Raw genomic sequence first — 72,089 nt, forward strand, 5'->3', positions numbered from 1 at the left:
GCATTATCCTGAACATTGTATAAGCATTTGTTCGTTTAATGTGTCAAACAATGAAATAGAGGCTCTCTTCACAAACTTTAACAGGTGTTACAATATATTAAGTTCCTGAAATATTCGGTTCCACTGGATGGCGCCTTCATGAATATTCATGATATTCTCCTGTTGTGGGTGTGTCCTCGAGACAACGAGCAGAAGAATGGAACTGAACAGTTTCAATATTAAGCATAAACTGCACCCGTTTACCTGTTAAGCTTTTGTATTTGTATGGATTTAAAATGTATTTGAATAGTTTGATAAGTCTACTTCCTTCGTAGACATTCGACGACTACAGTCCTGCATGTAGTGTTGACAACAATGCCTGAAATATACCTCTAGAAATGTATCTGTGGTCTAACAAAAAGCATATAAGCCTGGTGAGAATATTCTGTGTCATCCTTCATTTCTTGATTATTTAACCAGTGTTTCCAGTCTCACAGTAAAGCTCACATCAACACCAAACTGTTTCATGTTCTCTCATATTTTATTGGATATCATGAAGAGTTATCATTAAAGTCACACAAGTGCACACTTACTTTTATTTGTTATATATTTTAGTTGCAAAGCAACATCAAAAATCTTTTCATAAACCCCTGATTGGGAATAGTCTCCAAGTATACTATAGTAGGTCTATATAATAGATTAAAGATTAAAATAGTCCACCGAATATACAGTGGGTACGGAAAGTATTTAGACCCCCTTAAATTTTTCACTCTTTGTTATATTGCAGCCATTTGCTAAAATCATTTAAGTTCATTTTTTTCCTCATTATTGTACACACAGCACCCCATATTGACAGAAAAACACAGAATTGTTGACATTTTTGCACATTTATTAAAAAAGAAAAACTGAAATATCACATGGTCCTAAATATTCAGACCCTTTGCTCAGTATTTAGTAGAAGCACCCTTTTCATCTAATACAGCCATGAGTCTTTTTGGGAAAGATGCAACAAGATTTTCACACCTGGATTTGGGTATCCTCTGCCATTCCTCCTTGCAGATCCTCTCCAGTTCTGTCAGGTTGGATGGTAAACGTTGGTGGACAGCCATTTTCAGGTCTCTCCAGAGATGCTCAATTGGGTTTAAGTCAGGGCTCTGGCTGGGCCATTCAAGAACAGTCACGGAGTTGTTGTGAAGCCACTCCTTCGTTATTTTAGCTGTCATTGTCTTGTTGGAAGGTGAACCTTCGGCCCAGTCTGAGGTCCAGAGCACTCTGGAGAAGGTTTTTGTCCAGGATATCCCTGTACTTGGCCGCATTCATCTTTCCCTCGATTGCAACCAGTCGTCCTGTCCCTGCAGCTGAAAAACACCCCCACAGCATGATGCTGCCACCACCATGCTTCACTGTTGAGACTGTATTGGACAGGTGATGAGCAGTGCCTGGTTTTCTCCACACATACTGCTTAGAATTAAGGCCAAAAAGTTCTATCTTGGTCTCATCAGACCAGAGAATCTTATTTATCACCATCTTGGAGTCCTTCAGGTGTTTTTTAGCAAACTCCATGCGGGCTTTCATGCGTCTTGCACTGAGGAGAGGCTTCCGTCGGGCCACTCTGCCATAAAGGTGGATGGCTGCAGTGATGGTTGACTTGCTACAATAAAGCATACATATTGTCTGTTATTTGATGTTGCGCTGTGTAGATGAAAATCATTTGGAAAAACATTCATGTCACGTGTTTCATAATGATTTGAAAACTTTTTTTTTTCAGCAACGTGTAAATATTTGTATGAACATAAAAAGATTCAACTTTGCATCTCATTTTTGCTGAGAGATGTTTCTCCATTCCTCCAGCAACACTTGCAAGTTCGCATGCAAACACGTCTGGGAGAACACATGGTGACACGTCCTTCCCATATCTGTATGTGTCTTACATTACAGCTCAGAGTCAGTCCACATCTTCAGTCTTCAAGCCTCCTGCAGGACTGTGGCAGGTTCAGCAGGGGATCAGGGATTCTGGGCATCTTTCTGCTGGTTTTCAGACTTTACAAGTTATTGAGTTTAATCGTCTACCACCTGAAAACTGTTAGGGCCAGATTTACTAACGGCTCGCTCCAGCGCAAACCCTCTGTTGGCTGACATAACATTATGCATATATAGGAGTTTCCCTTTCAGACACACAATTTATGTGAGGAGAGTATTTAAATGAAGCATGCAAGGTGATTTACTAAGGTTTGCGCTCGTCAGTTTACTGGTATTTGCGCCATTATTTAATGCCCCCAAAAATAATGTGTTAAACCAGACGCTAATCTGCGCTGCTCTTGGTAGATTGCGTTGGTCATTATGGAAATGATCCGGCTGCATCTGTCTTCTTTAATTTGCACGTCGTCAGTAGATCACGCGCAGAACTTTACACTCCTATCTGCGCTTTTTTGCAATAGCCTAGCGCTCATGCTAATTTCCCCCGTTTAGTAAATCTGGCTCTGATGTTTTAAGGACTCCGCAGGTGCATGTGCAATAACTGTTTATGGTTCATTGAACAAGCATGAAAAACATTGTTTAAACCCTTTCCAAGAAAGATCTGTAAAGCTTATTTGTACTTGGATTTTACAAAATTATCTTTAAAATAATACAGTATCCTGAAGAGGGATTATCCTGTTGCAGGCTATATTAACTTTTAATAAATGTAATAACTTGTACAGAAGTAATTGCTCCATGAATGAAACTCAAATTTAAAAGACATTAGTGAAAAGAAATCTAAACAATATGTGAAATGAACCAATGCAAATGAAGTGAGTTTCTGAGATAATTATTAAAACAAGGCCTTGGCGCTCAATGGGAAAAGCCCCCATTCGTCCAGATCACACAGATGGGGACTTTACATGATGATGAATATAATGTGGAAACATCACAACAGCAAAACAAAGCCAGATTATGACATTGGTGATGATAACGTATGTCCAAGAAGACTGTGTCATCAAAACAAAGCTCCAGAGATGCACTGTATTCTCCAATCAAGTAAATATTGCAGTGCTTATTACAATTACAAGATTAAGAAAACATTTAGCATAGTGTTGTTTATGTAGGCTAGTTAATTCCATTTACTTGTGAGTCTTTAACTCTTCATGATATCCAGTGTGTATATAGCCTATATCATGTAAATTCATGTCCCTGTTACACTTAATGTTGTCAGATTTTCTTGGTTAAATAAACATTACATAAAGACCAAATACAATTCTTTTTTAGTATTTATGTAATTAATGTTCTATTTATTAAAACCAAGTAGCCTATATAGATCTCATTAAGTTAGTGTTTTTACACTTATTCCAAAATAATTACAAAAGGCAGTAATAATTTAACAATATATTTTATTTGTGAAATATTGTTCAGTTTTTCTTTTTATTAGTCAACTTATTTTCCTCAGTCATGCTCTGTAAACACTGTCACACAGACCTACACGATATCAGTGTACCTTTAATTTCCCCAAGCTGATCGCTCACTAAATCCCCCACAGTCGTCATGTTTTCAGGTCATTTCAAGTTTGATTTTAACATGACATAAAGCAGTGATATCTTGAGCGAGTTGTTACTTACTTTTTAAGTAGTCTTCCCATTAACACAATTATTTTGTTCATTTGGGCCGATTCGAGAACGCACATGGAAACAAGAGGCGCAGGATTTATCGCATGAACCAATCATATCCAATCATATCTGATCATAACCAATCATATCCAGTCATAGTGTGATGGAGGCATTGCCTCCTCTCACGTGACTTTCCCCCATTCATTCTCAATTACCCCCCACTAAACCAGCGCATGCTTTAGAGGGTTTGTGTTTAGTCAATGTTGGACAGTGTTACTCTCGCCAAAATGCAACCTAGGGTCTTTTTGTGAATCTACCGGAGGAAAACTTTAGTTTAAAAGCATAATTAGGATGGAAACGCCACTTTTAAAGGTGCTCTAAGCGATGTTGGGTGACGTCACTTCTTGTTGAAGTATTGTCAAACAAAACGGAGGCTAGCTCAACCCTCCCTCCTCCTCATCCCGTCCCCTCCCCCTCCCTTCCGTGCTTCCTGAAACAGTCATAAACCATTTAGAAAAACCAAACTGGATTTACCCTGTCCAGCAGAAACAGAGCCAGCTGAATGTTGGATTGGAAGCCCTTCTGCCGGCGGAGTTCTCGCCACCTTTTGAATGCTTTTCCGATGTAAATTCGGAACTTCACGCGTTCCTTCACCTTTTCCCTATTCTTTGTTATTTGTTCATCGGAACGTCGTCTCTTTGGTCGTGTGTCGGCCATATCAAAATTCTCAAGAATAAAAAATGTTAACGTTAGTCGTTGTCACTGTCTAGGACATCTCTCCTCTAGCTAACTTCCCTCTTCATGCTTCTCTCTCCTCCACCCCCCACACCCCCCTTCATGTGCACGCGTACTAACCCCCCCACCCCCAAATCATTCTTGTCGGTGATTGGCTGGAACACTGTTTATGTTTCGTGGTCCAGGCTGGGCCAGTTTGTTTTTGTTGCCGTTTGTGGAGCCTGTGCGGTCTACAGAGACCACGTTTCTTTACAGTGTGTTCAAGGGACAGGCAGCTAGCGGATGGTGAGGAGATGTTTGCTGGATGTGACAAAAAATGTTTTGGCCCAAAAAACATGTGACATCGCTTAGAGCACCTTTAAGTTTGACCGTATTTTCGTTTTCGGTCAAATTGCCTTGTGAATGGGAGTGCTTGGGGCACGACTATGATAGCATCAAAAATCACTATTTTTAAAACACTAATGCGGCTCGACACAACATGAAACTGCTGGAAGTCTCACCAGAGGCTCGACACATGAACTCCAGCATTGAGAACATTGTGTGTGTTCACAGAGTTTACTAAAAAGAAAGATTTTGGACAACTCACTGGAGCTGTTGGTTGTTTCCGTCCGCCGGCATTTTGACAGTCAAAAATAGACAGACAAATCTCCGAATGCAGCGTAACCGGGAGGAGAGTAAAGATGGAAAGCTCCTAAAGCTTAGTTCCATATAAATTCACGGATAATTTGTTGTTTTGTCGTTAGTGAAAATCAATATTGACCTTGTATTTGAGAAAGGACCCTCATATAAGAAACAATACTAAAATTCAGAGTCAGTTCATTCGTATTCGGAGATCGACAAATGTTTTATATTAACATAAAATAGTGATTTTGATGCTATCATTGTCGTGCCCCATTCACTCCCATTCAAAAGGCAATTTGACCGAAAACGAAAATACGGTCAAACTTAAAAGTGGCGTTTCCATTCTAATTATGCTTTGAAACTAAAGTTTGCCTCGTGTAGATTAACAAAAAGACCCTAGGTTGCATTTTGGCGAGAGTTACGCTTTAAGGCCACATTTTGCATTGTTTTATTTTTGTAATATGGGTTATTTTTTCATCCAGTTTTTTTAGGAGCCTCCCTCGCCTCCTCGGAGGAAATGCATACGAGAAAACAGGAAACATTTGTAGTCTGGTGTTGATGTGAGTCTTACTGTGAGACTGGAAACACTGGTCATCTACAAAATAATCAAGAAATGAAGGATGACAGAATATTCACACCAGGCTTATATGCTTTTTATTAGACCACAGATACTTTTCTAGAGGTTTATTTCAGGCATTGTTGTCAACACTATATAAAGGACTGTAGTCGTCGAATGACAATGAAGGAAGTAGACTTATCAAACTATTCAAATACATTTTAAAAGCCTCACAAGAAGAGTAAAACACTGAATTAGCCTACACTCTCAGAAAATAAAAGTACATAATTGTACCTTTAGGGGTACAATGGCCTGTCACTGGGGCTGTACCCTCAAGGGTACAATATTGTACCTTAACCTTTAAAAGAAACGGTACATATATGTACATTTTAATGCTTTTTGACCCTCAAAAAGGTACATAAATGTACCTTGAGGTCCAATAATATGCCCTATGGGGTATGTTAGTGTAGACTGTACCTTGGGGGACAGAAATGGACTCCTACTGTACCCCTGTTTCTGACAGTGTATAGACTTGCATTGGTTATTAGCTTGTGTTTGCTCTGCTGTATCTTTACATTCCCTGAATGCCTGTAATCAATCAGGCAAAACTCTGACGATTTATCATATTACACAAACTATGCATTGTTTTGAACATGTAAACTGTTGCAGTTTAAACATGTATCACCTTTCCGAAATTATTTGAGGCACGTGCACTTATATTTTCAGTTTCATTCGTTTGCTCGAGGTCTCGAGGACACGCCCACAATATGGTGATATCATGAATATTCATGAAGGCGTCATCCAGTGGAACGAATATTCTCCCATTATAACAACGGTAAAAACGCCTCGAGTCCTTCACATTAAAACCAGTGTTCAAACACCTGCTGTCTGCATATTAGACCTGGCTACACTTATTTCTAATGCCACATATCTGTCTATTCAGCTTCTTGGGAAAAACCTTTTGTTGCAGATTTCTCAGAAATGAGCCAACAAATCTCTACTAATATTGCAACAAAAACTGTCCTTCAGAGCTGAAACACACATGCAGTCAGAGAATCTCAGAAATCCTGCATGTACACACACACACACACAATCACTAATTATCCCTCGCTGCACCTTATATTAAAACCTCATATTTATGATAATATTATATAAAAATGGTATTATTATTAGCATTATCCTCTTACTCTGAAATGTGCTCTCACTCCCCTATCCCTTTATTAGCATGTAAAGTCTTTTGGCAGACAAAAAGCATGTTCTCGGTTCTCTGATATTATGTACAAAATAATAATAAAATATTTGCTCTTTTTAGTAGCCTAAATGTTTTAGTTTTAATTATTCAGTAGTCAACATTTGAAGTGGATCAAAACCTTTCATCAAAGTTATACATGAGTTTTGAATGACACCCGTTCTTGTCTCAGAACAACTTTGATGAACTTTTTTGATCCACTTCAAATGTTGACTACTGTATTATTAATCATTTTTAACTTTTTTTTATGACTTAATTAATGAGCTTTTCTTTAAATCACAAAGCCCTTGCAGTTCCCTCACAAACCCTGATCTAGAATAAGTTGTAAGTTAAAAAGCAGCCGAGTCAGGAGTGTGAGTCGTCTCTCTCTGTCAAGCGTGTGTTTACTCGACCTGGACGAGCCTGAGTTCACTGAGGCGTCACTATCAGCGCAGAATATTGTTGATTCTGCTACAGGTTTGGAGTTTATTTTGGGCTGGATTGATGAGATGCCACTGGGTTTCTGTTTGTGTTAAATGATGAAACTCCAGTGTGTTGGACTCAAGCAAACCGGGGAAGCTGGACACTGGGTGAGGTCAAGCTCATCTCTATCAGAGACCGGCAGAATTTGCTGACTATAAGGACAGGTCAAAATGATATCAGTTCAACCTGGAGGAGGAGATAGGAAAATACTGAAGATTTACGTCTTTTATGAAAAATATCTGATGAATAATGTACAAAATAGGGACTAAAACTCTTTAAAACTCTTTTTTTTAAACGCTCAGTGAAAGCAGGTGCTTGACCTTCAGAACATGTTCAGCGCCCAAATAAGTAGGAAACTAAGATAAATATTAAATAATAAAAATCCTTTCGAGTCATTTGAGGTCTGCAAGTTTTGCAAACCTGTTACACATACACACAAAAAAAAAAAGATTTACGAATTTTAATTGTATAGTAAAATACCATCAAATTGGATTGAATAATCCTTACATATTGTGAATTAAGAATTTAAAAAAAACTACAACTTAGTAAAATTTAGTTTTATACATTTTTGTGGAACATGGGGATGGACCATTTAGTTTATGCGATTTGTATTCAAAAATGTAATAAAAAAAAACATGTTTACATTTATGATGAATGCGAATCACATAAACTAAATGGTCCATTCTCTTACAAAAGGTAAAAGTATTCATTCATAATTCATAATATGAATAATATTGTTCAATTAAATTTGATGGAATTTTGAATTGAAATTTTTGAATTGAAAAATCTTAAATACTTTTTTGAGTGCACTCAAAACACAGTGTATAGTACATTGTACCCCCCTCCCCCCATCACCCACACACACACACACGCACACACACAAAAATCTCTGCTCTATTCTTTCCCCTACTATATTCTATATTCATTTTATATTGTATTCACACATTTCTTAATAGTTTATTATATTCTATATTCTGTTTTTTTTTTTTTATATGTGTGTGCATGTTCATAATTCCTTGGTTCTGGTGTTGCTGCACTGTGATGAGGAACTAAAAGAACAAACATTACATCAGATATATACAGTATGAGACAAATAAAGAACCTTAAACCTATTATTTTTTACCATAATGATTGCAATATTAGTTCAACAGATGACATTTTTGGAAAATTCAGTTATTTGATACCAACTGAGAAGATCAAGACCCCGGATATGGGACCAGTCTGGTGTGTTTAAATTAACCCCTTGCTTGGCGCTCTTTTTATCGCCTTTTTTCATATCACATATTTTAGTAATTATCAAATTAGGTTTCATTCGAAAGCTCACAAACTCGAAATTCATCCTGTGAAAACGGTTTTGAAATTGGATTTTGTGTTACCATAGAAACTGTGCTCTAAATTCCTTTAGCTGGCTCCTCCCCTATTGGGCTGTGTCAGGTTTCATATTACAAAATTAATTTTAACTACTTTATAATCAAAAACTTTTCTGATCTTGACAAAACACATATCGTCGGAAAGGTCTGAGTCTCAAGGTTCCATATTTTGTGATAGAAGTGATATTTGGACAGAAATGTATTAATTTAATACAGGAGAATGCATAAAATAAAAAAAATAAAAAAATAATAATAAATCAATGGAATGTGTGTCACCCGGTGGCTATTTCTGGTATTACGCCTAAACAAAATCTCATGAGAACTTCAATTTTTGTGATATCAACTTCAAATTTGGAACACAACTTGGTTAGATATATGGCTTTGATTTTATAGTAATTTAGCGTAAAACATATTTTGTAAAATATATATTTTATATAAAATAAAAAATATTTAGTACAGTAAATTTGATTTACCGTAAATTTAAACTTCCATAGCTTTTTCATACTTTCATTTTTTAAGTGCTTTCACTTCAGCAATAATCTGCTGAGTGTCTTCTTTAAAACAAGACCAAACTAGGTTTATACTCCACAATTACAACCATTTCAACCAGTTTGGATAGTGGTTCATGCTGCAACGCCGAACAACAAAACATGACAAGACATGGTTTCACAGTTGCATAAGATTCACATTTATTTGGTTTCAAGTCCTAAAACATTCTACACATGCTTTTATAACACATATGGGTCACATTCTTCACAGGTAGTAAAAGTCAGAGGAGCAGAAGAAGAGGTTTGTGACATGGGTTAGGAAAAGCACCTCAGACATCACTCCCAAAAACACACGGACAAACGTCACGTAGCATGTGCATGTGCGAGTGTTGATTTGGGGTTTTCAGGAGCGTGTCTGTTCCCTGAGATCATCACCCATGTTTGGAAAGCTCTCGTCTGGCTCTGTACGGTTTGCTCAAGCCCCAACATTCACCAGTGTTTCTTCCCACCGGATCGAGAATAAATCCAAAGAGAACTGATTGAAAGAAGCTCTCTGGCTACGACAGCACTTTTTTTTTTTTGATAGTCTTTCAAGAACCAATCAGGATACCCGTAACAATCAAGTGAAAGAAATCTGATTGGCTAAAAAGCATTAACATGATCACGATGGACTGACGACAAACTTGTAAACAGTAGAGAACTAAAAAATAACATCATACAGACAAGAAAAAAAACATTCTTCATGAAAACAAATCACAAACAGTGTTTACAACTAGGAATATAATACTGTTCATTTCACATGTAATAATTGCACTGAGAAACAGTCTTCATTGAAGAGTGAAGCAGCATCTGATGTTCATATCAGGCCATATCACACAGATTCAGAAATGAACGATTACTTGGAGGCGGATGAACAGGCGGAAACTACGCTCTCAATCTCCGAAGTTTCCAGAATGGCATATGAGAAGGACAAAGTCACTGGTGCTTTGAAACCAATAAATAACGATTAATACTTTGCCTTAATGAAAGCACGTTACATGATGACACACAAAAGAGGTAGTTTCAAATGAAAAATGTATAAAAAAGAAACAAACGAGGACGCTTTGAAAGAACACAAAAAGGCCTAAATGGGGAGTGTGGCTCTGTTACGAGATTCAAAGGCTTCCCTCAAACGCCGGAGAAACAAACCCGTCAGAAAAGAGATATTCCTGAGTTTCAAGACCCATTGAAACACCGCAGGTCTGATTCCAGGCACAACGCTGAATAAAACACCAACTCAGCATGGAGTTAAAAGCAACGAGGCTGTTCCTCTCTACTCTATGGAAGCTTGTTTCCGCCACAGAATGAAAAATTAAAAAGGTAATTGCGACTTTTTATCTCAAAATTGCGTGATATAAAGTAGCAATAGCGAGTTATCAAGTCAGAATTGCAAGATATAATGCAGAATTGCGTTATAAAGTCAGAATTGTGTGTTATAAAGTAAAAATTGCGTGATATAAAGTCAGAATTGCGTTATAAAGTCAAAACTGCGTTATAAAGTCAGAATTGCGTTATAAAGTCAAAGTTGCGTTATAAAGTCAGAATTGCGTTATAAAGTCAGAATTGCTTGTTATAAAGTAGCAATTGTGAGAAATAAACTCAGAATTGCATGTTTACATCTCGCAATTCTGACTTTATAACACAATTGTGACTTTATTTCTCGCAATTCTGACTTTATAACACAAATTCTGACTATTTCTCGCAATTGCGACTTTATATCACGTAATTCTGAGAAATAAAGATGTAAACTCGCAATTGTGAGATAAAAAGTCGGAATTATCTTTTAAAATGTTTTATTCTGTGGCGGAAACAAGCTTCCACACTATTCTGGCGTGGCCGATGGCTTACAAATGCGTATTATCTCAGTTTTTACCTGTAACAAACACTTCTCCAGTATCAGGAGTTAAGTCTGACATTCAGCTAGCTCACACTCTAAAACAAAACATTCACCACATCTACGACAGCAAACGATGTACATGATGAAGATGGATGACACGACGAATGAAACGTTTAGGATTAAGGGCGTACGGACAGAGCGGTAAATGGTGGTTTAGCTGCACTCAAGACGGGCCGTCACCGGCTGAACGTGCGTCTTTGGTTTGGGCCCCTTTGTCATTGTCTGGTGCAAATATGTAAACATTACTCGACGCATATCGAACGTGTTTGGAATGTCTGAAAAAATGAGCGCATCCACTGATAGAAACCTCGGCAAAGGCGTCGGATGGCTTGCTATGGGTTTTTTATTTTTCCTTGAATTGTGTTTACAGTAAAACTCACTGCATCTGATTCTCAAAACCTGAAACAAAATACCCTTCAAAACAACAACAACACTCCCCCCTCCCTGAACTCATAAAAAGAAAACTTCTAAAAAGGACCTACAATGTCCGGAATACTACAAACTACTAAACCTACAAGTAAATCTGAGAGGGATGCGAGTGAATTAGAAAAAAACAGTAACTTTACCCTGTTTAAAATGCGAGGGAAGCAGATCGGGCCTGAACGACACTGTGAGGAAATCCGTTTCTCTCCCTTTATTGTGGTTTGGGAACATTGCAAACTAATCGGATGCTAATCCTAAATAGACAATCTAGAGACTGAATCTCTCCAGTGCAAAATTTTAGCTGATAAATAGTTGAAGTGTGTGTGAAATGGGAAATTCTGATTAAGCCCATACACCACTTTTCTCTGTCGGACCGAGAGCAAACCGAATGGAGTTTCCCGTTTTAAACTGCAGAAAAAAATATTTTCCTAATTAGAATTTTCGTCTTGTTTTCCAGTACAAACATTCTTAAATCAAGACACAAGCAAAAATGACAAATTATTCTCGTTTCTAATGAAATAATGTATCAAAATGAAATATTTCTGATTAAAACAAGAAGAAGAAAAAAACTGCCATTGTGGTCAGAAAAATAAACTTCATTCCAAGGGAAAACATGTTGATTTTTCTGAACCCACTGACAGATATTTCTTCTTTCGTTTAAGCTTAAACTCACTTCATTTTGGTACATTTTTTCAGAAAACAAGACTAAATATCCTAAGTCGTTCTGCTTCTCAAGTACGTGTATCTTGATTAGGGTTGCAAAGTTTCCAGAAACGTTCCAGGATTTTGGGGAAACTTTCCAGGATTTTTGGGAAACTGAAACTCTGAAACTGAAATTCTGAAAATTTACTGGAAATGTTCTGCCCCTTTGCACCCCTAATCTTGATCTAAGAATGTTCAGATATTTGTACTGGAAAGCAAGACAAAAATACTAAGTAAGAAAGTAATTTTTTTTTTATTCTCCCCAGAAATAAGGGCTTACTTCCCTCCAGATTTGCATAACACTTTGGTCAAAACAATAAAAAAAGAGAAAGAAATCAACATAAGCAATATTAACACACATATTCTGTTGTCAAGTAAAATCCTCACTTCGTCCTCAGCCTCTGATTGTGAAACATACGCGTACACCTCTCTTGTGTGTAAACAATCACGCTCTCCATCGTGGCCTTGCATAGGAAAATAAAAACCACGCGTTGAAGAGGTTACACGACTATTGAACGTGTTCGAGGACCGCAGAAATGAAACTTCCCGGAGCGTCGCAAGACAGAGAGAGAAAGGTTTTCTTCCTGAGGTAGTCTTTCAATTAAACAATTCCTTTCATACTTATCTGTCCCTTTCAGCACCCAAAAGAAAGCGAATAGAAGTATAAAATAAAACCTAAACCGATCAGTGGTTACACGTCACATGTCGCAGTTGGACTGAAGCGTGTGAAATCCACTGCGCTTTTTGTGCATTTTCATTTGAAAAGGAGCATGTGCACAGTGTGGATCAACATACATTCAGCTCTGTCTGGTAATAAATAGAGAGAAAATACAACACTAATCTAAACAAAATGCATAAAATAGTTTCTTATCACATTCATGAGAGGAGGAGGAGCGTACCGGAAGCCCCACCCCCAAATATAACACCCGCCCCCGTGCAATAAGATGGGGAGGGTGTTTTCAAGGGAGGGGCGGGGCTTAGTTGGCAGGGGCGGAGCCTTTCGTCACACAGGGGGAGGAGCCTGTCCTGTAGTTGCTCAGACTTGACTTACAGGAGTGCAATACTGCCTTGAACAGCAGGGGGAGCTGCTCCAACGGGATGTTGACCAACTTCCCTGAAATACCAGAGAAGAACAGCTGAGTTTAACTGCAGTTTATACCTCAAACAATAGGTTGTCGTCTCTTCTGGACTTACCTGCAATGCAGCGGATCTCTGGCAGACACATCATGATCTCGGGAAAGCGTTTGGGCTGGTGAGGGTACTTGTACTCAGTGTAATCCTGACAAACGTACCAGTAACGTTTGTTCAACTGCTCCAGCTGGGTCACGTTGGTCAGACCACGGATATCTAGACAAGCATGCAGAAATATCACAGAACAGGAAATTAAACAACGTTTGATGTCATGGCATTTTGATATTACGCCTCTATTGTTGTTGATTCTCTATATATCTGTTTGAGTGGTCAGTTTTTATGCAATATCATGAGGAAGGATCAATAATCAGCACAGCCCAGAAGAGCATGAACACACAGTACGTGTATAAGGCAGGGCTCGACATGAAGCCTTGTCATGTTTCAAGTGTCGTGTGATTTTTTGTGGTGTAAATGTCATTTATTCTTTATGCTTCATCTTTCATTTCAACTTCTTAAATGTGATCAATAAATTCAATTAGAATAATTACTCTATAAGGCTGTTACCAATCAAATTAAATTTACATTTACACTGAAAAATTACAACTGATTAGCTAATGTTATGAGATTGTTTTTAAAAAAAAAGAAGTAAATATAGAAATAAGGAATGTTATGGAAAAAATGCTACTTTTAATACTTAATGAGTTATTCATTCAAACGATCCATTTAAACGGCTGATTCATTGAAGAACGAGGCAGTTTATGAGTGAGTCATTGATTCAAAAGGCTGATTCATTGAAGAACGAGGCAGTTTATGAGTGAGTCATTGATTCAAACGGCTGATTCATTGAAGAACCATAGACAGTATATAAACTGGACACAGCGACCCCATAGGTTTCAACGGAGAGAAGTTGAAGCACATTAGAAGCAGTCACTTCCTGATTGCCGAGCGTACTGCGCAGACTCAAACTGAGCTTGACGACGTGGATGTGACGTGAGCAACCTGCCTGACAGTTGTAAGTTTTCTAGTAGCTGTGCCAAGCGAAATCTGAACCATTCCCTTCCGAATCTTGCAGAGACGGAGAGCGTGAGGAGCTGTCCATGAGCTAGGAGCAGGAGCAACGTCATGACTCTCTATGGGCTTCTCCCTTTACTTTATCGGACTTTATGCCTCCACGTCCCCCCGATTGATTGCGAGCTTCTCTTCCTGTCTCTACGGTAATTTCCAGAGAGTCGCGTGGTTATGACGCAATCGTTAGCCTACTTTTACAAAAACTGCTTCTACGGGGCCATAACGTAAGATACAAGGTAATGTAGCCTTTTATACATTGTCGTGTTTCTTTAGAAATAAACAGTGGACAAATGGAGTCTTTAAACGCCTCAGATGTAAAGTTATTCGCTGTCAAAGTGACGCGAAAATGAATGGGAGTCAATGGGATGCTAACAGCAGGTGAAGGCTTGTTAGCCAATGGCGGCTCCCGGGGGTACCTTCAAAATAATATGAAACCCTGACCGCCTGTGAAGAACGAGGCAGTTTATGAGCGAGTCATTGATTCAAACGGCTGATTCATTGAAGAACGAGGCAGTTTATGAGTGAGTCATTGATTCAAACGGCTGATTCATTGAAGAACGAGGCAGTTTATGAGCGAGTCATTGATTCAAACGGCTGATTCATTGAAGAACGAGGCAGTTTATGAGTGAGTCATTGATTCAAACGGCTGATTCATTGAAGAACGAGGCAGTTTATGAGCGAGTCATTGATTCACACGGCTGATTCATTGAAGAACGAGGCAGTTTATGAGTGAGTCATTGATTCAAACGGCTGATTCATTGAAGAACGAGGCAGTTTATGAGCGAGTCATTGATTCAAACGGCTGATTCATTGAAGAACGAGGCAGTTTATGAGCGAGTCATTGATTCAAACGGCTGATTCATTGAAGAACGAGGCAGTTTATGAGCGAGTCATTGATTCAAACGGCTGATTCATTGAAGAACGAGGCAGTTTATGAGCGAGTCATTGATTCAAACGGCTGATTCATTGAAGAACGAGGCAGTTTATGAGCGAGTCATTGAATCTTTCGCTCAACCGATTCGTTCAAAACGCTGGATCATTCAGTAATGGAGTGAGATGTGCTGTGGTTCTGCTGTGATCTTTGTTTGGATCTATTTTCGCTGTGGAAATATTACAAAAACACTCAATATTACATCTAAAATGTAAGTGACTTAATATTAACTTGTTTATTGAACTGTTGAATGAAATCAGTGTCACATTTTCAATCATGATGGTATTCAGGAAAACAGCGCTCTTGATCGTGTGATGTTGCTTAACTGTATCATATGTTATAATTATAAAAATTCCACAAATTTCCAGTTTTTACCTCAGTATATTAACGGAGTTCAATTTGTTTCCATTTGTCTGCGCGAGCCTCAACAGCATCAGTACATTACTCACATTATTGTCCACTATCAATTGCCACTATGTAATTTTGGTGATTCACTAGTTTTTGTTTTATTTGTTTGTTATTGGCATTTTAATCAGGATACTTGTCTGTAAAATTCACTTTCCCCTTAAAAAATCCACTTGTCTCAGTCAAGTGTTCACGTCAAGCCCTGTAAAGTCTGTTGTATTACACGGTAAACACGAATGAATGCGTCTCAGTGGCGCTTTACCTTGGTTGAGGAAGTTGATGGCCTTCATGCAGGCGTATTCCTCGTTGCTGACCTTCAACTGGTGGAACTTGCGGAACAGATATATCAGTTTCTCCATCACCTCCATCCCATCCTCACTGAAACTACACACACAAACACACACACGATCCATCAATACACTACAGATTACACAGATGACCTCACAGGTCCATTTTTATCCACAGCATTTATTGATCAGAACAATATCTGAACCAGCGACGAATTGATTGAATGAATTTTTTTTCTGAATATGCACACTAGAGTAAAGGCCCGTTCACTTTAAGGACGATAGCTATTAGGGCTGGGCAAAAAAATCGCTTTTTCGATTAATCGTTTTTTTATAATGTGGTCGATTCAAAATTGATTCTCAAAGGCCAAGAATCCAATTTTTCCCATATTTATTTATCTATCACCCAAAAGCCAGTATTAGTTTTCCTCCACTGTTCATAGGCTTGCATGTGAATGTTACAGCGGATGATGTGAGATTTGATGTGTTTTATCTTAAACATAAAATTACCTGATCCTGTTTGATCAAGGAATCTGTTCTGACCAATTTTCAGCATCAATTTTTCATCTTACATCAAAATCCTGTCTATTCATTGTATGCATTTTAAATATAGAGTTGGGTTCTGTTTTAATGTACCCAAGTGTGCCTAAAATAAAAAATTTAATTAATTAACCACTTGTAAACTTATGTTCACTGTTCTTTTTTATAAATATAGGATTTGTATTAAATCTATATTCATTGAGTCGAATCGGGAATCGAATTCAGAATCGAGACTCGAAATCGAATCGAATTGGAACATCTGAATCGATACCCAGCGCTAATAACTATACAGATAACGATAAAGATATAGCTCTAAAAATCGTTCTCAATATTAAAGAATAGCAGAGTTCACACCACAAATATAATGATAACGCACAGAGAAATGATATAGTTGAAATCACGATTTTATCCAGCTGATGAACGATAAAAACACTGACAGCCAATCAGAATCGAGCATTTAAAGAGACGCGCTTACAGTAAACAGAACGGCATATTTATCTTTATAGATATCGTTCTTGGTGTGACTGTGAACAAGCCGACATCCACACATGAGAGTTTTTAATAAACCAGTTTCTGAGAAATGTTGATCTATCTTATCATCTGATTCCATATGTGTGCACATCCTGTTAGCCATTAAACCAGACTTTATGGGCTTAATTTATGTTACTAATGAGATAATAAGAATATGTTTGAGTGGGAGACCGTATATAATGTTTTAGTGATAAAGAATCTTGGTGGTAAATTACTTCATGAACCCATGCCACGACTTACCCAGCACCATTCGGCCCTAATGACTCTACTGTTCTGAATCTGATCGTCTCTATGTATGTCTTCCGCTCTCCTTTACTTACTACGGCCTCTTTGAACTCTCTCCCTAAAGGTGGGTCGTGACCTTCAGCGTGTACCTGTCCCGTTACAGGCGAGCGTTTCACTACCTCAGACCTCATGCCCTGCATTTCTGCCCAGCATGCAACAGTAAATCTATCCAGGAGATCAAGAAGAGGCGGGTCAGAGGTCAGGTGATCGCAGACTAATTTACACACACCACACACACTCCCTCCTCCACGTCAGCTCTAGTATTTCATTCTTCAGGCTACAGGTATATGAAGCACGGCTCTAGAAGTGGAATCAGACCAAAAGCAACAAGACCAAAATATAAAGACGTTTATAATGTTACGAAAGATTTCGGTTTCAAATAAATGCTGTTCTTTTGAACTTTCTGTTTATAAAGATTCCTGTACAGAAAAATAATCACGGTTTGCATAAAAAAATGAAGCAGCTCAACTGTTTTCAACATTGATAATAATAATCATAAATGTTTCTTGAGCATCAAATCATATTAGAGTGATTTCTGAAGGATCATGTGACACTGAAGACTGGAGTAATGATGCTGAAAATACAGCTTTGATCACAGGAAACTACATTGTAAAACATATTCAAATAGAAAAAAAGTTATTGTATTTTTTTTTTTACTGTATTTTTGATCGAACGTGAGCATGAGAGACTTTTCAAAACATTAAAAAAATCTTACTGACCCCACACACACTTGCACACACACACAGACATGCACACACTAAGAAACACACACTCGTGCACATACAGACATACACGCATGCACTCACACACACGCATACATGCACACATACATACACACATTCACTCACAAAGACACACATACATTCATTCATTCATACATGCATATTTATTTATATATACACACACACACTCATATGCTTATACACTAAAATGGTGTAAAATAAGTTTGTTTCATTTTAATTTATTTTATTACAATTTTCTATTAAATTTCATATATATATATAGATATATATAGATATAGATAGAGAGAGAGAGAGAGAGAGAGAGAGAAAGAGAGAAAGAAAGTAAGAGAAATTAATGCAAACATTTAAATAAGAAAAAATACATTTTAATTTTAAATGCATTATTAAACTATTATTTACTACTAAAATATATACTATATATAACAAATAATATTATAAAAAATGTATTAAACTTTTCACTCAAATTGTTATAATGAATCTGTAATGGAGGAAAAAAATTGGGAAAAAAAACTTTTCAAATAATTTCTCACAAACACACACTAGGAAGTCATAAAAACCTGTGTGAGATTTCTGAGGAGATGGAGAAATACTGGGAGAGTCAGACAGACACGAGATGAAGCTGTGTTTTACTCTGCCGTTCTCTCCCACACACACACACACACACACACACACACACACACACACACACACAGGGAGATGCCTGAGCGTATCTGAAGCATGAACAGTCTAGCTGACGTGATTTAAAACAAGCACAAGAGCGGGAGGAGATATTCCTCAGGTCCGTGTTTTAATTCTTTTTAATGATCCAAACTGAAAGCTGAGAATAAAAGAGGTGGGTGACATGAGGAGCCCTATTTTAACAATCTAAGCTCATGGTCTAAAGCGCACGGCGCAAGTGCACTTAGGCCGTGTCTGAATCCACTTTTGCTAGTTTAACGACGGGAAAAATGGTCGGTTCTCCCGGCGCATGGTCTAAAAGGGTCGTCTCTATTCTCTTAATGAGTAATGGGTGTGTTTTGGGCTTTACGTGAAATAAACCAATCAGAGTCTCTTCTCCCATTCCCTTTAAAACACAGTTGCGCTCGCGCCATGACGGATTCGCTATATACATGTAAGAATTTAAGTGGAAAAACGCCTCTCCAGAGAGCAAACGGATCTGCTTGTGCGCGTGGTTAAAGCTGTGTGTGTGTGTGTGTGTGCGCGTGTGTGTGTGTGTGAGGTTAAAGCAGAACATCTACGGGACAAGCCGGATTCCACCATACCTTTATGTACACAATAATAATCTTTTACATTGTAATTCTTTTATTTTTAATATTTGGCATGTTTGCATGCTTTGCCCTGTGTATGTAATAAGCAGAGTGTGTGTGTGCGCGTGTGTGTGTGTGTGTGTGATAAGCAGAATGTACGTGCGCTGTGGACCCGCCTATATGCTCATATTACTCACACGCTCTTGAAATAAATTAAATTTAACACACCAACAATGCGCCTGAACACACACCTCGTTTTCAGACCAGCCGCCCATGGGCGCACAAATGAGTGCTAATGCATTTGCTATTTAAACAACGTGGTGCAGGAAGTGAAAATGAAAACTGCGTCAGGCTGGAACTAGCAAAGACACACTCGCGTCGCGCCTGGCGCTGCATTGCACCGGTGTATGATGGGGCCATAGATGTGTGTTCCTCACCTCTGCAGCTCTTCGTCTGTCGGGGTGTATTTGTCGGTGACGCCGGCGAGGTCTCCGAGCACCTGAGCGCTGTAGACCGTCAGACAGGCCAGCAGGATCAGCTCCTGCCAGGTGGCGCTCAGGAGACGCGTGTAGTCCTCGATGGACAGCTCGCAGAAGAAGGGAAGCTTCTTGATCCAGGAGATCTGTCTGAAGAGAAGCTCGTCTGCCAGCCGACACAACAGCGCGAACAGCTCCACCTGAGTCACCCGATACCTTCGCAGGACAGAGAAAGAGCGTCATGTGAGGCATCTGGATTCCTATATTTTATGGCTGTAAATAAATTGAAACATGAGTGATTTTAGCTTGAGTGATCATAGCTTTTCAAAAAGTTTCTTGACCACACTGAAATCATCTTTATGTGCATGTGTAAAATGCAATAAAAGCTCACTGAGGTGATATGAGAGACCAGACATAATAAGTTCTCACTCTATTCTTCTGGTATGATCATTTTAATAACAAAATATCCCTTCACTTACTGGTGCATTCGGGTCACACTCAATCTCCACTCCACATCTGGTCTTAAACACAAATCGCCCTCGTGTTTTGACGCAGGACAGCAATTGCAAGTAAATTTTCTTTCCCAGCAAACAAAAATATGTTCTAGGAACATTTTCCTAGCTTTTCCCATTATGAAACTGTTATTTCTGGATGTTCTCTGATCATTCAAAACATCAATGTTGCTAGCATGCTTTAACACATTGCTAACAAGTTGTTAACATGATTTTGCATTCAGCTAGCATCATTTATCATGTTGCTAACTTGATTTAACAAGTTGCTAACAAGATTTAACACATTGCTAGCCTGTTGCTAGCTGATTAGCATGTTGTTAGCATTATTTGACATTTTGCTAACATGATTTAACATGTTGCTAACAGGATTTAGCATTTTGCTAACATTATTTGCCATGTTGCTAACATGATTTAACACACTGCTAACCTTATTTACCACGTTACTTACATGATTTAACTCATTGCTAACGTGATTTAACACGTTGCTTGCATTATTAAACACATTGCAAGCATATTGCTAACATGATTAACATGTTGCTAGCAATATTTAACACATTGTTAACATGATTAACGCATTGCTAGCATGATTTAAAACGTTGTTAACAAGGTTAACGCAGTGCTAGCATGATTTAACATGTTGTTAACATTTACCATGTTACTTGCATGATTTAATACATTGCAAGCATGTTGTTAGCATTATTTAACAAGTTGCTAGCATGATTTACCATTTTGCTAACATGATTTAACAAGTAGCTAACAAGATTTATTTAACACATTGCTAGCCTGTTGCTAGCTGATTAACATGTTGCTAGCATGATGATAATTCATTCTATTAATGTTATTGGAGGAACGTTTGTTCATATTACTTGGCCAAAGTTCAGAGAACGTTCCCTGTTATTTAGGCAGGCACATGCCGGAATAACCACAGATATATCAATCAGTACAATATGTGTCACATGACTAAACACATGTAACCGTTTTCAAATACCTTTTTTACCAGTTTTCGCAGGACAAAAAAGCTGTCTCAGTTGCCGTGTTTCCATTACCCTTCAAATTGCGAATTGAAAATATGCCCAATGGAAACATGTAAATTTCACAAAAACTCCCATATATTGCAAAAAATGTACCTCGCATGAGGTGGTTTTTCAGGCAATTCGAAAGGAATATTTTTGCAAAACTGCAATGGAAACTTTTTTTCGAAATTTTTTTTTTTTGGCATTTACAGGTCACCTGACGTACGTAAAAGTCGATCATTCTTTAAAGATCGCACGGTGTGTTTGGACAGAAGACAAGACAGAGTTCTTCATTAAACTCATAAAAGACAAAAGAATTATGGAAATACTGGATTCTAAACCTCAAAGAAATGCCACAATTTCCCAAGATCTTGAAGCAGAAGGAGGGAGAAACACTCATATGAGCCGCTCACAGTATAAGGGTCTTTCCTTGACATTAATGCTGTGATAACACGCCTAAGTTACGTCTCCTTCCATTAATAATAATGGCTAGTGCGGTGGCTGAGGTATATCTAAACCTACTAACATCCGTTGCCATGATGTTTGCAATGACTTATCGTGAGAGGAAAAAATTACGTTTAGTCGCATAACATCGAATAATGGAAACGCAATCATTTCTAAATAGTTTTTTATCGGCATTTAGAAAATATCGCAAAAGTTTTGCGCAAATCTGTAATGGAAACGAAAGAAAATGCCAAAACGTAAAGAAAAAGATGCGTTTCCGGGTGAATGTAGACGCAGCCTGACGGAGGTGTTGTTTACCCGTCCTCGATGAGCATTGGCGTAGCTAGCGGGGCCAGTTCCTCTGCTGCCACCAGCTGGCTGATGAGCGTATGGCTCTGCGGGTACAGACTCCGCGGCTGCGCGGCGTATCCGAACAGGTGAGGCAGGAACTGATAGTGCTGGGCCATCGCATTCCCAATGTACTGTTCCCTGAAAGCAGCGGTGTAGCCGTTCAGCTCCACAGAGCGGCTGCGAGAGGAAGAGGAATAAACGTTAGAATACATGCAGAACATGTTTATTTGAATGCATTTGAGGCGAATACAAAGGAATCCAGTCTTTAAATTCGTGTGCATTCCAGCTGAAGTCTGTCATCTAAGGAAATTAGTTTTTGTGAATTATTCCTACACTGAATTCCACACTGTTCAGCGGAGCAGGGAATACTCACTTGGATGAAAGTGTGGATACGGGCGAGGGCTGATTCCCATCGGAGACGCCGTTGCCGGGAGAACTGTGGTCACTGTCGCCGTTGTTTCCCCAAGTGTGTTCCGGCATGTTAGCTTCATCCTTAAACTCCTGTCCGGACATGATCCGTTCAATCTCATCATCGGAAATCTGCGCAAAGAGAAATTGTTGATCTAAATTCCGAAACGGTGCAAAATATTATGAGTTAATCATTAAGACCTGTTTTTATTTTTACTTGTTCATGCTGTTGAAGTTGGTCAAGCATATTTGCAAATTTTATTCAAATTTGAAAGGAAGTCATTCATTAAGGCTAAAGGTTTATCATTTACTGTTGTTCAGTGAATTTTTGCGAGCAAGTTGGTTGCATGAATTTTTGTGTGTTGGTGTTTCTTTTTTGTGATTCTGATTTTTTATTTTCAATCAATAAACACATATCATACAGAGAGAGCATTTGGACGAGGATAGAAATAAAATTAAAATAAAGTAAAATAAAATAAAAACACATGCACACAGAACACAAACACACTTAACAAACACTGGCAGCAAACTCATATTGACTGTATTCAAAGAAGCTCTTTAAGGGCAGAGGCTATATTCATCCAGGTGTTCACAGTGGTTGTCTTTGCCTTATTGATCTTTGCAGTTGTAATGTACACTCAAGGCAAACTATATAATGAAATGAGACTATCCAAAATTGTTTCAGGTTTGTGTCTGGGGTTATCCACTGCTGTAAAATAGCTTTTTTTGCAGCTGTGAACCCTGCCATCAACACTCTTTTATCACATAAAGAAAATTGGTACTTTGAATCATCATTCAGTAATAGTAAACAGGGGTCCAAATCCAAATATAGACCTGTAAGATCATGTAACATAACAATCACATACTTCCATAATGGTTGAATCATTGGACAGTCCCAAAACATATGTAGAAATGTACCAGTGGCGTAAATCGCTGGTGTTTCTGACGTCACAAACTACCTTGTAAGCAATCAGATCAACGTGTGATCGTCAACCAGTGGATCTCTGAGCTGAGTGAGTGAGTGGAGGCGGGGCTCATTTGCATATTCATAGAACCACGTATACTAAATGAGGCAAGGGTGTCACATTACATTCAAACTTTTAAGGCATGAAGAATTTTTTTTCAATGAAAAAAAAAGTTTAAATATGTAATTTTGGTGCTCAAAGATGAGTTTTAAGGGATAAAATGATTAACTACAGGGGGACTTTAAGAGAATCTGTCGATTTCATCTCGTAGTCGATTTAGACCACAGGATGGACAGAAAGACGTTATCTATTGACCGTACACAAAGCGCAATTCCATGAGCTCTTAATGCGAATACGACAGAAAGAGACAAAACAGCGTTTAAGTCAAGGCCGTGCAATACAAATTCCCTTTTTAAGTCAATTGATGAGTTCAAGTCATCTTTAACAGTGTTTTATTTTGTCAAAGATGAAGCAACCTGCTATTGTGTGTTGCAGAGGCAATTAGGCCGAGTCAATAAGATGTGTTCTCTAGTTCGCTGGGATCAGGTGCAGACAAGAGCGCTATATGGCTCTTTATTTACAGGCGCTTTAATAAAAAGGAAAAGAAATTCGGGATGAATGGCAGTAATTTGTGACTTTAAAAAAAGTTCTGATGAAGAGAAATTCAAGTATTGAAGATTGCTAAAGAACAAAGAGATCAGGCCAGGCCATCTCATCAGATTTAGTTTTGAGGGAAAAGTGTGTATGTGTGGGAAGTGTGTGAGGGGTTGTGTGTACCTGCACAGGCCCGATGCTTTTGTTCCTTCCTCCCGGCATGCCATCTTCTCTGATCGCTGCAAAACAGAAAACCAAATCATCAACTGAACGTAAATTTTACCTTGGAGATGAGAAATTCTGTGTGCCTATGAAATGCTTCGCCTCTTTTCAACATTAAAAGAGGTTTGTATGTCCCTCAAGTAGGCGATTTAGATGTTAAGAGCTGAAAAAAGTAAAGCTGAAGATGGATTGGTGATGCTGCTCATTCTTTGGCCAGAACATTGACGTTTGGTATGTTATGATGAGCAACCTATTATAAGAGTTTCCTAACATCAATGTTTTGAGTCTATCATTCCTCGCATAATATAGAAAAGCAATAAGCCTTAGAAGTAGAGTAGGCATGTGCGGAGAGGCTAGCAATAGCATGTTCTGTACTTTGTGTTTGAGTCTCATGTGCCACTGAATCTTGCGTTATACTACTGTTATAATGTTGTTGATCACGCAAATGCCCCATTCTAGGAAAAATATTCCTAAATAACCACTAAATAAACCTCTTGTTGTTTACTATGAATAATGCATTAACAGTCGCATTTGTACTGTTAACGGAAAGTGTCAGTAAGTAAGTGCAATGCAAGATAAATAAAAGCATATGACATTTGAGAAAGATCCACAGGTGTGTGTTTGTTATTCATTTGTGCGTTAGACGGTAGAAAAAAAAAAAAAAGAAGTAGTCTGATATTGATCTAAAAATAAATATAGATATAATTTAATATGTGGTTAGTGGTTCTCATCTATGGCTTTAATATTTCGCAAATACTTTTATGGAATTCTGTAAGTAAGGAATAATTTACATCCAGCCGGTTATTATCACATGGCTGAGTGGAATACTTGACTCTGATTGGTCAATAGCGTATAGCAATAATGTTATTCGTACATAACAGCCGCTGAGAACAGAAACACGGGCTCGTTCCATTGCTAGGAACGTTTTTTCTTCGTGGAAGTTTTGCATTTGGTGAGCTAATAAAATATTAAAACTCAGTCAAATAAAATTTTTGTGCACAGTTATTTAATAATGCCATCCAGTATCGTGGACTCGCTCTCTCTCGTTTCATACAAACGCAGCTGCTGACTACCCTGGTAATCCAGAGTTCTCGCGAGAGCACAAGTTGAATTTGCTCAGCGAGTTACTCTGGTGTCGAGTAATGATGCTCATTAAATATGCTCCTCGATCTGAGCTGCACCAATCACATCGGGTTATCTGATATAGGCGGGCCAGAGGCGAGATGACGACAGCGCTGCGACGTCGAAGTCATTAGTAAACATTGCAAGATGGCTATGGATGAACACCAGTTGTTTGAAACGGCTTTGGCCGCTACAATGAACGAGTTAGACTTGGCTTTTTATCTAAAAGAGGAACAGAAGACGGCGCTCGAATCCTTCCTTTGCAAGAAGGGCGTTTTTGCTGTTTTACCGTCCGGATACGGCAAGAGTCTAATCTACCAGTGAGCTCCGCTGGTAGCTAAGCGTATGGGGCTTGTTGTGATTGGTCGTAGTGTTATCCAGTTGCGTGCAGTGAGATTTTCAAATGCATGCTTGGTGCCGCCCCTCGAGCTGGCTGATTTTCATTAGTCGACGCCAGACCATTAAACTTTCAGATTTAGGTCTGGATTTTCAGGCTATCAGCTGCCGGTTGTTATCTCAGAATAAACCCCCTCAGGCTGATGCAAGACCGCTTTGTGTCGGGGTCCTCATCACCCTGTCTGGGTTTATTCTGAGATGACAACCGGCTGGATGTACATTATCCCTTACTTAACATACCGCTGGATGGCGCAGTTGACCAATCAGAATCAAGTATTCCACAGAGCCGTGTAATGATAAAAAATAATACCATTTTGTAACACAGTGAACATGCATTCTTTCTGGAGATGCATGACTGTTTTGATAAAGTATTTGACTTGCTGTAGACACATTATATTAGGATTACAGAACTACATTACTCTGCATTGTGAAGAGCCAGTGTCGAGGTCCGGCACACTTCTTAACGCTTGCTGCCAGTTTTCCCCCATGTTAGTTTACCATATGAAACACCTGATTGGTAAGACTCAGTTTGTGGAGCACATTCCCCTGCTGTAACCACCAATCTAAATTAATCTAATCTACTTGATTGCTATCAGGATGTGAAGAGAGTTTCAACCTGTATAACTAAAAGTGTTTATGTAAAACACTGCCTGCCTTTAACTGTGGTAAAATCACTGAAACGCACAGCCTCAGGTGGCTTATTGCTTTTATAAATTTGCAACTGATTTAAAAGATTAATATTTAAATAATAATTCACACATCATTAATCATTAGGTTCATTAGTCGACTATGTAATATGTACTATATAAATAGAGTTTAATTTGATGAGGTCAAAAATGTGGCTCATCCAATTAGATTAAAGGCCCTAAATTGTTTTTTTGTTTTTTTTTAATTGATGGACAAACTTGTTTCCCCTGTGAAAAAAGTGTGCTAAACTGTATTGAATGTGCACTTGTAGTGTTTTTTTGTTTTGTTTTTTTGTTTTTACAACTTGCAGATAATATAATATTACTGAAATAAAAGGCAACTTAAGTGCATTAAAGAGTTCACTTTCATGACTATGTTTCTTAACACACTTAAGTACGCTTTTAAAAAATGCAAGGTAACACTTTATTTTACAGTGTCCTTAGTAATAACAGTTATTTATGCATTACATTACATGTACTTACTATAGGGTTAGGTTCAGGGTTAGTTGCATGTAGTTAATTATTATTACTCAGTACTTAAATATATAATTACACTGTAACAATGACACCTTAAAATAAAGTGTAACCGCATGCACTTTGTAATAATGTCAAATGAACGTTTTACTATAAAGTACATTTTAAATCATTATGATTTCATAAACTTTAAAGAAACACATTTATTTCGATGTGTTGACTAACAAACTAAAGCACATGTGAAGTACTTGATAAGAAACTATAATTTCAACTGTAGTGTGTTATTAAATATTACTTTTAAACTAGTCAGTATATTCTAAATGTATTAAACTGCAACTAACAATTACAAGTGTGTAATTACAAATATATTTAAATACATGATATGCAAGTTTCAGATTTATAGAGTATATTTTATATTTAGCAGAATATATTTTAGTTTACCAATAAACGCTTATCGGTTCACTTTAACCATATTTCAAAGACAACCGGAGTAATTCTGAAATTTCATATAAAGATGTATTTAGGTTCTATTTAAGTGGTTAAAAAAGCAGCACTAAAATCCAGCTAATTGCATTTAATTTAAACTATAATACTTTTACATTTAATTTCAGTTGAAGTGCAATTAAGTGTCTAAAATCACTGCATTCAGTTTGCATTTAAGTATATTATTTCCATAAGCACTCTTTTTAAAAGTATGCTAAAGTGTATCTCTTACATCTCTCTTTCTTTAGGAAGATTTTGCATTGACCATTTGTAGAAACTAACATTAACACTTTATTTTACAATGTCCTTGTTACATGTTACATTACCATAGTAATAACAGTAAATTATGCACAATTACGTGCAACTAACCCTCAAATCCTAATTTGACCCTAACCTTATAGTAAGTACATGTAGTTACTTAATATTACTCAGTACTTAAATATATAATTACACCGTAACAATGACACCTTAAAATAAAGTGTAACCAAACTAATATTCTGTACGTGTCTCAGCTATAGTGTATAAACAGTTGTATAACTTGTATGCTGTACATATGGGAAACAAACTCATAAGAGCTTTGATAAACCCATTTACAACCAGTATAACCACAGTCATCTGAAGATGTTTCCTAGCCCAAACATAATATGACAGTAAGACATGGTCACTAGAGGGCAGTGCTGATTGGTTTAATGCATTTTCCCTTCTGGACCAGTTCATACTAGTCCAAGCTGTATAGGTCACCTGATCGACCAGCTGGAAAACAAACCAGCAGAAGAATCTGAAGCTAGCTCTGCGTCTCAATGTCCATATATCCATCCTAAACAGTGTGTGAGATTAGAGTAAGTGTGTCCCAAAGCATATTATGTTAAAAAGAGTGTGTCAGAAGTCCCTGGGTGGTCTACTATTTCCGGTGGGTTTTGGAAGTGTAGATCTGTGCTCACTATAACGGCTAATATTACCCACAACCCACTGCGCTTTGGAGGAGAAACTACAAACAAGAGTAAAAAGTGTTAAAAAACTACAAAACATGGCGGATGTGCGTGACCGACGGTAAGAGGTTTAGATAAAGGTTTGAGTGACTAATCAAAGTTTAACCTGATAGAAAAATATTTATTTAATGTTATCAGTGTTATATTTCATCTGCAACAATAAAAATGTGGACTTTTATAAAGTCTGTTTGGCCATTAGCTTTTAAATGCATCATTATGCATGAATCTGAGGAGAGTCTCCGCATGAAAGACCCGCGACTGCAGATCATCGTGCATCTGCATTTCTCTCCGATACAGAAGGATGACATTAAATGTGGAGGATTTTAACTGTGACAAGATGATTGACAGGTCAGTTTACTGTGACAGAGAGCAACCGTTAAAGACGCAAGTGTATGACGTGATAGTTTGTCCCGAAGCTTGATTTCTCTTCTGCTACACACTCAAAAGTATCTACTTTTTCTTCACAAAAAGAGAACATACTTTTAGGGTGTAGTATAAGTAGGCGAATTGAAACGCAGCATCAGTTCAGTGAAATGTTTTAGCCAGGTTAATCTAGTGTGATCTGTGTGTGACTGTTGACCTCTGACCTTTGCGGTTCATCCCCATCTGCAGGCACTTGAGCAGCCGGCAGTACTGGCAGCGGTTGCGCTGTTTGCGGGACATCTCGCAGTTCTTGTCGCGACTGCAGCGATACACACGCTTGTTGCAGATGCTGCGCTTGAAGAAGCCCTTGCAGCCCTCGCAGGAGATGATGCCATAGTGAAGTCCTGTGGCCCGATCTCCACAGATCAGACAAGAGCGCTGCTCAGCCTGGTCATCTGAGGGAAACACACACACACACAGACAGTTTAGACAAGAGCACTGCTCAGCCTGCTCATCTGAGGGAAACACACACACACACACAGATGATTACATTACTTTAAAATGAGTCCACCCCCCAAGATTACGGTTATAAACATGAGCCTCGTCTGAAAGGCAAAGGCGGAGGTGTTGCTGTAATCTATAGTAATATCTTCAGAATCACGTCTTGTTTCAAATATAATTATTTTGAAGTGTTGGTGCTTAATGTAACACTATCTAGTATAAATGATAAATCACGTTTGAGATTTGTGCTGGCGACTGTATACCGGCCACCAGGGCACCATACAGACTTTATCAACGAATTTGCTGACTTTCTATCAGAGTTAGACTGAATAAAGAATAAAGTCCTAATTTTTGGTGATTTTAATATACATATAGATAATGAAAAAGATGCATTGGGATTGGCATTTAAAGACATTCTGAACTCTATTGGAGTTAGACAACACGTGTCAGGACCTACTCATTGTCGTAATCATTCTCTAGATCTAATATTATCACATGGAATAGATGTTGATGCCGTTGATATTCTGCAGCAGAGCGATGACATCTCAGATCATTATCTAGTCTTGTGTAAATTACATTTAGCGAAGGCTGCAAAGTCGACTCAGTGTTATAAATATGTTAGACCTATCACTTCTGCCACTAAAGATTGCTTTATTAATAATATTCCTGATCAGTTTCATCATCTCAGCATCCCAGATAGTTTAGAAGAACTCGATATTGCAACAGAAACTTTTAACTCTCTCTTTTCCAGCACTTTAGACACAGTTGCTCCTTTGCGCTTAAAGAAGATTAAAGGAAATAGTCCAATGCCGTGGTACAGCGAGCACACTCGGGCCCTTAAGAGAGCAGCCAGAAAAATGGAGCGCAACTGGAAGAAAACAAAACTAGAGGTATTTCGCATTTCATGGAAGGAGAGCTCGATTACATACAGAGAGGCCTTAAAAACTGCTAGATCTTTCATTTAAAGGTCACATTTCTAGTCTCTGTAAAACCAAAAATATATCGAAATTACGTCATATGCTCTCAATGACAAATGCGGGACAATTAGTTCATGTGTTCATGACCTCAAGGCTAGATTATTGTAATGCTCTACTGGGTGGTTGCCCTGCACGCTTAATAAACAAACTACAGCTGGTCCAAAACGCAGCAGCTCGAGTTCTTACCAGAACCAGGAAGTATGACCATATTAGCCCGGTTCTGTCAACACTGCACTGGCTCCCTATTAAACATCGCATAAATTAGAAAATATTGCTGATTACTTACAAAGCACTGAATGGTTTAGCTCCGCAGTACTTGAGCGAGCTCTTAACGCACTATAGTCCTTCACGTCTATTGCGATCTCAAAATTCCGGCCAGTTGATAATACCTAGAATATCAAAGTCGACTGCTGGCTGTAGATCCTTTTCCTATTTAGCACCGAAACTCTGGAACAGCCTTCCTACCATTGTCCGGGAAGCAGACACACTCTGTCAGTTCAAAGCTAGATTAAAGACACATCTCTTTGACCTAGCATTCACATAACACATTATAGACTTCTATAAGTCAATGTTAGGCTGCATAGATCAGGTCAGCCGGAACCGGGAACACTTCCCATAATTCCTGATGTACTCGTTACATCATAAGAAAAATGGCGTCTACGCTAATATTAGTCTCTCTGTTTATCCCGAGGTTTACTGCAGTCCGCCGGATCCAGGCCGCATCCAGATCTGATGAAGGACCTGCGCCTGAACACACACGAACACACACACACACACACACACACACACACACACACACACACACACACACACACACACACTCCAGATCTGATGAAGGACCTGTGCCTGAACACACACACACACACACACACACACACACACACACTCCAGATCTGATGAAGGACCTGCGCCTGAACACACACACACACACACACACACACACACACACACACACTCCAGATCTGATGAAGGACCTGCGACTGAACACACACACACTCTCCAGATCTGATGAAGGACCTGCACCTGGACACAGACACACACACACACACACACACACACACTCCAGATCTGATGAAGGACCTGCGTCTGAACACGACGACAGCGCAGTCCTGAAGTGTCACTAGTCTCTCCCCTGTGAAGGCCTCCTTCCCTTTACCTCAGTACAGATAAAACATTGTCAAATGATTCCAGTTCACATGGAAACACGGAAGCGATAACAAAAATCTGTGTCCTTTTTTTAAGGCCAGACAAAAAATTTTTTAAGGCCAGACATTTGCTGAGGTCAATTTGTAAAGATAGACCACACACCTTGCACACATATATATTCAAACGCTATAGACTAAACACGTAATACGCATGAGCACGCCGTCAGCGTTCTCACAGGTTCACGGTTTTGAAGTTTGCTTGCACCTTGGAACCTATTTCAAGGTTAGCGTTCTCGAGCCCCAGGCACTGTTGTTGTGCGAGTGAGCAGCCGGAGCGTATTAAGGGTTTTCTGTTAGAGCGGTGTTGTGTTAGCGGCCCCTAAGTTAATAACTAATGATCTTTGCAATGGAAGTGAATCAATCAAAACTAACTTTAGATGGACAATAACTTTATTCTAGAGCTGCTGTAAAGCCAAAACAATCTGTTACTTTAATTCCTATTATCACTGTAAAGCTGCTTTGAAATAATCTATATTGCTATAAAGCGCTATATAAATGAAGAGCGCTGCTCAGCCTGGTCATCTGAGGGAAACACGCACACAGATTAGGATCAGCATATTGATTGATGTTTTCTGTGTAATGATTTGTCTGTCCTCTAGGGGGCGGAAGTGTTCTTGTTTTATTTGATAATAAATTCCCCTATTGAAACAAGCTTTGTTAATGTCCCTCTTTTGTGTTATGGCTGTGGCCGTAACAATGCACATAAAGTAAAGTTAAAGTTAACCACTTTATTAATCCCATAAGGGGCAATTATATTAGAGCAGTGGCATCACATCACAAACTAAAAAATGTCTTCAGTGTCACATGATCCTTCAGAAATCACTCTAATATGATGATTTGAACATTTCTGATTGTTATCAATTTAAAGTCAGTTGTGCTGCTGCTTCATATTTCACTTGTAACCAATTTAATGAATCCTTGCTGAATAAAAGTATTAATTCCTTTAAAAAAAAAAAAAAATCTTAGTTTTGAATGGTAGGGAAAATGAATGTATGATTTTGAGTAGAAAATGAACTCTAGACGTCACAAAACAGCAAGTTTGAAGCAATGAAACAACAGAAGCAATAATGCAACCTTATTAATTATGCATGCCCCAGTGCATGATGGGAACACCAGTATCAGAAAGTTGAGTAGGTTTTACTTCATATTATAACGTTGATATTTAAGATTTAATTTCTACAAGCTTAAATTTCTACAAGCGAAATCGCTCGCTCTCTTGAGTTGACACTTATTTTGAATAAATAATTACTCCACGACCGCTAAAAAAACACGTTCTATATAGTACGAATGTAATCTGGACGTACTTCATCCGCCATGTTGTCATTATCATGTGATCTACCAGCGTCGCTTCACTGTCATTCATCAATCCTGTGGCCTCATGGGATAGTAAAGTGTCCATCACATACACACTTCATCTCACCAGAAGTATAAGGTAATCTGGGTGCTTTTTGCCTACTATATGAGCACTGTGAACTCAGACATACTTATTTTGTCACATACTGTGTTTCGCCTACTATATATAGTAGGTAAGTGTGTGATTTCGGACACAGTCCAATCCAAACACACACACACACACACACACACACACCCTCCCCCGGCCTGTGAGCAGATGGGTTGTTGCCATGGTAACGGTGAATATGCGAGGAATGTGCTAGCTCACCGCGGATGACTTAGCGAAGAAAGGGTTCAAACCAGGAGCAGCGGAAACACATGAGCTCAGCGAACACTGATCCAGACCCCCGTCTACACTACAATCAGGAGAGAATGAGCCTTTCACATGCAGATCCCTCAACTAATCACTCTTTCTCATTAACACTCTGATAAGCTTGTTTGGAAGTCAAACCGTGAGGCAGAAAACACAATGATGAACAGCTGTCTTAATTCCAGCTTGTTAAATGAAGAATCAGTGACAAAATGCAGTCATTACAATTTATTGAATGAATAATTAATTTGAACTGATTCGGTCAAACATATTTGCATTAGTGAATCACCTTTTGAAGACTGTCCTGTATCATATGTAATGCTCGATTTCTAAATGATCAATGTGATCAACACTTTGGCTGAAAGACCTGATCTTGTTAGTAATATTTCAGGACGAACACTTACTGGACTGAAGCGAGTTTACGTGATTCAAACGTGAGTATCAAATATGATCATCAGGCTTTTGAGGAAGTTTATTTGTTCATCTGTCAATCATCATTATTGTATTGCATTTAAAAACAGAGATTCGATCATAAAACTAAGCATTTGAGTATCAGCTTACCAAGACATTATTGGCAGATATAGAGTGACGACTGATATTTATAAGCGTTTTATGCAAGTATCTGCTATCCTCTTATAAAGATCTCACTGATTTACCTTACAAGGTCATATAACATCAGCGTCTGCAGCAAACTGCATATTTTTGCTCTAAAATTTAGGGTTTTTTCCTCGAGTATGAGCTTCATATTCTCAATATATCATACTTTATAAGCCATAAACTTTTTTTGATGTTTTTTTTTTTTTTTTTTTTTATCTAAAGGTTCAATAAACTGTTCAATATCAGCTTCTGCAGCAAACTGTATATTTTGTGTACTTTTCCTTGAGTATGAGCTTCATATTCTCAATGGATCATACTTTATAAGCCATGCACTTTATTTTGATGTATTTTTTTCATCTACAGGTTCAATAAACTGTTCAATTAAAAGAAAAAAATTGATTTTTCTGACTCTTACTTCACATCTAAGGCTTTTCAGAACTAATATAGCACTTAAAAGCATGCATTTAAGTCATGCTTTGATAAATCAACTGAAACTCAAGTGTTTCGAGCAGCACTGTGCCCTCTCTCTGTGCGTGTGCTGAAAGATCTTCACGCTCTGAAAGTGTAAAGTCAGGATAAAGCACTACAGAAAGTCAAGGCGATAAACACAAACAGGGATATTTCCCGGTGAAAGAGAGCGAAGAGAAGAGGAAAGAGCCGGCGGGGTCAACGGACCATTAACACAGAGTTCATGTCATAAAAGCAGGGTCACGGCCCCGTGTCTTTTCTCTGGATGCGAGAGGGAGTTCCAGCGGAGTCAAGCACAGGCCATTCATGCCATCTGACATCGCTCTCTCTTCAGGACAGAAAGATTACAGTGCAAATGCTGTCTTTTCACCGCGCTTTCAAAGCAGGAGCCGAGAGAAGTGAAGAGGTCACGAGTGCAGAGACAGTCCGGGGTTGTACCGGTGTGAAGTGTGTGTTTCAGTCTTCATTTACACTCCCTCTCGGGGTTTAAAGTTCATATTCTGACTTCAAGCGAGAGGGTTTGCTTACTAACATTGGAAATGGTTTGCAAATGAACGGAATATATGACAGATGACTGGCTGACTGGGGGAAAAATTATTATTTTTTATATTTTGTTTCATTATGTGCTTCAAAAAAGGGGTGACAAGAAAATCAATCGCTCGTATGACCGTGGATATCGAGTGTTTATAATATACACTAGTGTTCAGAAGAAACGAGGATGTGTTTACTTGATCAAAAGTGACTTTAAATACATTTCTTTTGATATTTCTGTTCATTATAGTATCATGAATAATAAATTGCATCACTGTTTCCACAAAGAATATAAACTGTTTTCAACACTGATAATAATCATAAATGTTTCTTGATCATCAAATCATCATGAAGGATCATGTGACACTGAAGACTGGAGTAATGATGCTGAAAATCACAGGCTTTGATCACAGGAATAAATTACATCTTACCTTATTATTCACATAGAAAACAGATATTTTAAATTGTAAAAATATTTCACTATTTTTACTGTAGTTTTGATCACATAAATGTATGTTTGTTTGTGTTTGTGATTTAAAATTAAGCAACATAGTGAGGTTTCTATGGTTTAAAATGGCACAATTCATTTCTGTCAATCAGTTCACTTTCCATAAATCTATGAATTTTTTCATGCATTAAGTTTTAGTTGAAAAATGGGTTATACTTTATTTTAAGGTGTCCTTGTTACCGTGTAATAACAGATTTAAGTACTGAGTAATATTAATTACTTACAATAGGGTTAGGGTTAAACACACCCTTATCTTAACCCTAACCCTATTGTAAGTACGTTAATTAATTAACAACAGTTCCCATGTTGTTAAGGCACAATTATTTATATATATATATAAATAATTGTGCCTTAACAACATGGGAACTGTTAAAGTAGAGCATATTTACATATATGAACAATGAATTGAAGTATATTGTATGTTTTAAACACAGTAAATACAGCACTATATAACAACACTGAATAAAACACTTTTCCTCGTCATCTCAAGTCATAATTTACTACTTGTAAACTCGGGTCACATGCCTTGATTCTTTTAACCTGAATTTGACTTCTTGCATTAAACATTTTTAATCTGAATGCTAAAAATATCTGTTTGTTTTGACATTCTGCTTCCGGCCTTGACCGAAAAAACTCTTAAACCAATGCATAAACGTCAGGAAGAACCATGCCGGATCTCATCAAAAGGCTGAATAACACTGAGCCGACTCAGTGGGTTTCCAGTGTTCCCATTCAGAGAGACTGGGTGGGAATATGCGGACAACAGGAGACTCCTGAAAGCTTTCGCATCTCAATGACATTGGCATTGAGATACCGGCGGTGAACTTTAACATACTGAGAGCTTTACTGTAACACACACACACACACACACACACACACACACACACTTCCTGTCAGATAAGGCTTATATGAAACTTTCAAAGGACACACACTGTTAAAACTCACGCATCTGCTACCAAATCACAGAGTTTTATACGCAGAAGCAAATTCCCCATATTTTTAGCAGATGGATCAGTATTGAGCACACACACACACACACACACACACACACACACACACGTCACTGCGTCTGCACTGCAACTTCATACCTTGGTGGCGTATTCGTCAAATGGAGAGGAGAACTGAAACACTGACCCTTCCTTCTTCCCTCAAACCATTTGCTGGGATTCCTGGCAGATGTTGTGTTATGCAGGATGCATTAGAAACCATAAATTATTGACCAGTGTATGTGAAATGACTGACTTCCTTTAATGAGAAAACGGGCTTCCTTTATTCACACCTCGTCCTGCTTTGATTGGTTCAATTTGTCGCCCTCTCTTTCAAGTGCATGGCCAGCCTATAAACCTGGAGTTGTGTGGCACCTTCACACACTTGATCACTTCACACCCCTCCACCCGGCTCATTCGGCCTGTCACACACACACACACACACACACACACACACACACACACACACACACACACACACACACACACACACACTCACACACACACTCAAACTCACTCACTCACTTACACACACACACACACACACACACACTCACTCACTCACTCACTCACTCACTCACTCACTCACTCACTCACAGACACACTCACTCACTCGCGCACACACACACATGCACACACTCACTCACACACCCACCCACACACACACACACTCACTCACTCACACTCTTCATACATACATACATACACACACACACACTCACTCACTCACTCACTCACTCACTCACTCACTCACTCACTCACTCACTCACTCACTCACTCACTCACTCACTCACTCACTCACTCACTCACTCACTCACAGACACACTCACTCACACTCTTCATACATACATACATACACACACACACTATACCATTCAAAAATGTAGGGTCAGAAATACAGTAAAATTAGTGAAATATTATTACAATTTAAAACCACTGTTTTCTATGGGAATATATTATAAAGTGTAATTTATTCCTGTGATCAAAGCTTTCAATTTCAAATAATTCTGTTCTTTTGAACTTTGTTTATCCTAACAATAAAATGTATCACAGTTTCCACAAAAATACGAAGCAGCAAAAACTGATTTTAACACTTATAATAATCATAAATGTTTCTTGAGCATCAAATCATCATATTAGAGTGATTTCTGAAGGATCATGTGACACTGAAGACTGGAGTAATGATGCTGAAAATTCAGCTTTGATCACAGGAATAAACTACACTTTACTAAATATTCACATAGAAAACAGCTGCTTTACATTAGAATAATATTTCACAAATTTTACTGTATTTCTGACCCCATATTTTTGAATGGTATAGTGTATGTATGTGTGTGTGTGTGTGTGTGTGTGTGTGTGTGTGTGTGTGTGTGTGTGTGTAAAAAATTGTAAACATTTTGAGAAAAAAAATTACAGTAAGAAAAAATATTTAGTTTGATCACAATATTTTTCTTAAAAATTTTCCTTTGATTTTGGGGTGAAATACAGTGTTGCCAATTTAGCGACTTTTTTGCAAGATTAGAAACTAAAAAATAAAAAAATAAAAAGCGAGCAGGGAGAAATCTGGTGACGGTGGACTGCTGGTCAACATGTCGTCAGTCACTATATCACACACTCGCTCTGTGGTCTGACAGGAAACATGTAAATCAGAACAGCTTTATTGGACATACGGCTCTATAGCAACATTTAATGTGTTTTTGATCAGGCATCAGCTTTCCCATCGTCACCGAAGAGTGAGATCTCACACACACACACACATACACACACACACACACACTCTTTCCCTTGTGACAGAGTGTGCTGAATGAAGACGTCAGGTTTAACCACTGATCTGAATCACACACACACACACACACACACACACACACACACACACACACACACACACACACCTGCAGTTTAAACAAGTTGTTTTTGTCTACAAAACTAATTTCACACATTTAAGCAGAAACGTGTCGATCATGAAGAGCATTTCAAGTCCAAACGTACAGTAACTGATAGTTTAGATCTAAATGATGTTATTGTGTAAATATGGCAGAACATTCACTACCACTGAAATGTTTAGGGTCAGAAAGATTTTTAAATTAATATTTATATTCAGCAAAGATTCATTAAATTGATCATGAACATAATGCATGTTTTAATGTGTTCACAGTATGAGAAAACCCTTACACAAAATCTGAAAGTTGTGTGTGTGTGTGTGTGTGTTTGTGTGAGAGTGTGTAAGAGTGGGAGGGTGCGTTAGTGAGTGTGCGTTTGTGTGTGTGAGTGTGTTTGTGAGTGATTGTGTTTGCATGTGTGTGTGAGTGAGTGAGTGAGTGAGTGAGTGTACGAGTGTCTGTGTGTGTGATTGTGTTTGCGTGTGTGTCTGTGCGTGAGTGTGTGTGTGTTTGTGTGTGAGTGATTGTGTTTTTTGTGTGTGTGTGTGTGTGTGTGTGTGAGTGATTGTGTTTTTTTTGTGTGTGTGTGTGTGTGTGAGCAGCGGAGGATGGGAGGAAAGAACAGATGATGGCAGGAGAGCGGAGGATGGGGAGAGAGAGACAAACACAGAGCTCTCTCTCTCTCTCTCTCTTTGTCTCTTCTCTCCATCACAGCTGAGCTGTGTTCGGGGGTTCGGCTTTCCTGTACTTTTCCGCTCCTCCTCCTTTCCCTGGATCCTCTGCTTTTAATATACATGCACATTTTTGCAGATGTTTAAGGTCAAATCTGGCCATTCATCAATCAGATGATTTCAAAAATCAATTCAGATCTACATTTTAGTGAACCAGTGTTATTTTTTATTTTAGTATCACTGAGATACTATTATCGTTTTTCTGTAAAACATTTTTAAAGTTTAAGTCATTTTTTTGTTGGTTGTTTTTGTCATTTTTATTGGTTATGGTTTTATTTTTTCTTAAATATATCTACATATTTTTTTTTAAATAAATTGTATTTTTATACATCATAAACTACATGGCAACTAGCTAAAATAAAATATGTTTAAGGGGTTTTATTTCAGTTAATGTTTCATTTAAAGTAACACTTTACAACAATAAGGTTCATTAGTTAACATGAACTAAGAATATACAATACTTCCTCAGCATTTATTAATCTTAGTTAATATTAACTTCAACATTTACTAATACATTATTTAAATCAGGTGGTATTTTGTTAACATGAGTTAATGCATATTAACTAACATTAATTGCTTATTGTTAGTTCATTGTTAGTTAATACATGGACTAATGTTAACAAATTAAACCTTATTGTAAAGTGTTATCATAACACTACATAATTCATTATAAAGGTATTCATAATGTACGTTATAATGCATTATAATCTTTTCATTAAAAAACATAACCAACGCTAAAATACATGATAATATTTGCTGATTCCTCGTTGCATCTGAAACTGTGTTTTAATGCGTTTACTCTCTAAAGGTGTAACTATGAATAGACACGATTATTCATGAGATCACGATAAGATCCATTACAAGGCATAATTAATGCATTAAAAGTACTTTTATAATGCATTATATATAAAGTCTTCAAGTAAAGTGCTACTGATGTTTTTTTATGGGTTTAGTTTTATTGAAGTATAATAAGCAGTATCTAACGGTGTGTGTTTGGTTTGATGGACAGTGTAGTGTTAATCCTCCACACTCTCACACACACACACACACACACGTCTCGCCCCCCCGCTGGCCTAATCTCTCATAACCATTACAACAGGCAGGAATTAGCATGTGTGATTACACAAGTCTTAATGTAACGCAAGCCAGAGCGCTGGAGAGAGGCTGTGTGTTCATGGAGAAGTGTTTCACTCGCACTCAAACTAGAACGACAACCTTTAAAACTATTAGAGATTTTGAGATGTTAAAGATGTATTCATTATTCACTACCATTCAATGAGTTTTTATTTTATTTTATATATAAATAAATATTTTTATTCAGCAAGGATGCATTAAATTGATCAAAACTGACAGGAAAGACATTTATAATAATAAATGCTGTTCTTTTGAACTTTCTATCAAAGAATCCACAAAAACATCCACCGCACAACTGTTGTCAGCATTGATCATAATCACAATTATCCTTTATCATTATCATATCATTTAATCATCATTTCTTGATCCTCAAATCATCATATTAGAGTGATTTCTGAAGGATCATGTGACACTGAAGACTGGAGTAATGATGCTGGAAATTCAGCTTTGATCACAGGAATAAATTACACTTTAACAAAATATTCACATAGAAAACAGTGGTTTTAAATTATAAAAATATTTCACTATTTTTACTGTATTTGCTATTTTTTTCACGCAAATAAATGCAGCCTTGGTGAGCAGAAGAGACTTTGTTCAAAAACATTTTAAGAAATCTGCAAGCTTTTGAACACTAGTGCACATTATATAATATATTGCATTTGTAATGTTTCCAGCTCAATTATTCTATATAATCCAGCTCAAGTCATGGAGTGATGAGTTGACTGAGATTAAACAAGGCTTCATTAATATCACACCAGCAGATCTCGAAGGAGAGAAAGAGAGACAGAAGAAACCTCTCAGAAACGACATCGAGGCGGAGGGACGTTACGTCAGATTATTGACGCGCTCGTCCACATCTCTGCGTTTCAACATCTCTCATTGTGTGCTTCTCAGAAGCATCATAGTTAGCTTAACAAGATCAATGCAGATCCAGAACATCACAACCTGAAACATCTGCCCACATTACACAAGACATTGATCCCTCTACGCAAGGGCAGATGTTTTCTCAACTCAATCTGCTATGGCTTCACAAACTAATACAGGTGTGTGTTCATCTGAGTTTAGATCAAACGCTCTAAATCATGAGATTTGTATGTTTGTACGCACCATTTTATAACGAGGTCAAATAATATTGTGTAATTTGACTGGAAGGTTTTCCACCACGACCTCCATTTGAGAAAACCAACAGATCTATCGATAAACCGATGAAGAGCGACGAACACAAACATCAATGATGCCAAAATAAGCCCTTTGTTTATCAGGACTTGTGTGTGGATCGGCTTCAGTCTCCAGATGATCTCAGAAAAACAGGAGATTTTACATGAAAACACTGTTTTTGTCTCGGTAACACTTTACCATGATGCATTCACTAACATTAACAGGGTTTATGGAGGTCAATTTAAGACTTTTTCAAGACCTTTTCAAGACCAAGTAAAGAAAATGAAAGGAATAAATTGAAGGGAACAATACGTCAATATGTTCTCTAAATGTAAATGTCTAGGGAACACAGTGAATTATATTAGCAGCACTTCAGAGTTTGATCTCCGTTTTTTTTGTATTATTATTAATTTGACAAAAGAGTAGCTTGAATCGCTCGGCTCTCAACCACTAGACAACAGAAATAACTTTTCCTGAAGCTTCTGATCATAAAGCAGAGAAGTGCTGCTCTTCTCCTCAGTGTTTCTGTCTCGTTTTCCAGTGCAAATGTCTAAAGATTCTCAAATCAAGATTCATTTACTGGAATTACATTTATATTTACATATCAAATATGAAGTCTTGTTTTCTGTGAAACTGATCAACATGAAGTGAGTTTATGATTAAAACAAGAACAATCAGCTTTAAAATCAAAGGAACAGACTGACAGAGATCTGTTCTTGTTTTAAACATAAACTCACTTCATTTTGATCAGACTTCCTTTCACATTTGCTTCTCAAGTACATGTATCTTGATCTAAAGATGTTTAGATGTTTGTATTGGAAAACAAGAATATATACATTTTTTTATAAACATGCAACATTTAACACCATGATTTTATGACTTAATTTAATACTTTCTGCTCTGATTTAAGACATTTTTAATTTGTGTTAGTGATCATTAAGACTTTAAGAGCCACAGAATCCCTGATTAAGTAAGAATTTGTTACAGTATTTATTAATCTTTAACATTAGTTAATAAAAATACAACTGTTCATTGTTAATTCACGTTAGCTCAAGTCCAAAAATGGTTGATTTTAATAGTGCATTAGTAAATGTAAAAAATAACACTGACTAAGATTAATAAATGCACTTTTAAATGACACTACAGTAGGTGTCTGTGTTACGGTAACATGTAGGGTTAGGGTCTGGTTTAAGGTTAGTTGCATGTAAAATTGCATTATATATAGTAATTAATACAGTAACAGTGTCAGTGGGGTCAGTGTTGCCATATTTTTCATTGTTAGCTCACGTTAACTAATTTAGTTAACAAATTTTAACAAATGGAACCGTATTGTAAAGAGTTTCCTGAGTTTCTATGCTTCAGAAAGCCATGTGTAATCCGGAGTGATCGTGAGAGGGGTTTTCTCAGGTCTGGATGTTGACGACGGCTCATTTGTTGGCGAGTGGAAACAGGTTTTAGTTGAGACTATATTTAGCTGAACCTGTATTCCCTGACGTCCTCTGATGCCATTGATGGTCACATGACTTCAGTCGTTCCCCCTCCCCCGTCTGCATGAGCACACACACACACACACACACACACACACACACACACACACACACACACACACACACCCCTCCACCACTGAGACTTCCAGCATGCCGAAGAGAAACATGCATGAAAAAACGGAGCAACAGAGACCAGAGAAAGAGAAGAGGAAGAGAAGACTGAGGGATGAGTGAATAGAGAGAGAGAGAGAGAGAGAGAGAGAGAGAGAGAGAGAGAGAGAGAGAGAGAGAGAGAGAGAGAGAGAGAGAGAGAGAACAATAACAGGGAAGATGGGCGGCAGGAGAATAGGATTAAGAGAAGGAGGAGGAAGAGTCATGTACAATGTTCTTTCAGCTCCCCCCCCCACACACACACACACACAATAGTGTTTTCACATACCACCCTTGAACATATTCAGCCTCCAGCACAATACTGTAGCATTTCCCAATCAGTTTCATTGAGATTGAATCAGAAAGCCCCAGTGCTGAGAGTGTTGCCCAGAGCCTCGTTCTCACAATCACTGGTTAACAATACAGAGAGAGTGACAGATCAGAGACCAGTGCTAGACCAGTGCTAGACCAGTGCTAGACCAGTGCTAGACCAGTGCTAGATCGAGACCACTGCGAGACCAGTTCTAGTGCGAAACCAGTGCTAGACCAGCGCTAGAGCGAAACCAGCGCTAGACCAGTCCAAGACCAGTGCTGGAGTGAGACCAGTCCAAGACCAGTGCTAGACCAGTCCTAGACCAGAGCAAGACCAGTGCTAGAGCTATATATGTGTGTGTGTGTGTGTGTATATTATATATATATATATATATATATATATATATATATATAGAAATGTGAATATATTTGTATTATTATTTTTTAAATGATTATTAATATTGATTACCCTCACAGGCCTGCTGTCAGAACAAACACTAACTGTTTCGAGTGATAATCGTCCTAAAATGGCCTGTCTGACATACTGATCATTAATAACCTCCCATCTCACATATCAAAGTCTGTGTATATTTAGATCATATATTTCCATCTCTTTTAACGAAGCTGTTCAAATGAGGCTGAAACATTAATGAGATATGAGATATGATATGTTCATATCTCCTATTTTCTATCAAAATACGTTTTTATCTCTCATATAATAATCTCCTCCAATAATCCTGAATGCAGACTATATAAAAAATAAAAGGTGTTTACTTCCAATTGATTGTTTACTAAAACATGAATCAGTAGAAACACACACAGAACCTGAAGCCCAGCTCAAACCCTTCACGGCTCCTGAACGAGGCGTTCGCAGCTTCACACCAGCTTTTGAGGAGGGGAATTGGAGGGATCAAATATGACCTAAAACTAACACTCGGCAGACAGAAAGCTAATATCACATTTACTCATTAGCCGGAGCGTCTGCGCTTCACACTCTCGTGTGTGTGTGTGTGTGTGTGAAGGAGCAAGAGCAAGGTGATCGCCGCCATTTTGGCAGGACAAACGCTTGGATATATTGATTTTAAAACAGTAGTTTTGTTAAAGAGTTGCATTCGGTGTCAAAGTCCAAGGCCGCCCAATCACCGCTTTAAAACGCAATACTGTGTTGACCTTTAATGCAGTGTGCGTGTGTGTGTGTTTGTGTGTGCTATTGCACATCATTACAGAGCAAACTGAGATACAATTATGTGAGTAAGCTGATAAAATCTAGAGCTCTGAGGGGTGAAGTTTGGGCTACAGTGATAAACCCATGCGGGGGGTTGTGTGTGTGTGTGTGTGTGTGTCGGGGGTTTGAGCCTCGCTGACCCCCGCTCTCATCGCATGAAGACAGCTGCCTTCCCAACACAGAAAACCTTTTCCAGATGGGCCACAGCCCGCATACCACACACACTTTCACCGTAAACTACTGAACACACACAAGAAAACATGCTTTTACAGGCACAGGTTTGGCAGATGCATCCAGTGCAACGCAACTCGCTTTGGAAAACAAGCATGAATTTAATTTTAAATGCTCATGCATTTCCTGGGAATCGAACTCATGATCCGGGCGACAGAAAATAAAACCTCTTTCATTACGGAAATCTCGTGTAAAGTGCAAACAATCCTAGATCCAAGACTGCAAAACAACAGAATCGACAGTACACACACACACACACACACACACCGCAAAAATCAAACCTTATTTACCAGAGGTCAACTGAATGAACCACATTTACAGTATTCCAAACCAAACCCTTCCTCTCAAGATAAAAACTGTATGATTATACTCCGTGAACTGTTTGAGGATTAAGAGCTTCTGTTTTCTGTGAATAACTAATTTGTCAAACAGAGACAATCTGAGCCACAAACCAGTTATGATCACGACGAGAAATCGCAATATCAAGCAGCCTGTTTTTGTACAGCTAAAATAACTGGAAGATATTCAAAAATGGGTGTTAAAACACACACAAAAAAATCTTCCCGATGATCCTCTCCTCATTCCTGAGGCTTGAAGAGGAGAATATCCCAGAGACTTGTAGAGCGGATCACGGTGTGTTCTCCTTACCTTCCCACGAATCCATCTCATGTCTCTCCTGTTCTCCCTGTCATCCATTCACACACGTATCCTCCTCAGGAAGAGCACACAGGCCTCATGACTCTCTTCTTCTCCTCTCTCTTCTCTTCTCTCACTGATCCGCCTCTCAGCCCTGCTGGTCAGCTTCGGGCCGGTCACATGACCAGGAGTTCAGGCCCCCGGGGTCACGGTGTGGCAGTGCGGGGGGGTTATCTGAGTGGAACTGATAGCCCTCAGGCTGAACAATGCAACCCTGCCTCCCTCTCTCTCTCTCTCCCTCGCTCTACCTTTCTCTCGGTCAGCAGAAGTGCAGGACGGTCAAAGGCTGCAAACCTGAACGCAGGACCGGCTCGATTGAGCTGTTCTGTTGTCCGAGCGTGTGCTGAGCTGTCCGGTTTGGAAGCCCTGCTGGTTAAACTACACAGTTCTTTATCTTCAGTATTATACAGACACACATCCCAGCAGTGTTCAGTTATAGTGCACACAGCTCCATGTTTGTACATGTAAACACTTAAAAACAAGCACTGTTAAAAACAAGTAATAAAAACTCGGTGAGTGTTTATAGCGTAATTTTCTCACCTCATGGGATCACAACACTAAGAGATAGTAAATCTTTTCCTGGATTTTTTTTTGTGCGTTCCCGAGATTAGACCTTCCTTAACATAATGCCGAAAACCCAAAGTCTCTAGGTGGTCTGGTTGAGGAGTAGATAGAAGTGCAAGATTGGTGCGCACAGACGCACAGAACAGAAATCATGAGTTAACCAGCGCAATTTCGGGGGAAAATTGCGCTAAAAACTGTTTTAAATGAGCAGCAAAATTCCAAATTAAGTCATTATCGTTTTTTGTAAAAATACTTTGGAAATTACGTTCTGTTTTGTTACATTTTATTATATACATGTAAATACATACCAAAGAAAAAATATACCATTTTTGGACATTACGATGATGGTATCGTGATTTTCTGATTTGTTTATTAATTTTCATGATTTTTTTTTTAAATATCTTGCACTACTATTTATACCTTGGATGAATATACCTTATCACATATAAATAATACTAAATGAATATCCTAAAAAAATAAATAAAAATAAATAAATAAATAAATATATATATATATATATATATATATATATATATATATATATATATATATATATATATAAATATATAAATATATATATATATATATATACACACACACTTTTCTATTGCATATTCTTTATACGTTTTAAGATATTTTTCACTCTCATCTTTACTTCTTTATTTAAAATATTTCTTTCTCTACTTAAATATTATGCAACGTCCAGTGGAAGACAAAATAACTTTGTTGTACTTCAATGGCAATAAAGAGCTTGATATGATCATCAAACATCATGGCATTACAGAACCAGAGCATTTTTGAAAGAGTCGGTGTGGATCAAAAAGTTGCTGCTTAAAACGCTCACAGACACAACCCGACGAAGTAACTTTAACTGAGGCCTGTTTTTATTTTACAATCTTCATTCATATTGTTGAAGGATTATCTGTGCAGCCAAAACCAGAATGAGATCAGCCCAATCCAGTTCAAGCCCGTATGACAACATTAGCCCTGTGCTAACGCTAGTGACGCCCCTCCCCGAGCCACACATAAGAGGCTTTTCACATTGAAATGCAACAGGAGAGTCGGGAGGGGGTTTGGGAGGAGAACAGGGGTTGTGCTGGACTTTGTCATGTAGAAGTGAGGAGGAGCGGGTGTAGTCGAGGATGAAGTCGGAGGAGGTTCAAGTTTCTGCTGCAGCTGTTGCTGAGTTTGACCCTAAGGCTCCTGCTGAAACACATAAGCTAAACGCATTTAATTATCTTCTGAGAGCTGCGGACACTGGGGAATCACAATGACACGGGCCTGCCTTTTGTTTCTGAATGGCTGCTCATCTCCAAACAGGTCTCAATAATATGAGCTACACCCAAACGTTAAATATTGACTCGGGCCAGGCCTCAAACAAGCAAACGCCTGGTTTAGAAACCTTGACTGGTGTTTGATCTGGAAAGATATTCTTATTGCCTATACACCTTTTACCAGACTGAATAAGTGAATAAATACATGGTAGAGATGAACACTACAAGAACGCGCCATGAAAAACACAGTTTTCACGAAGATACACAAAGACATAGTTACTGCAGTTACTATAATATCACACAGTACTCAAGCAAAATAAAACACACAACCAAAATCTCACAAAATGATCTCGCAAAATCTCCAAAACACAAGACAAAATTCAAATCACAAAACAAAAAAACGGACTAAACAAAACACACACACAAAAAATAATAATCACAAAACAAAAACACAAAAAGCAAAACAAAAACCACAAAACAAATTACAAAAAAATCAACTAAAAACAAAAAACGCTAAACAAAATAACATACAAAACACAACAAAATAATACAAAACATTAAACAAAACTAAACACACAAAAACAAAACCCATCAAAAACCACAAAAATTACAACAACAAAAAACAGGATAAAAAACAAAACGCAACAAAAAAAATACAAAACACTAAAGAAAACTAAACAAAATATACTAAAACAAAATTTAAATCACAAAAAAAACAAAACACAAAACAAATCAAAACCACAAAACAAAAAAGTAAACTAAACAAAACACACAAAATCAAAATAACAAACAAAACACAAGCTAATACAAAACACTAAACAAAACTAAGTAAACAATTAAAAAAACTAAAACAAAACTAAAACAATAAACAAAATAAATCTATAGAAACATAAAACACACACACACAGATTCTGACACTGTTTGAAGAAGATCCTGTGATTTATTATGATTTTATGGTGGTAAAAATAACTGTAGTAACTACAGTATTTTTGCAGAAGCTGTGATTACCATTGTAAAATTCGTGTAAAGAAAGGAACAATTTGGCAAAGAGAAGCATTCTGCTGTTGGCCTTGATAAGACAAACATGTCTGGTGTGAAGGAAAGAATAAAGGAAGGGATATTACAGCAGAACAAATGCTCTCGGTCCACAGACAGTGTCGTTTCCCAGATTACCATGCGCTAAAGCCTGTCCACCATATGCTCTCGCTCACAACCCGACCTAAAGACGACAGAGACCTCGACAGCGGCGCTTCATCCACGGCTCACTTCAGCTTTGCTGACGCAACTCTAGAAAAATTCCCACAAAAGCTATAGTGGGAGATTGAGCCAGAGCAAGAACTTTCCGGCTGTAATTAAAAGCATAACAGCGTTAGGGAAACCACACAGAGTTTCAGGATTCGGCACACAGGTTTACCCAGCATGAGGCCGGATTGAGTTAACGCTACTAAACCCAACCTCACAATACACTCGCATCTGAATCAAGATGAACTTCCAGACATTTCCAACATAAACCAGATCAACTACAAGAGGTTATTAATACTACAATGATCCCAACTGACAAAAAATCTTCTAGGAATGTTTAGCATTCCCATTAAGTTATAAAACGTTATTTCATAATTCTCTCTGAATGTTTTAAATGTTTTACAAACTTGGTCATTTGAATGTTAAGGGAACATTCCATTGTATCATTCTTCAAACATTCTGCAAATGATACATTTGAATGTTCTCTGAACGTTCCGAAAGAAGTTGTAACATTTAAAAACAGTAAGACGAACATTCTAAAACGTTTACGGTGAAAACACTCCGTGAATGACGTACAAGTAATGTTTATGTGCTGACGTTTTGAGATTATTAATAAAAACCAGATAACTTTGAACAAATGCTGGAAGAATGTTCGGTTACACTTTATTTTAAAGGTGTCATTGTTACAGTGTAATTATACATTTAAGTAGGCTACTGAGTAATATTAATTTACTACATGTACTTACTATAGGGTTGTTTGTAATTATGCAAAATTTATACCACAAAGATTTTAAACCACAAAACGTAATACAAAATAATACAAAACACTACAAAAAACAAGACATACAAAACAAAAACAAAACTACAGTACCAGTCAAAAGTTTGGAAACATTACAATTTTTAATGTTTTTGAAAGAAGTCTCTTATGCTCATCAAGCCTGCAGTTAAAAAAACAAACAAAAAAAACCCCAGTAAAATTATGAAATATTATTACAATTTAAAATAATGGTTCTCTTTTTTAATATATTTTAAAATGTAATTTATTTTTGTGATGCAAAGCTGAATTTTCATCAGCAAGTACTCCAGTCTTTGGTGTCTTATGATCCTTCAGAAATCATTCTAATATGATGATTTGATACTCAGTTATTATCAATGATGGAAACAGTTGTGCTGCTTAATATATTTTTTTGGAATACTTTTTTCAGGATTCATTGATGAGTAAAACGTTAACAGCATTTATTCATAAAAACAGCATTTATTCAAAATAAAAACATTTCTAACAATATAAATCGTTACCATCACCTTTTATCAATTTAACGCATCCTTGTTGAATTAAAGTACTAATTTATTTTAAAAAAAATAGTTATTGTTCCCAAAGTTTTGAACGGTAGTGTATATTGTTACAAAAGATTTCTATTCTAAATAAATACAGTTCTTTTTAACTTTTTATTCATCAAATAATCCTGAAAAAAGTATCTCAGGTTATAAAAAAAATATTAAGCAGCACAACTGTTTCCAACATTGATCATAAATCAGCATATTAGAATGATTTCTGAAGGATCATAAGACACCAAAGACTGGAGTACTTGCTGATGAAAATTCAGCTTTGCATCACAAAAATAAATTACATTTTAAAGTATATTAAAAAAGAGAACTATTATTTTAAATTGTAATAATATTTCATAATATTACTGTTTTTGTTTTGTTTTTTGTTTTGTTTTAACTGCAGGCTTGATGAGCATAAGAGACTTCTTTCAAAAACATTAAAAATAGTAGTGTTTCCAAACTTTTGACTGGTACTGTATATACAAAAACAAAATAAACAAAACACAAAGCGCCACAAAATAATATAAAATACAAAACTAAACAAAAAACACAACAAAACCTCAAATCACAAATTAGAAAGCAAAAAAAAAAAAAAATCTACTTAAAACAATACACAAAAACAAAATAACAAACAAAACGCTACACAAAATAATACAAAACACTTAAAACACAAAAACAAAATTTAAATCACAAAAAAAGATGAAACAAAACAATTAAAACAAAACTCAAAACAAAACATAAAAAACAAAACTCAAAACAAAACAAAAAACACAAATCTCAACTAAATAAAACACAATAAAGAAACAAAATAACACAAACAAAACAAAATACAAAACACTAAACAAAACACACAAAATAAAACATTACAAAACAAAAGCCACAAAAAGTGAAACAAAACACAATACACAAAAACAAAATAACACAAACAAAACCACGAAACACAATACAAAATAATACAAAACTCTACAAAAACTTCCTCCAGTAACTACATGTAGCTTGTGTAACAAGGGCTCTGTAAAATAAAGTGTTCTGGAGTGTTTCTTCGTAAGTTTGCATCGAGGCCGGTTCTGCGAGCGCTCCTGTCAGCTGCAGAAACGGAGGATAATCTCCACACACGGCCTCAGTACAGCTATAATGCGTCTGGGATTCACAAACCTGCGGGAATGAACGTGGAAACGTCTAATCAATACTGTCACGGGTTCTGCGATGGCGTTTATAACAGAACCAATCACAGCAGAGCATGATGTGTTCAATATCACGACCTTGACGCGTCCTAACCGGCGTATTCCCCGTACGAGGAGCATTACACAACAAAAGCCTTTTCCTCCTCCAACGCCACATTATCACTCAGAGTCGTGTGTTTAAAGAGAGACGGGTTACTTTACTCTCCCGAGTTCAAATCTAATTAGACCGGCTAGAGTAATTAATCTGATTAAAACATTAGCCTTGTGGGACTGTGCCGCGACGCCCGCGAGTGAGCGAGGGAACGGGGTTAGTGTGAGCACGGGATTAATGCAACACACACCAGTCTGTGTGCGTCTGACCTTGGCTTGTCATTTTTAATAGGTGATCAAACTTGATGAACAGGAGATTAGCCAATGGGAAGAGAGCACATGTCACCCTTGACCTTGCCGTATCCCTCATGACCTTCTGCTAAACACGCGCAGGATGAATGGCATAATCAGCTGCTTTGACCCCGAGGTCAAAGTTCACTGACGTATGTTGCGTTTCAGAGGCACTACGAGTGAATGAGAGTCACTGTTGGGATACACACACACACACACACACACACACACACACACACGAAACAAATCCTCCAAACACACCACGGGTGTAATGATGATATACTGACGAGGACAGGAGCAGGAGCTTCAGTTATGGGTATTAATTAAAATACATTTATTTCATGCTAAGTATACTACAAACCCATTCACATATACTGACTCACTGATATAAATATTATAATTAAACTTTATTTAGAGTACTTCTTTATTACACAATGCACATTTCTTAATATTAAGCCTGAAATGTGTTTTAATATCATTATTAGTAAGGATGGTGTGATTTCTGTATATTATGATATTAAGATATTTAAAGTGTATCTAAAGTATACTTGCAATAGTTTCACTTTAGCACAATCAAATATACTTCAGTACATCTTTAGTTGAACTTCAGCACTATTTCTGGAAAACTAAAGTCCATAATTCAAAATTAGTTGTTCCAGTTTAGCAGACTTTAGTACACCAACTGTACAGTTGCAGGGTATTTATATTAAGTACATAAATATGTAAATGTATTTGTAGTATACTTAGTAAAAATAAATGTTTTTCAAATACATTTTAGTTTATTTTTCGCTAGAAATCGTTAAAATGTATACTTGCCCTGCCAGTATTTAGAAGAAATCTGCATTTATTTGCTCAAATATACAGAAAAACTTTAATATTGTGAAATAATTTTAATTTTACCCGTTTTCTATAGTAAAATGTAATTTATTCCTGTGATCATTACTCCAGTCTTCAGTGTCACATGATCCTTCAGAAATCACTCTAATATGGTGATTTGATGCTCAAGAAACATTTATGATTATTATCAGTGTTGTGCCACTTCATATTATTGTCAAACTGAGTCTTTGATAAGTAGAAAGTGCAAAAACAGCATTTATTTGAAAAATAATTGTTTTGTACCAATTTTTCAATTTCAATTTAAGATATCTTTGCTAAATAAAGTAAAGCTAAATAAATTAGCTTAATAATACTAATTTCTTAAAAAAAAAAAAACTTCCTGAACTCAAACTGACACACAATTTATATTTTTTATTAAAAGGTTTTAAAAAAAATTGTTTTACTTTTTCAACAAATAGTTTTCAACTGATTCTTTCGTAGATCTTCACAAACATAATTCCCACAATTTGAGTAAATCCTCATTTACATCACCCGTCGAGACTGTGTTACTTTGGTGGAAACATTTAAATGATCAGAATTTGCAACAACGATCTTCGATACATCACTGAATTTTACTATAGATTTTTCTATATATATATTTATATTGTGTCAATGTGTTATTAGCTATTTCTTTGTAATTAATTATAACAGTGAAAATAAACAGAATTGTTTCAGTGGTGTTGGTGCTGTGATATAATTTCTAAATATACAAAGCCAATATTTACACTGCAAAAAACATTTTTTTGTCTTGTTTCCAGTCCAAATATCTAAACATTCTTAAATCAAGATGCATTTACTGGGTAAGAAGAATATTCTTAGTTCAAAGAAAACAAGATTATTTTTCTCACCCCATTGGCAGATCATTTTAGTTTGCTTTTTAAAATCAAAAACTCACTTCATTTTGTCATTTTGACACACAAAAAAACAAGACATAATATCTTATGTCATTTTACTCATCTAGTAAATGCATCTCGATTAAAGAATCTTTAGATATTTGGACTGGAAACAAGACAAAAATACTAAGAAAAGCATTGTTTGCAGTGTACATCAGTGTAAATTAAAGCTGTTTTTTAACACAATATTTGCACTAAAGCATTAGTTTTAACTGTTGACTTTAAATAGTTTAAAAAGGTTTATTTCCATTAGGAAATCTTGGTGAATTACCACTGATGTCATTTAAGACGAATATCGACTAACAATCTCAGAATGCCTAAATATTGACAGATTAATCAGATCAATTACTGACGGATGAACAGACTGATATATTGCGTGTCATTTCCTGTTTCTGTTCCCTCTCGCTCTTCATTTCCTGTCCTCTCTTCAATACTGCCGTCAAGAGGCCACAAATACATTAATACAAGTTGATTTCAATGAGGCGAACGCTGCTAAACCAGCAGTCAAACATACACACACACACACACACTGATCTGTTTAAGCGCTGCTAACTCTTCATAAGCGCGTGATGAATGATGAATGATGATTGGGTTATGTGGGGTCACGGAGGATTGCATTACCTCCTCTGTTCAGGCTTGGGTTCCTGATCGATCATAACCTCAGCACTACTGTTCCCTGAAGAAGAGAAACATCACACAAGCGCTTCCTCATGAACATACGCTGGACACACTGAAGCTCAGTTAAACACGCATTTGCCTAATTATAATGGAAAATGCAAGAAATATACAGGGTGGGCCATTTATATGGATACACCGTAATAACATGGGAATGGTTGGTGATATTAAAGTCCTGTTTGTGGCACATTAGTATATGTGAGGGGGCAAACTCCTCAAGATGGGTGTTGTGTACTAATATACACTAATGTGCCACAAACAGGACTTTAATATCACCAACCATTCCCATGTTATTACGGTGTATCCATATAAATGGCCCACCCTGTACATTTCCAATCTTACACACTGCAAAAAATGCTTTTCTTTCTTAGTATTTTTGTCTTGTTTCCAGTCCAAATATCTAAAAATTATTAATGCATTTACTAGATGAGTAAAATAAATCAAAATTAAGTGAGTTGATGCTTAAAAAAAGCAGAATTATCTGGCAGTGGGGTCAGAAAAATAATCTTAATTCAAACAGAAACAACATTATTTTTTCTTACCCCACTGGCAGACACTTCTGCTTGTTTTAAGCAAAAACTCTCTTCATTTTTATTTATTTCCCCATAAAACAAGACTTAATATCTTATGTCATTTTCCTACTTTAGTAAATGGATCTTGATTTAAGAAATGTTTGATATTTGGACTGGAAACGAGACATAAATACTGTAAGAAAAGCATGTTTTGCAGTGCAGTGGCGAATGTGGATGGAAGAGACTAGAATTCTGTCTCCACTATTTCAAACGAGATGAAATTAGATTGTAAAACCTTCAACTCTTTCATCCTCAAACTAATCCTGAACTATATTTGCAGTGTGTGTTTCTTCTTCTTCTGATTTTTCTTCAGATGTGTTATATGTTCATGCATTATAGACAACAAATAAAGTTTTTCTTCAAATGTGACACACTGTATGTGAATGTAGATTGAAATATATGGAGGATATATTTTTAAATGCTTGTACAATAAGGTCTCATTTGTTAACATTAGTTAATGCATTAAGTCACATAACAATGAATCATTTATTATTACGGCATTTATTAACTTTTGTTAATGTTATAGTTAATAAAAATGTTCATTAACTGATGTTAACAACATCAACATTCAACCTTGAAAATATATTAATAAATGTTTAACTTAACATTAACTACCATTAATCAATGCTGTAAGTGCTGTTTATTGTTAGTGTGTGTTAACAAATTAACCTTATTGTAATGTGTTACCAAATATTTTTAAAAATATACAAAAATGAAAATACATATATATATATTTATTTATTTTTGCAGTATGGAAAGAGTAGTAATCTATTGTAACATGTCCATGAACTATGAAAAATATACAAAAATGGCCCAAAAAATGCATTGGTAGACAATATATTACGTAAATAAATTTTTTGAAATATGTTTATATAAATAAATAAATCTATATATATATATATATATAATTTTATTTTCTTGCAGTAAGGGAAGAGTTGTATTCTATAGTAACATGTCATGTCATGAAGATTTTTGGTTAATATATATATATATAGGAGTAAATAAACAGTATATTTAATAAAAAGCTTATATTTAATTGTCTATGGCATATAAAATATATGTTATTTAAAAATCCCCTTAGTGGTTTTATGTTGCAGTTAATGCACAGAAACACAGATGTGGAGTGACTGTACATCTTCAAATCATTTGGCCATATTTATCTCAATAGAGTTGTATAGTTTTGACCAAAAAAACACCTATTTCTCTAAATCATTTCTTTTGAGAACAAAACAAAATCCCATCGGTCTCACTGACTCTCCGTGAACTTTAGTTTGAGCCTTAATCACGAGTCACAGTCATGGGCGAAGATGTACATTTCATATAGAAATATAAACATAAATCAGAAAAAACATTAGCATTACACAATTCCATATATTATTTTTTGTTGCATCTAAAAAAACGCTTTCTTCCTGCAGTTTCCTCGAAGCCTTCATCACTTTCTCACTAAAGCTCCTCTTTATATTCTTTAAGAAATACGATCCCCACTTAAAAATACATTCAAATAAACTAGACCAATGTGACATGAAGTCAGAGTTCACTGCTGGTCCACTGGCACAGTTTACCCCGAATCATGTGACATTTACTCCACAGATCTAGACCTGACTTGACATTGAAGTCATTATATCGTTAAAAATGCCCCAATGATACTAAAACAACACTGCAATAACAAGTCCGTCTTTCTAAATATTTTTTAATATGTTTTTCTAATTTAACAATATAATATTCAGAATTGAATATCTTTTTCAATCTAAATTTAACATACCACTCAAAATAACAAAATAATAAAAGAGTCTAATATAATCTATCCTTTAAAATTAAATGAAAAATAAAATAAAATGATTTTGTTTTCTGTAACACTATTTTCAGTGCCTAGTTACTAGTCACTATAGTAATAGTGTAACACTTTATTTAACAGTGTCCTTGTTACATATGTTACATGTACTTACCATAGTAATAACAGTAAATTATGCATAACTACATGCAACTAAACCTCAACCAAACCCTAATCCTATAATAACTACATGTAGTTGCTTAATATTACTCAGTACTTAAATATATAACAAGGACACCTTAAAATTAAGGGTTACACTTTATTATAAGGTGTCCATATTACAGTGTAATTATACATTTAATAACTGAGTAATAATAATTAACTACATGTACTTACTATATAGGATTATGGTTTGGTTGAGGGTTAGTTGCATGTAATTATGCATAATCAATAGTTACTACTGCAGTAATTACATGTAACGTGTAACAGGGACACTGTAAAATAAAGTGTTACCAAATTAAGTATAACCTTTTTCTTTGAAAATTCTTCTGTCATCAAAAAAAACCTATTGTTGTTCTGTTGTTACTTTTCAAAAAATAAAATAAAAAAAAAATAAAAAAAAATAAACTAAAGTCAGTAATGTGTGTGTTGGTCCAGCAGAGGGCAGCAGTGAACTACACACAGAAGAGTTCACACTCACTTCCTGTCATGTGACCACTGTGATCCTTCCATACGGAGTAACATCATCAGTTTAGCTCTGGGTTAGGCTCGGGACTGTTCCCGTTAATCGGGTGTTAAGAAGTCAGGTGATTTCCCTCGGGGAACTTCACCAGAACCGTGACTCCCGTTCAGCATGATGCATCAGAACTGACGACCGAGAGCAGTGTGTGACTGACGTACTGTAGCGACACACAGAGCTGTGTTTACTCTGTGTTTGGGGAATGTGTGTGTTCACCTCTCCACCCTGAGCACAGGAACAGCCCCGGGACACGCTCGTATAAATCACCTGTACGACACGGCCCTTCACACACACACACACACGCGCACGCACGCACACACCTGCAGGAAGCTTGAGTGTTAAGGGTTCATTGAGGTTCTATATTAAAGATTAAAGAACTCTTTCTAAAGAGACGATACATCCATTAAAGAATAAATAAAGACAATAAAGAATGAATATCGTTCTCTATAAAAGGTTCTATATAATCTATGATCAGCCAATATATCAGTATACAGAATGATCCGTCGACCCCTGACCCGACATTGTTCTCTAAAACTTCTCGTTTTCGACTCGTAATTCGTGACTGGCGTTTAGTGTCGCTCTTTCCTCGTCCTACACCGGGTCAGAGGTCACCTTTCAACTGATTATTCTAATCAAATGTATTCATTTAGTAGTTATTTAAATGGAATATATATTTTTTTTATTTCTTTGAATCATGTTTTCATTTGTCTATTTCAATCAATTTATTGTATTCTAATGTATTAATTAATTTATTTTTTTGATAATTTATATATTTAAATGTTTTTTTACCAAATTTATTTAGATAGATTAAGCTTATTTCTATTACTATTACTTACTTATTTATTTTACACTGCTTTTCTCTACATTTCCCCGGACCCCCAGCTCTCCCCTGTGGCCCCGCGGGTCCCCGGACCCCAGCTCCAAAAATATTTATTTTATTAGTATTTTTCTTAAATGATACGTCATTGATTTGTGCATTATGTGAACAGCCCTTCTCCTGAGCAGATGTTGGTGGATTCGGTTTATATTCTTTCTTCAAAACTGGTTTTCCTTTGGATCAGATTTGTCAGAGCAGTCCCTCACACACACACACACTCAGCGCCGCACTCAGTCCCTCACACACACACTCAGCGCCGCACTCAGTCCCTCACACACACACTCAGCGGATGACGCTGTCCGAGAAAACCAGGTGAGTGTGTTCCTACAGTTTAACACTGCGCTTCTCAAACCTGTCCAGAAGTTGTGGAAATGACGTTAGTGTGAACGGGCCTTTATTGAATCTCTCTTTTTGTGCTCACGGAAATGTAAGAGTCAGATGAGAAAAACTGTTCTCGAGTTTGAGCAAATGTCTTTATACGGCTCCAACAGGACTGTGTGTTCATTGGTGAGGACGCATCATATACCGAGGGTCATGTGATTGTCTGGATATTCAGTGACACCTTGATCGTCAAATCCACTGTCTTACGCTTCACATTTACATGCATTCAAGTGTCAGTATAATCAAACCAGAGCAAGAGATGGACTTTTCAGAGTTTACATTGTACATTTAAAATTAAATGTGTACTTCTGTTTTTGGAAATGTGAAATTGCACAATATATGTAATATGCATCCTGCTATATTGATGACACATTGTGATACAATGTTTAAAATGTCCATCCTTTTACCTTTGAAAGGTACAGACTGTAAGGGTCTTTATTAAAGGGTAATTTTTTTCTGACACTGTGCTCTGATTGGTCGGCTGGATCAGTGTGTTGTGATTGGTCGAGCGCTTCGAGTGTGTTTGGGAATGTCCCGCCGCTTACCATAACCGCCAGTTTAACACACTACTAACTAACTCAACCAGGCCCCGCCCCTTTATTCTGCGTATGAATTATTATAATGAGGAATATCGTGACGTGTTCGTTCCCGGAAGAAACTCAAGACTACAATGGAGGCGTTTCAGGAGTTCAGAAACACTGACACTGATATAGAGAAGAACTATATCATGCTTTGCAACTTTGCAGAGCTTTTTCATGTTCAAACAGCAACATTACACACTAAACGCAGACGGAGAAAAGCATCACAGGTCCTCTTTAAACTTTTAAGCATGGCAACTTTATGAGTTCATATTAATTGAGAGACTATGTGGAATATTTATACAAACATAGGATTTATATTATAAAGTGATTAGGAGTTAACCATCTAAAAATGTCATGTGGTGCAACCATTAAAAGTAATAACATTTTCCTTACATTATTAATTCATAAATATTAATAAGTTTTAGGGAGTCAAAGCACATGCCTAAACTAACCTTGCCTTCTCATAAAAAGGTCAAACAGATATTGTTAGACTTATTGACCTTGACACACCGTCATGAGGGTCAGCAGGGCATCTCTACCATTTCAGAACAGCTCATTATATTAATAGCCTATTATTATTTAGCACTATTATTAGCATTAATATGTTTTTATTTCCTGAAAAAAATTAATTGTTTTTCATGCCTGCTTTGCTCTGTCTCATTGGCGCTTGACTCCAGCGTTCCTGATTGGAAGCAGTCTTTAATGTCATGAATGAATGGTAATGAGAGTCTGAGATCTGCAGGTGTTGCTGTGAGTGTGTGTGTGAGTGTGTGACGCTGCCAACACTGCAGGATTCTGGGATGCGTCTCAACTACTCGGATTCGGACTGACAGCCAGCGTCTGACTCAACACTGTAAAACTACTTTAATATAACATGATAAATGTGGTTATGACTGATGAATAATTAAAACGGCCAATCAAATATTTATTAAGCTTCTCTGTCACTAATAGTAGTTAGTGGATCATCTTCACCCTATTAAGTGTTGAAAAAAGGACAGATTACTTCTGGCATGATTACCACGGGAAAATCTGCACTGAGAATGTTAAATTCAGCTAACTCTATTACTCAGATATATTTTATTGTGATTATGCTTTGCATGCATTATGCATATTCATATTCCGTTTAAGATGATACAGTTCAGGAGTAGTTCACCCAAAAAATGTGCTTATTCACTCTCATGTCTTTCAAAACCTGCATCACTTTCTTCCTTCATGGAACTCAAAGGAGAGATTCTGCAAAATGTCCAAGCTGCTCTCTTACATCCATACAATGAAAGTGAATGGTGACCATGGGGCTGTGAAAGAAGTGTGGAATTGTCTAGAATGTGCACTTGTAGTTCGGGATGAACGATATATCGGACACCATATTGGTGTCGGCCGATATATAATCATTTTTAATGTCATCGTTATCGGCCCAAATTTGTCAGATATATTAAAGCCGATAAATAATTGCTTGAAATATGTGCAGTGCAAGTCTGTCATATCAGCTACATAAAATTATAATGAGAACATTATAATTGTGTGTTTGGGACTTGGCTTTTAATGGTAAGGCTTTTGTTTTTGTAATCAGGCTCTCAAAAATTATATAAAAACTTGGATTTAGATTTATCAGCCAATATATCGGTTATCGGCTTTCAAATATAGAATTATTGGTATCGGCCAAATCATAACTTCAAATCGTAATCTTATACTAATATATCTTATACTAATATATAAATAATATTGAAGAGTATTCACGTAAACTAGAGGTCTACACGGGTCCAAAAATTCATACTCGAACTACACAGAACCGACCCGGACCCGTCTATTATTTCACAGATCCAACTGGACCAGATTGTCTCATATTCAACACTAAATTGCTATTAACAAGTCAATAAACCAGTTGCGAAAAATAAAACTTTTTGTCTAACCTAATTTTAGTAGCCGTCGTTTCCCTTTCTTGTTCTATCCATGTTATTCCTCTCGTTATTCCAAGCTTAATTCACTCATTATTTATTTCAGCTTCAAAAGTCGACTTGATGTCACGGTGACGGATGACAAATGTGACTTTGCAGATTTGCATTTCGACTCGCATAATAACTTTTACTGTTTGCCCTTTTGAACTATAATAACGGTTGCTCGTTCAGTGCCATGGCCGCTGACGTTAGCATTATTTATTTGATATTATCTCTGTGCCGAGTCTGACCACCAAAACTTTAAAGGCTATGCAAGATTTGTACCTTAATATAACAGCTTCGAAATAATTTTGATGGTAAATGAACTCGTAATAGTGCGAATCACTGCCGCTGGCAAAACCAGAAATGCTAGTTTGAGAGGTGGCGCCCCGACAAATCTCGCGAGAATCACGACTTGCTTTACGGCACGACGTCACATACATCAACAACATATGAAGCCGCCTCTATGGAAGACACTAGCACGCATTTCAGACGTGAATCATGGCAGAGTCCACGAAGAAAACGAAGAAAGCGCGGTCGGAAGAGTGCAGAGACGGCTCTGCGTGAGTGGTATTTACGACATTAACGTTACATACAAGTACTCCACAGCGACTCTAGGGGGCGCTGTTTGACAAAAACGGAGACTGCATAGTGTGCCTTCAAGATTAAATAAGATGGTTCATTCATATTATTAGAAAAATGGGAGAAAGTGTAAAGCGCGGCTTGGCGGCATCGGTCCCGCCTTTTAAGTAAAAGAGCCAATCGTCAATTGTAAAGTCATTGTGTCATTGCAGAAGCCCTGGTTGCCATAGAAACATGCCGCGCTTGAGACTGCACATTCGCATTAGCTCGCTGGAGCTTTTTAGCACAATTTGTGTGTTTTTTTAACCTTATTTCCCAGCTCACACATTTCTTATCCTAATTTTACAAGTTACAAGTTGCAAGTTACAAAAAACAAACAAGCAGTGCTGACTGACTCTGACACGGCCGGGTGTTCTCCGAGTCCAATCCACTCGCGTGTTACACACAATGTTAGCCTAAACAGACCCCGAAGTAAAAGATTGGGACCCAACCCGGACCCGGCTGACCATTTAAAATATAGACCCGAACTCGTAAGGGTCCCGGTTCGGATCCCGAGTCCTCGGGTCCCCGGGTGCAGACCTCTAACGTAAACACAGTCAGTTATGTTTTGAGTGAACGCTAACAGTTGAGAAAGAAAACGCATGTGTAACAGTATAATTGATCCGTGCGTCAGGTCTTAAAGTGACAGCAGCCTAATATTCCTGCTGCCAAATTATGAGATATTAAAAATCTCTTTATGGCAGTTTTTCCCCAGGGTATCTATCGATGTCAATTGTGGCCAGTAACCTTAGTTAATGTCAAGCCCTGATGAGACATAGATTGCATTTATGATGTAACCTATTGTTTTGTCTTTTTTGGATCTTGACAGCCCCTGGTCCCCATCCACTTCCATTCTATGGAAACAAGCAGCGTGAACATTCTTCTGAACTTCTCATTTACTGTTCAACAGAAGAAAGACAGTCGTACGGGTCTAGAACAAAATGAGGGTGAAAATATGACAATTTGAACCCTTTAAACGATCCAGCACAGATTCACACTGGAGAAATTCAGATGATGTTTAATACATTTTTTTATTTTTTTTTACCAAATTCTTAAACCAAGGAGACATGAAGGTTTCTTCTGTCAGATAAGCGTTTCCATCACTATGTCAAATGAAGTTTAAAAATGTCAGATGATGTTGAACCTTCCTTTCACGGTTCGATGCCGCCATTGACATTTCAACAAAGAACAAAGATCCTTTAACGAATGAGCGAATATATAGCGCAAGAACGCATACGGCACATCGCGCGACACTGATGTTTGGACACACAGAGACCTCGTCACTCCGTAAACAAAGGGTTAATCACTTAAAGAAAAAGAGAGGGACTCCAGAGGTCACAAAAGATCAAGCCTTCTGCATTCATGACCTCAATACATAACACTCATCCACATCATCCCCCATCTCTCCTGGACTCTCGCTGTCTTCCCTCCCCCTCCCTTTTCTCCTCTTTTTCTCTCCTCCTTTTTCTGTCCAGCCCTCCTCTACTTGCTCCAGAACTGTCAGATCACATTAGCGTGTTTCACGCTCCACGCCTGCGGAAAAAACAGCCGTGAACCTCGCCGCGATTCTCTTGCTCCAGTTCCCTCTCTGCACTCAACGCTGCTAAAATACCAACATTACTTTATTCATGACGAGGCCCTGCACACGGAGCTAGCATCGCCCCGCTAAAGGCCACAGCGAAGCACACACACTAATGTGGAGGAGTACACACACTGCGTGTAATTGTATCTCTTCCAACCCTCTGTTCATCCCTAAGCCAGTCTGTGATCTTTAACTCTGAAACACGGCATCAGCGACTCGGAGTCGACGAGGTCTACGATTTTCCCTGCGTCTGTGTATTCACTCAAAACATTTATTTTTGCTGCCTGATCAATTTAACTAATACAACGTAACACAAATGTTGAACATTTTGTCACGACTTGATCTATTTAAATTGGACATTTACTTAAGGCACCTCTATCATGCTTTTCGAATATTATCTTTCATGCTGTGTGTATTAAAGCTGTTTGTGAATGTAAAAGGTTTCTAAGATCAAACTGCATGACAAATAAAGTTATTGTCTGCTAAAATAAATGCCTGAAACGAGTCGTCAGTAATTCCAGGCTCACTTCCTGTTACATTCCAACGTAACAATGTAACTAATTTGCATAATTCCAGCCTCTGGTCTTGATTGGCTGATCAGCGTCTCTTTGCCCCGCCCTCAAACACTGTAGTTTATCTGAGACTAGAAGAGTTTGGTTTGTGTTGTTCATGTCGAGAAGACGCTGTTTTCTGAGATTGATACGGTAAAACCCACGCCATCGTTACTGTTCGTATCACTGTGTGTCAAGAGCTGAGAGTCAGGTATGATAATGAGCGTTTGGTTTCTGACCAATCACAGCAGAGCAGCTCTCAGAGAGGCGGGGCTTAGAGAGACTGAATCCTTGATCGAACTGTTGCTGAAGTGGATATTATGAGAAAATTAAAGGGTATTTTGACCTTGGATGCATGTTAACCTGTTGTAAGAGACTCTGAAACAAAATTAGGAACCTTTAAAATAGCATAATAGGGGCATTGCAATTAATTTAATTTATTTGGAATTTTTTTTTTTATTAAATGAATATACAGTACATTTTATAAATATTATTTAAATATGTACAAGAAGACCATAACAAACCCACTCAACCATTTATTTTTGCTAAAAGGCTTCATTTAATTGCACAGAACTGAATTGCTTTCATTAAACATTTTTAGTTTCATTTTTTTTAAAGCCAATTTAGTTTTAAAAACCTGTCAATGTCAAGTTCATATTCACTTACAGTACCATTCAAAAGCTTTCTTTTTTTTTAAAAGAAATTTATATTTTTAATTAGCAAGGACACATTAAATTGATCGAGGGAGGCAGTAAAGACATTTATAATGTTACATAAGATTTATATTTCAAATAAATACTACTTCTTTTGAACTTTCTATTTCTTAAAGAATCCTTAACATTTTTTTATCACAGTAAACTGTTTAAAAATAACTAAAAAAAAATAAATAAAAAAAACTGTTTTCAACATTGATAATCATAAATGTTTCTTGATCATCAAATCATCATATTAGAATGATTTCTGAAGGATCACTGAAGACTGGAGTAATGATGCTGAAAATTCAGCTTTGATCACAGGAATAAATTACAGTTTAACAATATATTCACATAGAAAACAGCTGTTTAAAATTATAAAAATATTTCACAATATTAAAGTTTTTATTGTTTTTTTTTTATCAAATAAAAGCAGCCTTGATGAGCAGAAAATACCTTCTTTTTTTTTTTGAAAGCTAGTATTTTTTTTCCATTCACTCAAGCAGAAATGTGGAAAAAAATAAGCAAATACTATTATTTAGGGATGTGATTATGTTGTTAATTTTGTTCACTTTGACATTTTTACATTCATGAAGAAAATTAAAGTCTTGCTTGCAAGTGCAATTGCCCTAAAACTGTGAATGGTGGCAATGTGGCTGCAGTGGAGATAAGAGTGTTTTCTATGCAGTTGTGAGGGTGTTATTCTAAGTCAATAGATACAGTATGACTAGTGTCCAAACTTCCATCAGCCAGACAAAAATCATAAATCACAATAAAGCCCACCTCCCCACAACAAGCCACACAAATGAGGCATTGTTCAAGTCTCCAGCACAGACCAGCTACACGCACAAACGGTGCGGCCACATTCACCGGTGTTCAGCAAACTTTCACAGGGAAATCCAGTCATTTCAAACAGGAATCCACACGATTGGGAATTTAGCCTGTGGACGAAAGATTTGTCCAAGCAGATTTCGCATCGGGTTCAGTCGGTCACGCAAACTCACAGCGTTGACCAACAGAAAGCTGCTTGCTTTGAAAGTGCCTTTATTCATACTGACGATAGAAAATGGACCTTTTTTGCCTGTGGAATTTTGCTTCTTATACATTTATGGGTTTATCTCCCCCAAAAGAGTTAACATTGAGCCCCCAGGCACCATCAAAACATTGAGATCAGATCTGTCAATCACTTTCCAGATCAACCTATCGCGAGAGTTTGGGGCGTGGCTACTGTAGTGGGCGGAGCCAGAGGGTGTTTAGTCAGTATGGGACCATGACTGATGAGGGAAGGTCCTTGCACACTGAGTCCGAAATTTTCGCATGTTAAAAAATAAATACTACCTAACGTTGTGTCAATCACGTTTACACACTGCCTCCGAAACTTTCGTCTGTCTGCGTTTTTCACATCCATAAACCCCCAAGTTAAAATGCCCAACTTTACAGCAGAAAAAAACATGTTTACAGCCTGGTGCAAAAAGTGGTTTTGGTCTATATAGCTAATTTTGCCCTTCATGACGACTGTGAGGGAGGTGAATATTTTTATAACTCATCCATTTAAATTATATTAAGCCTTAAAGTTCTGCATAATTAAGGGCGTGTCCACTTGAGTGACAGGTGGATTGCCGCTGATGTCACTACTGGCTGTTTGTCTGCTGTCTGTTAGAGTCACGTCACCTCAGCTAATCCGCCTCGCTGCACATTTTCGTTTATCCAATAGACAGTAAAAAAAATGGGCACAGCGACCCCATAGACTTCAACGGAGAAAAGTGAAGTCAATTAAAAGCTCTCACTTCCTGATGGTCGAGCGTACTGCGCAGACTCAAACTGAGCTTGACGACGTAGATGTGACGTGAGCAACCTGTCTGTCTTCTAGTAGCTGTGCCGAGAGAAATCTGAATCATTCCCTTCCGAATCTTGCAGAGACGGAGAGCGTGAGGAGCTGTCCATGAGTTAGGAGCAGGAGCAACTTTTGCTAGTATTCTGATTAATTACTTTGTCATTTTGCCTCCACGTCCCCCCGATTGCCCACGAGCTTCTCCTCCTGTCCATACGATAATCTCTCTACTGTGTGACACAGAGTCGCGTGGTTATGACGCAATCATTAGCCTATTTTTACAAAAACTTTTCCTTTTATACATAAGAGCCTTTTATACATTTTTGTGTTTCTTTAGAAATAAATAATGGACAAATGGAGTCTTTAAACGCCTCAGATGTAAAGTTATTCGCTGTCAAAGTGACGCCAAAATGAATGGGAGTCAATGGAATGCTAACAGCAGGTGATGGCTTGCTAATCAATGGCGGCGCCCGGGGAAGCTTCGGTTTCCGGCTGATGGAATACCCCCCCCTTGGTTTATCCGGGAGTGACACGCTGCCAAGATGTCGACAGCCGGCTCCGCCCACTTTTGGGCTTCAAAAATCCTCTTCAGAAACATACGGTCTGTGTGTTTTATTCTCAGCTCTCGGTTTGAATAATTAAAAAGATCTGAATTAAAACATGTATCTGAGGAATATCTCCTCCCGCTCTTGTGTGCTTGTTTTAAATCACGGCAGCTAGTGTTTTATACAGTCTACGGGTGCGACTCGCGAGAGGGTCGTTTGAAAATACGCTTTTGTTGTAATTCCACAAGGTGCCACTAACTAGTGTCGCAGAAACTACATACATCACCTTTAATATAAAGCGGGACCTACTTTCCCATTTTTCTTATTTAGAGGTCTTCATAGTTTCTTGACACAAACGGCCCCAGCCGATGGCTTTCTTTTCATCTCTCCTCCAAGCTCTCAGTTCTTTGACAGAGGAGCGGTACGAGACCCCTCTGATCTGGCTTCTAAAATGACAGGCTCTGTAGGCTCAGGGTGGAGTGTAATGACACCGTGTGTGTGTGTGTGTGTGTCTGTCTAACGCTAACATTACAGCTCCTCGTCTACAGGAACTGAGAGGAGGCCAAGCCTGTTATTAGCTCTGGGACGTCCTGTAATCATAACTGGGCTGGACACCGAGGCGTGTTACTTCACAGCAGATTACAGATACAAGTAACTTTGCAACTACATGTCTTACATATACAACATATATTGCAACATATACATTTCTGCCCTATAAACAACACAGACTAACAGAGGTCACATTACAGGGAAAGATCAACCAAAAATCTTTTTTTCTTCTCTCTATGAAACACAAGTAGAGACGTTTGGCAGGTTGTTCACAAAGCATTTTTTTTTTTTATACAATGAAATAGGGCTGTGAAACGATTAATCACGGTTAATCACATCCAAAATAAAAGTGTGTTTACATAGAATATGTGTGTATAATTATTTTATATACACACACGTGCATGTATATATTTAAGAAATATGTGTTATTTCTATATAAAAAATGTATATTTATATATATAATAGAAATGATATATAAATATATATACAGTATATGCATGCAAATATTTCTTAAATGTATACATGCATGTGTGTGTATATAAAATAATTATACACAGTACACACACATATATTATGTAAACACAAACTTTAATTTTTTATGTGATTAATCGTTGCACAGCCCTAAAATGAATGACGACCAGGCCTGTAAAGCTCTGAAAAATTGTCGTTTTCGAAACGTCATAGGGTTTTGTTGACTTGTTTGTGTGATTTGGTCACCATTTACTTTCATTGTACGGAGAGGAGCTGCATGAACAAACGAAGAAGAAGGAAGATCATAAAGGTTTGCATGTTTAGCTCATGTTTTAAGCTTGATTAAGCTCATAGCCGCAGCATCCATAATGGCAGTAAAGTATGTGGCGTATGTAAACACTTTAATCGCATCTATTTCACTCCGACTGAAGTGTGCATGTGACGAACATGGATGACGTTGTCAGATTCGTAAACATAGCGGTAAAGAAAGCGTCGCAGTTTTTGGGATGTTGTAGAAACTTTGTGCTAACAATGTTGTGCGACTATTGTGAATATTTAATATTTTAATTAACGAAATGGAAATAGAGTAAAAAAATTAATTTAAAAATAATTTGGCTTGTTTAATAGATGAAATAACAGGTGATTTTATGGCTAGAATGGGATTTACAAAAATATGTTGTAAAATGAGATTTTTAGTGAGATAAGCCAATTTATTGGATGTTTATTCCTTAAAATTGTTGTCAGGTGCCTTGATTCAACCCAAAGTTGATTATGCTACATCTTTTGGTATAGTAGTTGTTCCCAGGCTATGAAAGATAAATTGCAAAAGGCTCAAAATAAATTAGTCAGAATATTTGTAAAAGTTCATCCATGAATGCAGTTGCATAGAAGGTTTGGGTTTATTGACTTTTTTTATTTTATTTTTTTATTGGGTATGACACAGAATTGTTAATAATGTGGTTCCAAGATATTTAGAAAATGATGTTCATATGGTGAGACAACAGCATTCCTATGACACCAGGGGTAGTAATTTTAATATTTGTCCATGTAAATATTTAAACATTTAGTGGGGAAAAATATGTTTTTATACACTAGTGCATTATGCATGGAATAAATTACCAGCATCAATAAAAGGGTGTAAAAGATTTGGGGAGTTTTAAAAGATCGGTAAAAAAATATATATGCTAGTTAGTTTGCTTTGTGGTGTTTAAATTGTTAAATTGTGATTGTATTGTTTAAAATATGAATTGTTTATTTATTTTTTAATTAGTATTTGATTAGGAGAAACTGTTTGTCTGTCACTTCTGATCCTTTATATTAACACCGAGGGCCGCAATGGAAATAAGCAAATGGCTTTAATGTGTTTTTATCCTCGACAGTTTTTTAAAGTGTATGGGACACTTGCTATTTTGTACAGTTTGTAAACTTGTCAAATAAATGTAAATTAAATTTCAATTTTAATATAATGCAATATATTGATGGTCGAAAACATCGAAATGAAAACATTTTTAGGCGTGTAACCTATACAATACGTCCATAGAAATGTGTTCTGCATTTGACGTCAGCAGATTAAAACAGTGGCCAGTGTGTGAGTTCAGACCAGTTCTGCGGTGAAGCAGCGCTACAGAAGACAACAGTGTCATTATTCAGCTCAGGTTTACAATGACATCAGGGTGAGTATCTGATGACAGAGTTTTCATTTTGGGAGAACTTAAAAAAAAAAACTAGGTTAAATGTGTCTACAAAATTCTATTGCTTAGTTAAGAAAATAAACTTTAGCTCATGCTCACTGTACAGTCTCGCCTCTAGAGATGAAAAATGAGGCTGATCAGAGTTTGTTGTTGAGTGATAGTCACTGAGGCGTTGAATGGCAGATTTGCTGACGCACTCGATGGAAGTCTGGCATGTTTAATCTCTCATTCCTCAGGAATGCAGACCAACCTTCATTCTCAACATGAAACTATAGTGTTAATCATGCATCTTGAGAGCATCTGGACGGAGGAGTGTGTGTCACACCTGGTGTGGTGCAACATCCTGAGTTTACAGTCGTTCTTCGGCACATGTGTATTCTACATCTCTCGTGTCTTGAGTTTTGTGTGGTAATACCTGCTCAGCAGAGAGTCGGGGAACCAGGGCGGTTGCCAGGGCATTGTTACTCGGTTGCTAAGGTGCTCTAAGTGGTTTTGGCACATTGCTAAATAGGTGCTAGGCGGTTTCTAGGACTTTCATTGAAGGAGGGACCTGAATATCAAAGTCTAAGGCGGATTTAAAACACTAAATAAGCTTCTATAAACAACAAAAAAATCGAAATATTCCTTATTTTAATTCACCCCTCAACTGTGTATTTCCTATAAAGAATCAGGGTTTCAACTGTTTTGAAAACTTTGAAAATATAGGAGGAGGAAGTCTAACTTTAAAAGTGTGATTTTTTTTTAGACCTGGAAAAGTCAAGTAGTATAATCTTATAATGCCATTTGTATAGAGAACCTGCACTTCACTAGGTATGCCAAGCTTTATCATTTTATTGGGTAGAGTAAAAAAATGTAAAAATTAAAATCCTTATCCAAGTAATTATAAACAACCGGAAAAGTCATGTAATTCATTGGTTAATCAGACTAGGAACCCTGAAGAACATGAAGCACCTAAAACGTCTAGAATCTTGAAATGTAATTGGTTTAATTAGTGGCCAAGACACGAAGATATGAAGGCACCTATTGTAATCATTAGAGTTCTTCTTCTTCTTCCGCTCGAGTCTATGGAAACCGCTTGTGGGAAAGTTGTGAACTTTGGTACACATATAGAGGACAGTCTGAACTGTCACCACAGCCATTTTGGAGCCTCTAACTCAATTGCACTCACGTTTAAGCTAATAACTTTTGAACCATAAGGGCTAGAAACAAAACTCTTTTTCCTGGGATTCCTTGTCTTAAAATTATTCGATTGCATGAAATGAATTTTTTTCTGAAAACCTACATTTTCGAACTCCTCCTTTGGGCCGTTGCTCCGACTTTCAGGATAATTGAAACAGATCATGTTCAGACCATGCCGACAAAAAGTTATAGAATTCAAGTAGATTTGTCAAACCGTTCTCAAATGAATTTGATGAAAAGCACACCAAAATGGATTTGAGGCAATATCTTTGCAATATTTTAGCATATTCTTACCAAACTTCTTGTGTGTTATGTCAACCATGACCTGAGGATATCTGCACAGTTTCAACACAGTGCCACCAAGTGGTCAGGAGTTTGAAGTTTTTTTTAGATTTTTGCCTATAACTTCTGAACTGTTTGGCTAAAAATCACAAAACTCTCTTAGTCTCTTTAGATTCGGTGCAGCATGCCGAGTCGAACAATACCCAATTTTTCCATATCGGCCATTTTGAATTTTGCCATAAAATGCTATATTTTACAAACACATTGGCGTATCATGGAACTCGATATGTGCCATCGGCACCATGCTCTGACGACACTCAAAAAGTTTTGGGGCAGCGCCAACTTGTGGTCAAAAGTTTTAATGAAATGGAAAAAAAACAAATGCTAATAACTTTTGATGAAATTAACCTATTGTAATGAAACTCGTCTTAATAGATCATGCCGAGAACATAGATATCAATTTTGCCATAGTCGGCTAAACTTCCTGTCCATATTTTGCTTTTCTTTAATAAACTACTTTTTCAAACTCCTCCTAGACCATTTCCAAAATTCAATCATCCTCTTACCATGCTGGCAAAAAGTTATCCATTTTCGTAAACCGCACCAACAAAGTTGAGGCATGATCCTAAAATGACTCTGAGGCTGTATCTCTGCAATGCTTTGGCATACTGACTCCAAACTTTGCATTTGTCATTGTCACCTCATTCTACCACATCACCTCAATTTGGTCACAGTGCCACCTATTGGTTGAAGGTAATAAACCATTAAATCATATTACTAGTGACTGTATTTGATTTTTTTTTCCAGCAATTTTGCTTAAAAATCATCTTAATAGGTCTTTAATTGCTCATTGTTGCATTTAGTTTGATGCTACCAGCCAAGTTGGCATGACTTCTCATGTCTTTGTGCTTGGCCTCTTAATGGCTGCTTGCAGCTATATTTTAAATTATTTTTAGTTGTGCTTTTAATGTACACAAAAAAAATGGAATGGCCACAGATTAAAATAAGTTTAGAAAACAAAACTAGGGCTGCGGGCCTTTCAATACTGTTATGGAGTCATACTGATATTGGGGATATTTTCTCTCGTCAACCAGACGACAAAAGTCAGATCGCTTAGAAAAAAATAGCACACCTTTCCTCAACAAGCCGCACGATTTGAGGTGTCATGTATGCAGTATTATAATGGCCAAGAATAATAGTGATACTTGCCTTAGTGAATTATTTAAAAAGACATATAACAAAAGCATATGCGACTATTTTATGCTCTATTTGTTTTTTCATTACATTTGTGACATTTGCAACAAAGTTACACAGATGAGAAATGTACCATGAATACGCCGCAAATAAAGGATCCATTTTCACACTAGTTTAGCATTTTCATTTTGTTGTTCATGAGGGTGTCATCAAACGCATCTGATGACGTGCTCGTGTGTTTCACCAGACGTGCCGAAGCCTGTCGGATGCGATAGCGCTGGTATGCATCCTTACACACAGGTATTTGTTCTGAACAGGAATGTACGATCCTCCAAGACAAGCGCAGAGGGCCATCTGAATAACATGGCTAAATGATAACAATATTTC

The 72,089-nt window shown here is 37.3% G+C and overlaps 1 protein-coding gene across 1 annotated transcript; it reads right to left on the minus strand.

Annotated features, from left to right (window-relative positions):
* Positions 1-9,214: 9,214 nt before the first annotated feature.
* On the minus strand, positions 9,215-45,319 carry nr6a1a (nuclear receptor subfamily 6, group A, member 1a). The gene is made up of 9 exons (XM_084087282.1): positions 45,197-45,319; positions 28,990-29,220; positions 24,214-24,269; positions 22,437-22,603; positions 22,031-22,240; positions 19,705-19,959; positions 15,897-16,018; positions 13,294-13,446; positions 9,215-13,213 (listed from the first exon to the last, which is right to left on the minus strand). Exons 1-9 carry the CDS (start codon positions 45,210-45,212, stop codon positions 13,077-13,079), a joined length of 1,347 nt encoding a protein of 448 aa, XP_083943408.1. The 5' UTR covers positions 45,213-45,319; the 3' UTR covers positions 9,215-13,076.
* Positions 45,320-72,089: the final 26,770 nt, after the last annotated feature.

This window comes from Abramis brama (genome assembly GCF_963993115.1).
Source record: "Abramis brama genome assembly, chromosome: 16".
Classification (NCBI taxonomy): Eukaryota; Metazoa; Chordata; class Actinopteri; order Cypriniformes; family Leuciscidae; genus Abramis; species Abramis brama.

Coding starts and splice junctions, on each gene's coding strand:
- nr6a1a (XM_084087282.1), bottom strand. Junction 22,604..24,213: donor AAAGCATCGGGCCTGTGCAG/GTACACACAACC, acceptor CTCTTTGCGCAG/ATTTCCGATGATGAGATTGA. Junction 13,447..15,896: donor CATCAACTTCCTCAACCAAG/GTAAAGCGCCAC, acceptor ATGCTTGTCTAG/ATATCCGTGGTCTGACCAAC.